At 43.3% G+C, this 68056-nt stretch overlaps 1 protein-coding gene and 1 non-coding gene across 8 annotated transcripts; both read right to left on the bottom strand.

Annotated features, from left to right (window-relative positions):
- Window positions 1-7383: 7383 nt before the first annotated feature.
- ZBTB43 (zinc finger and BTB domain containing 43) lies at window positions 7384-43041 on the bottom strand. Of its 7 annotated transcripts, none has more exons than XM_047700453.1 (3): window positions 42921-43041; window positions 28825-28948; window positions 7384-12765 (listed from the first exon to the last, which is right to left on the bottom strand). In XM_047700453.1, the coding sequence occupies exon 3, from the start codon at window positions 12740-12742 to the stop codon at window positions 11339-11341; it is 1404 nt and encodes a 467-aa protein (XP_047556409.1). In that variant the 5' UTR covers window positions 12743-12765; window positions 28825-28948; window positions 42921-43041; the 3' UTR covers window positions 7384-11338. The 7 variants fall into 7 exon arrangements, with proteins under 7 accessions (XP_047556409.1, XP_047556411.1, XP_047556407.1 ...); XM_047700455.1 differs by lacking the exon at window positions 42921-43041 and adding an exon at window positions 34608-34903; XM_047700451.1 differs by lacking the exon at window positions 42921-43041 and adding an exon at window positions 33127-33279.
- Window positions 43042-45934: 2893 nt separating this feature from the next.
- On the bottom strand, window positions 45935-46036 carry LOC125084152 (U6 spliceosomal RNA). Its single transcript, XR_007122509.1, has one exon. It is a non-coding gene; the product is annotated as a U6 spliceosomal RNA (small nuclear RNA).
- Window positions 46037-68056: the final 22020 nt, after the last annotated feature.

Genomic DNA, 68056 nt, shown 5'->3' with positions numbered 1-68056 from the left:
GCAAAAATCCTGTGGAAGAAAACCAAGTTCAGAAGGAACCTCCATGGTTCTTGTTCTGATAGCCCCATCTAGGTTAACAATAGCCCCCCATTAGGCTACAAGTACAGCTTGCCCCATTCCATCCCTGACACTGAACTTGGCCTACCTGAGCTTGTGGTGGCTCCTCCCTCCGGGCACTTGTTCCACACCCAGGAGACCACAATGGCAAGCATATTATCTATCACTCAGCCCACACAGGGAATGCAGCACAAACACCAGTTCTAGGTCATGTCTCATTCCATTGGGTTAATGTTCCTGACAGCTCTGATCATTGCCTATGAAATCAAATTCACATTCCTTAGCCTGGGATCTACAGCCCTTCATGACCTTGGGCACCAACATCGTATAACTGCCACGATCTTGGGCTCCAGAGTCCGATGACCTAGTCTAGAATTGCTGGGCTATAGTAAAGATCTAAGGAGGTAGTACATGTAGAGAACATAGCAAAGAGCCTGGCCTACAGTCAGTGTGCTGTAGTTGACATCCATTACCATAGGAACAACTTGGCTGCCCAAGCTACCTTTCACACTTCTTCACCTCCGTGCCCTTCTTCATACTCTCCCCTCTGGGTGGGTTGGCCTCTTCCCCACTCCCATTCACAGCGCAGCAGATCAGAATCCCACCCATCTCTGCTCAGGGGCTGCTGGCACTAGGAAGGCTTCCCGCATGTCCCTGGTCATTCTGTCCTGGTGTGAGTCTGTTAGTGACACCAGTCTTACCTGCCTCTAGAATGGGAACTCTAGAACAGGGATTTTTTATGTTTTATTTATTGCTATATGTCCAGCACCTAGTAGTATCTTTTTTAATTTAAAGTATGACTCTGTCTACTAGACAGTGTACTCTTGAAAGACTTGTTACTGGTTTATTCCATAGCTTCCATATTGTCCTTGTGAATTCAGTTGTGATGACCTATGGTGGGCAAATTATGAGAAAAGGATTCTGCTCAAAAAGGGGGAATGGGAAAATCCTGGGAGGCAGAAATCAGAGTCAATTGGGGAAGTTTTACTCCCTTTCGCCCTTGAGATGACAGTGAGGAGTTAACTGGAAACCCAGGAAAGCAGGTGAAATTGAGAGTAGCTATACAGCTATTATAGGAAATGGTTGGAACTTGGGTTTTGGCCCGTACATAAATTAAGTTCAGTGGCTCACCCCATATCCACAGCGAAGAGTGACCCGGTTAGCATCCACAGTTAGGTTTCTTTGACAAGTGTTCTCTTAAAGTTGATGGTTAAATCTTACGTACATGTCTGGATACATAAGGTTTATGTATCTATGTCTATGACATAGACTACAAAGGACCTATTCTGATACATCCATTTCTTTGTCTCCTGGAGTGCTTTTCACAACGTCTGAAGACAAGAAAATCAGCTTCTGAAGGCCCAGGCCAGGGCCAAAGATGGTGGTCCATAAATATTTGGTAAATAAATGAGTGAATGAACCAAAGGATAGACCCTGGAAGGATATAAAGGTCCTTTTGAGATCTCCCACATATTCGTACTGATGCCATTCAACTATGCTTTTTACTTTTTTTTTTTTTTTTTTAAAGATTTTATTTATTTATTTGACAGAGAGAAATCACAAGTAGGCAGAGAGGCAGGCAGAGAGAGAGGAGGAAGCAGGCTCCCTGCTGAGCAGAAAGCCCGTTGTGGGGCTTGAACCCAGGACCTGGGATCATGACCTGAGCCGAAGGCAGCGGCTTAACCCACTGAGCCACCCAGGCGCCCCCAACTATGCTTTTTAAAGAATAAATATAAGGGCACCTGGGTGGCTCAGTTGGCTTAGTATCTGACCCTTGATTTCAGGTCATGATCTCAGGGTCTTGAGATCGAACCCCACGCACATCAGGCTCTACACTGTGTGGAGTCTGCTTGTCCTCTCCCTCTGCTCCTCCCTACTGCTCTCTTGGGCTCTAAAATAAAATCTTTAAAAAAAGATTCTCTCTCCCTCTCCCTCTGCTGCTCCCTGCCCCTCCCCACTCCCACTCCAGAAAGAATGAAAGAAAAAATATAAATGCATTTAAGTATTACTGAAGTCATAGTAGTGTTCAAATTTTGAATTTTTCTTGATCAACTGTTATTGTGTGTGTTGGGGGTTCTGCAAAATTTTCTAATATTCAGAAATGATCCTTCTACTTGAAAAGATTAGAGGCATTTGGCCTAAGATGATTTTGAAAACACTTCCAGCAGAACTCTTTGACACCTTCTTGGCAGAGCTTCTGGCGAGAGTCACAAGCTCACTGCTGCCCTTTCTACTTTCAGATGGCCAGAAAAGTCTCACGCCATGCTCCCTTGGAGCCAATTCACCCGAAACAAACTGTCTTTATTGCATATAATCCCCTCGGTTGCCTAGCCCAGATTCTGTGTTTCCTGACTGTAACATTCTACTGTTCCTTAAAGCTCACATCAGCACAATCAGAATTTGAATATTGTCCAAAAGCAAATTTTGGTCCTTAATCAATTGCCACAAATTTTAGTATTAGATGAAACACCAAATAAAATGTAACCATCTGTTTCAGATTGTGCCAAAATTTCACTGAAAATATGCCCTCTTCTAGAACAAGCTTCTCAGCAGAAATTAACAACAACAACAAAAAATTAGTCACTTTTCTTCACTCTGGGGCTGGTATATTTAACAAGGAGTGTGATGATTCAGTTTATTCTGCTTCCAAAGCAAGTTGTCAACTCTTAAGTTCCTGACATTCTGGTTTGAGCCAGACACTGACTGTTCTCTACCAGAAATCATTGTTTGGTAAGTCCCAGTGTCCTCTTCTGCCCGACTCTACTGAAATAAACCCGTGTCCGGTATTATAGTTCAGTGGCTGCTCAGATATAAAATCTTTGCCTTGGGTTAGAAAAGAGGATCTGTACTTATCTCAGAATTCTCAGCTAACAGGCAATTTGGGGGACACTAAGGTGGCATTTATTGGAAGAGGGCCCTGCAGGATTGTTGGGTGCCCCTGCTTCCTAAGAAAGGTCTCCAATGAAGCACAAAGTCCATGGCTTTAACTGGTGGATAAAGACTGACCAATGACTTTGCATTGATAATTATCTTTTAAATTCAGCACTATCTCTCGACCGTGCCAGGAACAGGACTGTGCCAGGAACAGCCACTCGGAGACAATTAAGACAGAGTTCCTGTTTCTGAGGAGCTCATTGTTTAGCAGGGGACACGAGTGCAAGTAAAGGATGGATAGTACATAAGAAACCACAATACAGTGACAAACGCTGTAGCAGAACCAAGTTCCAAGGGACACGGAATCGCTGAGTAGTGTGAACAATTTGCAGGGGTGCTCAGGGAAGGCACCACAGAGATGAGTTTTGCGGAACCTGGAAAAATCAAGTTTTCTGGGAGACAGAGGTTAGGCAATTGTGGATAGAAAAAAGAAGGATGAGTATTCAAGGCAGGGAAAATCATCCATGCCAGGATGAAGAGAAGCCCGGGGAGAGCAGCCAGAGCCCAAATGGGGCTCGGCAGATAAGAATGGACAAGTAGGCTACTGTTAGACCAGGGCCTTGGGTGCCAAGCTGAGTGAAGATGCCAGCAGTGGATCATGGGAGGCGACGGGAATAGGGCTGCGTAGGAAGGAGAGTTTGGGGGCAGTCAAATGGCAGGAGACTATGTTATGAGTGGAGACTGTCGTGAAGGAGGGGCTGTCCTGGAGGCTGGTAAGAACAGGGTGAGGCAACGAGAGATAAGCAGGTGCTACGGGTGGCAAAACCCAAAATCTCCTGGAGATTAACACCAGAGCAGTGGTCGGGGGCCCAGAGAAGCCCTTAGCCTTCAGAACCCTTCTTTAGATTATTTCTGTTCAAAATTAACACCTGGGGCACTAGCCAGCAGAGTGGATTTCCTCTGGATGATCGGAAATGAACCCTTGGGCAGGCAGTCACCAGATAGAAAGAGCACATTTAAGCTCAGTGGAGCCCAGGGCTCTAGGGCAGCCTGGGTTTGAATCCTGGCTCTGCTGTCAGCACCCTAATAGACGGGGATGGCAACAACACCTACCTTGCAGGGTTGGTGTCAGAGTGAAGAGCGGATGCATGGAAAGTGCTTAGAACAGTGTGGAACGCAGTGGGCTCTGGGCAAATGAGAGCTCTATGGAGCGTGGAGTTGGTCGGCTTGACCACGTGAAATGAAAGTTGCTCTGGTCAGAGGGGAGTGGGGGTGGGGTCATGCTCCTTTTCCCTGCCCATTCTGTGGACTGAGCCTTGACGGAACTTTTCTACCAGCTCAGAAAGAACTGGACTCTTCCCATTCCTGGGGTTAATTTCTACCTGTACTTGCCAAGCCCAAGATACTCAGGTAGGGTTAGCTGCTGCCGCCAGACCGGGCACACTCTGCATAGAGTGTCTGTTTCTCCAAAGACTGCCAAGTGAGAAAGCCTGAGGAGTACTGGGAGAGTGATCCCCCCACCTAAGGGCACTGGAAGGATAATCCAGCCCAGGTGCATGCTCCCCAGCATCAGAAGCCGTGCCCAGTGTCCTGCCGGTGGAGGGGGGACAACTCACTGAGACTTTCTGAATCTCACCCTCAGACACAGACAGTCTGCTGTCCCGGGAGTGGGGTTTAGAAAGAGGTTTCCTTCAGGGAGAAAAAACCCACCTGTCCAACAGAATAGGAAGTGGTCATTCTTTCCTGCTACATGGAGTGGCCTGGAATAAAATTCGACCTCAACGGGACTGTTAGGAGGGATAAATGAGTTCATACAAGTTAAATACTTAGCACATATGAAGTGTGCAATGAATCTTCGCTTAGAACTATTATTTTTAGGCTCTAATCCCAATTCTTCTCACACCCGTTAAAGTAGGTATAGTGTTCAGTGGCTTGAGTGGACGTTCAGTGCTCAATAAATACACAGAACTGCAACAAAAAATATCTATCTCCAAGAAGATTCTCTGTATCTTTGTAGTTTGAGAAGATAAACCATACTTCCCACATTATGAGACACTAAATAAAGTAAAAATGTATTCTTTTAGTTTGGTTCAAGGTCACTGCTGTCATTTTAAAGCCTACAGTTCCGACACAGCCAGACCCTGCAGGAATCCGAGCAGCATTTGATTTGGCATCCGCCCATCACGGAGTAGAGGGTCACACAGATGAGGGTCTTTCCAGAGAACCCTATCAAGTGAGATTTTATCACAGCACTGCTGACCCCCAAATTAAAAAGACAGGAGCAGTTCTAGAAGCACTCCTTGGCTTCCATTAATAAAGGTTAGCTGTTACATTAGGCAGACCAGAATACTCTGGGGAGTAACTAGTATCTTATTAAGTTATAAATACATTTAATGGCTTCAGTACTGGTTTCTTATTTTGGAATGAGGAAGAAAAAAACAGAACTCATAGTCATTAGAGTCTAAGTATAATGTCACTATTTTTTATAATGTATATTTACCTACAATACTGTTTATGAATTACCTTGTTTTTCTAGTGTCCACATACTCTCTCAAAGGACACTGTGACTCTTCTGTAACTGTAGCAGGCCACAAGAAAGTGGTAGATTATAAAAGCACATTACTTGGTTTTGATTCAAACCAGTCAGACCAGTTCAGAGTTAAGACTGAGCCTTCCTTCCCCACTCTCAGTCCCCTTCTGGTTTCTCATTAAGGGGAGGGAAAAAAAAAAGCCGTCCTTGCCCATCTCCATTCACTGATCTCTGAACAGAGTGCTGACCGAGTTTTCTTACAAAGAACATAAGATAGAGATGGAAGGGCACAGTGAGACTTTCTGCACGGAGAAAGATCATATTTAAAATCATTTACCAAATCATATATGACTGTTACATCAAGCTGAAGCTTACCTCATCTCCTGTGGCTGACCTGCTAGCGGGTCCATTGACTGTGGGCAAGTTCTAGAGCTGTGTACCCTCCAAGATGCCCGGGCATGGAGACTGTCTCAGGGAACACTCCGGTGGTTTGGTGGGAAGCGGTCCCTGAATTGACTCTGAGGAAATCTAAATAAACTGCACAGGTGTTACATGCTCCATCTGGGTTATACCCCTCACATCCCACCCCCCTTCTGTTCCCAAATACAAACGAGCCACTTCCATCTTTTGCTTTCTCCTGATAAGGAACACAGTGCTTCTCATCTTCACACCCCAGAGGTCTCCGCCCCTGCGGGAGCCGTGTGAGGAAGCCTGCTCCCCAGGTGGGCTGCGGCTGCCGGTAACCCGGGGCCCCAGCGGGGGTCAGGGGGGTCACCATGCCGCAGGGCCTGAGCTGTCTGCCCTTGGTCAGCCCCGACAGGCCCCACCGCAGAAAGGGCTAGAAATGGTTCTTCTGGACTTCTTCCCACACAGAGAATGGCTGAGCTAGCTGAGGCAATCTGCAGTTGGCTTTAAAATCAGCAATGGGGAGGGGAAAAGAAACCTCACAACAAACAGTGGTAACAGAAGGTTTGTGTGGGAAGACGGTTAAGTTTGGTCTAAAACAAGCAGTGTCTCTGGTAATGAGCTGTTGTTAGGAAATACGTGGGCCCCCTCAGTGCCTGCAGCACTTTTAAAGAGCACGGTTGCTGTTTCTTTAGGGTTTTTTTTGGGGGGGGGTGGGATGAGTGCGGGAAGGCACAGTGAGGTGAGGGAGAGACCCCACTAGAGCATGGGGCATTACAGAGCAGTGAAAAGAAGCATCTCCAAGGGTCACAGCCGTGAACCCAGCTCCGCTGTGCAGCCATGTTCCGCCGTAACAGGTGCACCCCTCTCAGGCACAACGGGCTCCCGTGCAGAGTGAGGGCGCCTACAGAATCGGCCGGGGTCCTGGTGTGAAACAGAGGCACACTCCGCTGCGGTGCCCGCGTTTCACACACGCACTGTTTATAAAGGGCGTGGGCAGGGTTAGGGAACGTCTGTGAGGACAGTGCAGCTCTCGAGGGTTGGCCAAGGAGAGGGTGGTCACCGAACCCTCCAGCTGTCCGACAGGAGCTGTGGCCTCAGGCAGAGCCCGACCACCCGTCAACCCACACCTGGCAGGAAGGAGCCAGGGGAGGGAATTTGCCAACCTCTCCTCTAATCCACCAGGCTCCTTCCAGATTATCTCTGGGGTACCCTGACCAGAAGGCAGGGCAGGTCTGCCGAGGCCAGCGTCCAGAGCGAAGCACAGTGTGAGGGGATCTGAGGAGCCAACAGAATACCTAGCACGCCTAGACCCTGGATGGAGCTGGCGGGGGGTGAAAATGGGATAATCATCATAAATTCCTGACAGGCAAATGCTCACTCACTACTCATTTGGTCAGACTATCCATTTGGCATTTACTTATCAAAAGGCTACAACGTAACCTTTATTTTCAGGGGGGCAAATCCAGGATGAAAACAAAGACATGCGGTCATATAACCAGAGTGAAAAACAAAACTTTTACAAAGTTGACGGATAACATTTATTAAAACATGTCATACAAAAGGGCATGGTCTCTTCTATAAGAAGAAAATATTAAACAGTAACATTCAATTAAGTAAAACCATGCTGTACACTGAAGACAGCAATATATAAAGACAAAACTATTCAACTTTTGCAACACAGGCATAACATTTCACAAAATATCAATAAGATATGCACCTAATGATAATCTGTTTATCATCAAATGGTTTTGTGGCCTAAGAGTCACCTGACTTGCATAAATAAAGTAATTTTCTGGAAGAAACATTGGGAACCTCATAAAAGGAAAGAAGGCAGCAGCAACTGACATTATGACACAGGCTTCAAGCAACATTTAAAAAAAAAAAAAAGGTCACATTTGCAAAATGTGTTCCAGCATCTTCCCATTGGGCACTATCAGTAGAGATCAGAAATAAGAAACATGTACCTTTAAATATATAAGTAGCAAAGAAAAAACCCAAACAAACAGACCCTGGTTTTACTCAACAAAGTTAGTGACCCATGAAAGCAATTAAATCACAACATTAGTGTGGCAGACGGGGGTTGGGGAAGGGGGCAAATATGCTGCATGGTTTCCAGCGTCCCTAAATGAGACCTTCATAAAGACAAACACCTGTGGAGCCCCCCCCACGCCGCGGGCTGCGGCAAATCCCCGCCCCCAGGACAAACGGGCTGCTTCTGCTCCGCCCCCATGTCACTTGGGCAGCAGTATGCGGATGCGCCCGTCTTGTGCCTCCACAGGAAGAGGTCACTGAGACCAAGCAGCTCTCCCAAACAGACAGAAGCCAGCGCCGGGTCAGTTTAGCTCAGCAAACGGCCACGAGAATGGAGAAGACCCTTTTGGGAAGACTCTTTGAAAGTCGTGGCCTGCAGAAGGGATTAGAGGAAGGTGAGATCCAGAAATCAGAATCAACAGGCTGGGGCCCGGGAGAGCCTGAGGGTAACCCTCAACACACTCGAGGAAAGGCTACACCAGTCCTTCCTTAGACAGTGATCCCTACTTGACCAAGTGGATTGCTGTAATGTGTAGATCTAAAATTAAAGGCATGGCATAAATACTCATATTAAATTCCACGGGTGGTGCCTTGAAGCCCTTTCCCACTGGGACTGGAGAAGAACCACAGTTAAGACTCAAAGTAGGGGACAAATACTTGGTTGTAGGCCATTAACACGATCCCTGAAAGACTGTTTGGAAAATGTTACCCACAACTATCCAAACTCATTTGGAAGGATAAAGATTTTCTAAAGCTGTACTGAGGCTATGGAGAGAGACTATCCAACCCAGAGTGGGTAGGAGAAAAAAGGTAGTAATCCAGTACGATCTCCTAATCCTATAAAGCAAAGTTTATAAAAATTCGCTTTCACTATCCAAACTAAGGCAATCTCTTTCCCCCAGCTCTCTGAACATGGCCAGCATTTCAGATGCCCAACCACCTTGCAGGGTCTAGCTGACCCAACTAGCAACCCGAATTTTAAAGGAAACCCCAACTACCATAAACAACTTAAAACAGCAGATGTGAGGAACTTACACTTTAAATTCTATACTTAGCTGATGTACATCTAAGGATTTCAATAAAAGACACCTTTCTTCACCACACATGAGATAAGTCCCAGCACAACTGACTACTTCCCAAATTGTCACCCAAGGGCTGCCCACCACTCCTGGCTGAACGAGAGTTCTTTAACATTACTCGTAACAAAGGTGCTGTGCTAATTTCAGCATAACTGAAGAACCATGATTTTTCTGGAATATTTTTATTTTACCTCTCAGACTCTTCTCCCAAAATGCCCCAATGCTCATTTGAATACAATCTTTAATGGGAAACAGCACACCAAACCTTCCAAATCATTAGAAAATGATCTGCTAACACCACGGGAGAGGGTGATCAGCTTTTGGCAGAACAAAATGGCTTCACTGCCTTGGTACTAAAATCAGTAGGAATAAAAAAACCAATTTCTTCTCACACCTAATGGCTAGGATCATCCCTAAAACCCACGGGCTTCTAACACGAAAAAAAAAAAAGAGAAGGAGCAATTGAACTCTGCTGGCACAGTCACCTCTACACACATCTGTCAGGTATGCAGAGAAAGGACTGTAACCGTGAAGTTTTGACACAAAGAGAATATTAATGTGGCAAACAACCAAGAGGTAATATCTAGTTTCTACGTTAAAAAAATCAATATATATATATTTATAATAAGTTTTAAATACAAAGTGCTTTTTATATATCGAGAATGATACAGTGTTAATGAACAGATCCCTGTTTTGTAATGTTGATTACAAGAGTTAACTGGTAGATAAGTACTTCCTTTCCCCTTTCCAGACAACGTTCAACAAGTCAATGCCTTTGTGGTTGGAGCTTGAGGACGGGAGGCCATTGCCAGCAATGTGTACCACATTAGAGCAAAGCCAAACTTTTAAAACAAAATTTTACCTCAAATCCAGGAAAAATTATTTTTATTTTAAGGAAAAAAGTTTCCACTTAGAAGTAAAAGACCAGTAATTTGTGGGAGAGCCGACATAATCGTAGCACCCTGTCCTACCCTGGAGAGGCCTTCAGGTGTCTGACACAGCCTGAAAGCATTCTGAACGGAGGCTTCCTTTTTAACCTAAAACATCTGCCTGAGCTGCAGGAAAGGTCCAAGAACAGCAGCTTTTCTTCCGGCTTCTGGTGCGCGCAGCTACGTGGACCTGTAAGTTTATGCAGCTTTACCTAGAATTTGGGAACATGAATCTGGAGACTACCTTCTAAAATTAGGATTCCTTCTTTCCCCCTTTGAAAACACCTTCCAGCACCGCTAAAGAATGGCAGCATTAGCTCAGTGTGCCCCTCTAAGACTACCTCCCCCACCAGTGTATTTTCAAGACTCCTCTTGCTTTGCTCTGCCGCCCAAAAGTCTGCTACTCAGCAACCCTTGCTGATAGCTGGGAGTGTCACTGTAGCCCTCCATAAGCTTCCACGCACAGGGAACTCTCAGCCATGACTTCTGGCTCATTCCCACTAACCGTGGTCACTCACTGACCTCCTCAGGAAGCATCATAATCTGAGAGAGAAATGGCTCAGCAGCCAATGGTATCATGGTCAGAGTCAAAGCAGGCTAGACGCCTACTAGCCGCAGAGCAGATCCCACTGTGTGGATGCTATAATTAAACAGGATTTGGGACAGCAAACCAATTAGAAATACCTATCTCTGGCACCCTAGAGAATTACAATTAGATACAATTGTCCAAACTAAATGTTAGTACTAAAATACAAAACTTTGCCTTATCAAGAGTCTGAAACACATTGTGAGAGTGGCATCTTAATAGAAATTGAAGCTTGTACCGTACGTTGTTTCATACTTAGAACGTCACCCTCTTAGCATCTCCATAGTTAAAATACCCTTTAGAGAGAATAAAACCAGAGAAGAGGGCTCTGTTAATCACTTTTGCATCCTAGGAATCACATTATCTGTAGCTTTTACATTAAGTAGCATTTCACTCAGTGAGGCGGCTACCAAAACAAATCCACGTTACCTAAGTTATCTACGGTGAGAGCTAAATAAAATTCCAACATGACCTTCTAATAAGTGATCAAAATCGGCTGCCACCTGAAACAGAACTGGTAGGCTGGAGTCCAGTTCCAAGTGCAGGTGTCTCTATCACCAAGTCCACCTGCCTGGATCACAACAACGGGCCTGAAGTTTTACCTCGCCAGCTGGGAGGTGGGTTAACTTCTCCCCGTTACCCACTCCAGGCCTGGACAGGAACATACAAATTTGAGGAATTAGATTTTTAAATTGGCCTACTTAGAGCTGGTCTTTCAGAAATATCTTCCATTTTTTTTTAAGCTTCTCTCATAATAGCAAGTAGCACGCATCATCTGTGCCCAGATTTGCATAATTACCATAGTTTATTTTTGTGCCTGCCACTCAAGGGCCAGATCCTATTTTTAGTTAGCCTCAGTCGTATTCTGCTCAGCCTTTGCAGCTTCGTAGGACTTGGTACAAGAAGTCACATGCCTGTGGAAACTGTCCCTCCACATAAATCTCTTTGCACAGATATTACACTCATACGGCTTGATGCCTGTATGAATTTTCATGTGGCCCACGAGATGATGCTTCATTTTGAATTTCTTACCACAGACACCACAGCCATAAGGCCGAAGACCGAGGTGCATGCTCATGTGTCGATCTCTCTGACTCTTGTGAGTGAAACTTTTCCCACACTGACAAGGATACAGCTTGTCGGTGGCTGAGAATCCTAAATGGGAAGCTTCTTCTTTAATCCCTGTTACCATTTCGATATTCTCACTGTAGCCTGATGCTAGGGCAGCCTCCTGTCTGTGCCCAATGAGATTCCCATCTGACCTCTCTCCGGAAAACTCTTCCATGGAGGAGCCATAGAAATCCACCTGCTCGTCATAATTGCTTTCATCAGCCTGTTCGTCAAACTCTGCTTCCACTTTTTTCTCCCCGATGTGAAAGTCCTCCTCTACTCCTGAAGGCTGGACCGAGTGCTCCGTCTGCATGGTATTGATGGACTCAGTGACCTGGTGCTCGTCGTAGGTTGCGTGCACATCCATGCCCTCACATGCCTGTTCAAAGCGCTCGGGCTTCACGTGGATCCAGCGTTTGTGAGCCATTATGCTGGGCTTGCTGTACATGGGCCGGGTGTAGTGGAACTCGGCACCGTCGCTGGCCCCCTCCTCCCCATCCTGGCTTGCCATTTCTGTGCTCAGCCGGTCATGCTCTGTGGACGAGTTGCTGGGAAGGTATTCCTGCTCAGTGAGCTGAGATGACAGCTCATCTTTGGTGCTCTCCTCTTCATTCTCTCCATCCCTTAGTTCCTGGGCTTTGGGGAAATCAGCATGGCCCCCAGAGCCTAGCTCAAAGCTCTCTACCAGGCCATTGTAACTACTACTACTTGGAGACTGGTGGTCACTGCCATGATTTAGCTTCTGACAGAGTACTGTAGGATTTCCCTCTAAAACCTCAGTGCATTTGTCTACCACATGCCACATCTGGAGGAAGCTTGCTGCTGTTAAGTAACTAACAATTTCTGGAGCAGGCATGACTAGACGTCCCGTATAACTAGATAAGAGAATGTTCTCGAATACTCTTGGGTTCATCACATCAGGTAAAACAATTCTCCTGCTGTTTTTCAGGAGTACCTGGTCACAAAAGTAGGGTGAACTGGCAGCAAGAACAGCTTTGTGTGCCCGGAAAATGTGGCCTTGGACAACAATGGAAACATCACATAATTGTCCTTGCTGGCGCTGCTGGTTCAGTTTCTGCAGAATTGTGCTGGAAAAATCAGGAAATTCTACTCGAAAAGAGTTTGTTCCAGGCTCCATTTCATCACAAATCTTGTTTGTTGCTACAAGAGAAAGAAAAATTAGTACTAATTCTAGCCCAAAGAGGAACTTACTGATCACTAAGAAAACTAAGACAAGTTCCATAGTTCCATCCAGTCCCCTTGCCTGTGGGCACCAGTGGAAGAGCATTTATCCCCCAGAGCAAGGCTTGCAGGTGTGAGTATGCCAAAAACAGGAACCACCCACCACCTTCATGGTAACAACTCTCAATTTTGCCTATGTCTGTGAATGAGAGAAGGGAATCCACAGAGATGTGATCTGTAAGCTATACAAATCTCCTAAATAAAACAGAGTAAATACTTCTACTCCAAACGAACATGGCACCTATCCAAAGGACAAAATTTTTAAGGGACCTCAGATTCGATCCACATTTGCCAAGTTGGGGTAAGGAAGTAAGGATGGAATTGTAAGAAGGAAAAACTATGTAACTTCTGAGACAAGAATGAACTCAGCAACTGTAAGGAACAGCAAGACCATTAGGCTATACGCCAGCACGGGAGTGAGAGGAAAAAGGGGTCAAGTGGCCAGAAGAATCTTGCCTTTGGTCCTGCAGCACCACAGGGGCAAACTCACCAAAGCCCCAAACAGTGTTTCTCTGGTGGCCATCAGACTTTGAGCCCTTTAGGAGCTTCTGATGTGAAGCAGAATGAAGTGGGAAGGCAAGGTATTCCTTCTGTTTGGTGGTCTCCAAGTTGTTTATAGACCAAAGAGCATAGTAAATATTGTCCCTGTTACTGAATGAACTCAATCCAAAGATAAAGCTAAAACAAAGAATAAAGGATAGCCTGTGCTGTTACTGTAAATATATTTTGTGGGGTAGTCAAGCATTAGAGAAAATTTCAAATAGCAACAATCAATAAGATAAACTTCGTTTGAGATCCTGCTCACACACCGTAATTCCACAGTAAATTAAAATAAACCAGTAAACCCGAGAGATTTATTGGCGCTGTCACCTGGTTCCAATACTATATCCAAACACTGTTAAATGCCAGATTTTCTAAGTATGAGATTAAAAACAAAACAAACAAAAAACCCCCCAAAGATTGAAAGTCATCTTCGAGAGAGAGGGAGAAAGACCAAGAAAAGAAACCAATGTTTCTTGAGTAATTACTATACAGCAGGGGCTACACACCTTTTTTTTTTCACTTAATCTTTATGACTCTGCAAATGTGGAGACTGATATTCTCAAGTTCAGCTATTTCAGGTAACTTTCCCAAGGTTAAAATAAGAGCTAATTTTTACGAAATTGGGATTTGATTGATTGTAGGTCTCTATGACTTCAAAGCCTATGCTATTTTCCCTATAACATCACTCTGCCTCTTCTAAGAAGATGCCAAAATACCATGTTACTCATTATTAATTTTTAGAGGTAACATAGTGTTTTTAGAAAGAAATATTAATTTATGGCTATACCTCTTAAAACATTTCATGATAATTTAAAGCAAAAATAGACCAGGAAATAAACTATTCAGGTATTTGTAATTTCAAAAGGAGAAGTTAAGGGCGCCTGGGTGGCTCAGTGGGTTAAGCTGCTGCCTTCGGCTCAGGTCATGATCTCAGGGTCCTGGGATCGAGTCCCGCATCGGGCTCTCTGCTCAGCGGGGAGCCTGCTTCCCTCTCTCTCTCTCTGCCTGCTTCTCTGTCTACCTGTGGTCTCTCTCTGTCAAATAAATAAATAAAATCTTAATTAAAAAAAAAAAAGGAGAAGTTAAGTAGTATGTAAATGTAAGACTTAGAAAGTGTGGAAATTCTGAGAACTATATCTGGGTATACAGATTCTCTGCTAGATCACATCACTGTAGAATTTGGATTTTAGCTATTTAAAAAAAGGGGGGGATAATATACACATGTAAAGGCATTTACAGAAACTTGTTTAAAAAACAAACAAAATTCTTCACCATTTGTTCCTATTCCTCCTCCCAAAGAAAATCACCATTAACAAACTCATATATTTCTAGAAATTTTTATATGCATATATCAGACCAGATCATATATATCCTTTAAAAATCCTTACCCAAATGGGTTCATTACCTACATTTTATTCTGCATTTAGCTTCCGTCACTTAATAGATTTTGGGAGAACTTCTGACATGGTATAGACTGTCTCCCCAAATTCATGTTGACATCTATTCCCTCAATGCGATTGCATTTGGAGGAGGGTTTTTAGGTGGTGATGAGGTCCCAAGGGCAGAGTCCTCATGAATGGAATTACTGCTCTTATAACAGAGACACAGGGGCACCTGTCTGGCTCAGTTGGTAGGAGCATGTGACTCAACCTCAGGGTAGAATTCAGTTTAAGCCCCACACTGACTGTAGAGTTTACTAAAAACATTAAAAAAATTAAAAGAGACACAGAGACTACTTTGCCCTTTTGCCCATGTGAAGACACATGGAAAAGACGAGTTAGCTATGAAACAGGGAGTGGGTCCTCTCTACACACAGAATCTGCAAGCGCTTTGACCCTGGACTTCTTAGCTTCCAGAATTCTGAGAAATAAATTTCTGTTGTTTATAAGCCAACCAGTCTATGGTATTTTGTTACAGTAGCCCAAATGAACTAATGTACTATATTAGCACAGAAAGAACTCATTCAGTTCTGTTTAATGACTATATAGCTCCTGCTATATGGACATATCCTAATTTAAGCAACTTTCTTCTTATAGAATTTCAATTGTCTGGGCTTTTGAAATTAAAGAGCAATGCTATTATAATATATACAATATAATTATACATCTGTGCATAACTATCTTAGCATATCTTTGGAAACATCTATAAGATAATTTCTACCAATGAAACTGCTGGGCCAAAGGGCTGCGGATTTGACATTCTGATATATATTACGAAGCCACTTTCCAGAAAGGTTGTACCAAGACACACTCCTACCAACAAGGAACAACAAGATTTACTCCTCCACACTCTTAACAACACTAGATATTATCAAACCAGGGGGAAAAAAGTTTCCAAATCTCCTAAGTGAATAACCCATAATTCATTGTTGTTTTGATCAACATTTCTTTAATTATGAATGAGAATGATATTCTTTGTTCATGTTTACTGGTCATTTGTTTTTCCTATAAATTATCAGTCATATTGTTTGCTCAAATAAATTGGGCAATTAATCTTACTGATTTGTAGTTTTTTGTAAATGAAATTTATAACTTTGAAATGTATACAAATTACCCAATCTTTGCTTTTATGGCTCCAGGGTTTTGTATTAGACACAGAAAGGCATTTCCAACTCCAAGATTATTTTTAAAAAGTAAAAAGCATTCCTTTTTTTCCCCTGGTGCCATTTTTTTAAAAAGCACTTAAATGTTTAATACACAAAGAGTTTGTTTCGGCATAAGGAGTAAGGTTAGGATTCCAGCCCCTTTCCCTCCAAAATGTCTAGCCTATTTTCCCAACACTACTACTGAATACTAATCTTTTCCTTAAGATTTCAAGTATCTTTTGTGGAATCTTAAGTGACTGAGAACAAGACTTAAAAACCATTCTACAAAAATAAAGGTCATAAGTGATATTAAAGGAAGTGGTGAAAATCAGTCCCTCCGCCAAAACAACCAGTAAGCTGCTGAATAATCAGAATCAATTATTTCAGAACTCTGGAATCTGATCAGACACTTGTAGCAACCAAGACAATGCTGGCTGAAGGGAGAGGCGTTGAACTTCACCAAGAGACCTGTATGCACAAAGCAACTATAAACCCCATTCCTCACCCCCGCGCCAGTCTGTGGGACAGTGGCCCACATTCCTGAAGTGGCTGGCTCATACCAGGGAGGACAAGGATGACATCTTTCAAAAGCTGGGCTTTGCATTCTGGCCAGTACGGTGGGTCCACATAGCTTTGTTTCGGCCCACTCAAGCAGCAGTGTCTTCCTCAGCAGCATCGATCATAAACTTTTTTTCCAACCGTAAGATTTTTTTTTTAATTTTTTAAAAAAGATTTTTATTTATTTATTTGACAGAGATCACAAATAGGCAGAGAGGCAGGCAGAGAGAGAGGAAGGGAAGCAGGCTCCCTGCTGAGCAGAGGGCCCGATGCGGGGCTCCATTCCAGGACCCTGGGATCATGACTTGAGCCAAAGGCAGAGGCTTTAACCCACTGAGTCACCCAGGCGCCCCTTGACCATAAGATTTTTGAAAAGACAAACACACCCCCCTGCCCATCCACCCTCAGGGCCCGAGTCCAAGTATTTAAGGAAGTCTGTCAGGTCACATGCTGACCATATAATAAAGCAACAGAAACTTCAGCGACTACATGCAATAAGGGATGTAGACTTTGCAAAATCATTTGGAAAAACTGTCATGCAAACAAACTACTTCAGCCCTCAACAAGTAACAAAAGAAATCCCATAGGATAGGAAGAATCTGATTTCAAGAGTTAACCATATTAGAATACATAAAACGTTCCAGCTCTCAACCAAAAACTACGAAGTATACAAAGAAAAAGGAAAACAGGTACATTCATAAGAAAAAGAATAGTAGAAACTATCCCTGAGGAATTTCAGACATTGGAATTACTAGCTTAAGTTGTTAAATCATCTGCCTTGTATGTGCTAAAATTCCTTAAAAAAAAAAAAAGACAAACTCCCAAAACCCCACTATGGACAAAAAACCTAAAGGAAATCAGGAGAAAAATGTCAGTAAAGAGACAGAAATGATAAAAACGAACCAAACAAATTCTGGAGCCAAGAATAATAGCTGTGTTGTGGGCTGCATTATATCCCTTCAAAATTCATGTTGAAGCCCTGACTCCTCAAGTACCCTAGAACGTGATTGCTATGAGATTTTGAGTTGTTGTTAGGGTGGACCCTAATCCACTCTGACTAGTATTAAGGAATGAAATTTGGACACACAGAGAAACATGTGAGGCGCGCACAATGTGAAGATACAGTGAAAAGGTGGCCATCTGCAAGCCGAGAATAAAGGCCTCAGGAGAAACCAAATCTACCAACACCATGATCTTGGTCTTTTAGCCTCTGGAATTGTGAAAAAACAAATTCCCCTTATTTAAGCCATCTAGTTTGTGGTGTTTTGTTTGAAAGACATAGGAAACAAGGGGCGCCTGGGTGGCTCAGTGGGTTGAGCCGCTGCCTTCGGCTCAGGTCATGATCTCGGGGTCCTGGGATCGGGCCCCGCATCGGGCTCTCTGCTTGGCAGGGAGCCTGCTTCCCTCTCTCTCTCTCTCTCTGCCTGCCTCTCTGTCTGCTTGTGATCTCTCTGTCAAATAAATAAATAAAATCTTAAAAAAAAAAAAAAGACATAGGAAACAAATACAAGTTGAAATAAAAAATTTACGAGGAGTTCAATGGCAAATTTGAATAGGCAAAGAAAAAAAAATCAGCAAAAATCAGCAAAAAAAAAAAGTCCTTGAGCAAACTCAAGGACAAAGCAATTCCAACTATCCAGCCAGAGGGATAGAAAGAAAAATGAAGAGAAATGAGCACAATCTGAGGTACCTGTGGGACACCATCAAATGTACCAACATGCCCACCATAGGGATCTCCAAAGAAAGAAAAGGTAGAAACAATATTAAAAGAAATATTGGTAGAAAACTTCCCTTTATAAAAGACAAACCCATACATCCAAGAAGCTCAAAAAACTCCCAAGTAGAGTAAAATTAAAGAGATCCACATTAGACACACTAGAAGTTAAATAGCAGGAAGTCGAAGACAAGGGACTTGAGAGCAGCAAGAAAGAAGTGCCTCATCACATAAAAAAGGATCTTTAGTTAGATTTACAGCTAATTTTTCATCAAAGACCATCAGGGCCAGAAGGCAGTGGTATGACATTAAAAGTGGTAGAAAAAAACCCCATCAACTTGTAATTTTCTATCTGGCAAAACTATCCTTTCTTGAATAAAGGAGAAATTAAGACAGTCCCAGATAAACAAAAGCTAAGGGCACTCATTACCAGTAGACCTCCTCTACCAGAAATGATAAAAAGGGATCCATCAGGCTGCTATAAAAGAATACTGGGTAATAATTCTAAGGCACATGAAGGAATAAACACCACTGATAAAGATTAGCAACGTAAACATAAAAGCTGTTATTATTCTTTTGACTTATAACTCCTTTTTTTCCTGTATGCTTTAAAAGATAAATGCATAAAATAGTTATAAATCTATGTTGATAGACAACATATGAAAATGTAATCCATGACAATAACAGGAAGGGGGAGGGATACATATGTAAGTAACAGAGTGTGTACTACTGAAACTAAGTTTGGGGGTGCCTGGGTGGCTCAGTTGGTTAAGCATCCAACTCTGATTTCGGCTCAGGTCATGATCTTAGGGTGCTGGGCGTGCTTAAGATTCTCTCTCCCCCTCTCCACATTTTCCTGCCCCCAACTCGAGTGGACTTGTGTGCTCTCTCTTTAAAATAAAAAAGGACCTGGGCGCCTGAGTGGCTCAGTGGGTTAAGCCTCTGCTTTCGGCCCAGGTCATGATCTCAGGGTCCTGGGATCGAGCCCCGCATCGGGCTTTCTGCTCGGCAGGGAGCCTGCTTCCGCCTCTCTCTCTCTCTGCCTGCCTCTCTGCCTACTTCTGATCTCTCTCTCTGTCAAATAAATAAAAAATAAATCTTAAAAAAAAAAAAAGGAACTAAGTTTGAATTAGTCAAACTAAGTTGCTGCTAAGAGGTTAACTGTAAACCTCAAGACTATACATGGAAAGAAAAGAAAAGAATCAAAATGGCATACCAAAGGAGAGTAAATAAATGTTTATATATATATATGTATATATATATATATATATATATATATTTTTTTTTTTAAAGATTTTATTTATTTACTTGACAGAGAAAGACACAGTGAGGGAGGGAACACAAGCAGGGGGAGTGGGAGAGGGAGAAGCAGGCTTCCCATGGAGCAGGGAGCCCAATGTGGGGCTTGCTCCCAGGACCCTGGGATCATGACCTGAGCCAAAGGGAGACGCTTAATGACTGAGCCACCCAGGCGCCTGTTCTTAACAGTTTTTAAAAGGTAGTAATGGAGGAATTGTGGAACAAAAAACATACAAGATATATAGAAAACAGCTAAATGGTAGAAGTAAATCCTTCCTTATCAGTATTTAAATGTAAATGGATTACACTCCCCCATTAAAAGTTGGAGATTGGCAGAATGGATTAAAAAACATGATTTATTTATATCTTGTCTATAAGAGACATGTAAAATGAGAGAAAAGATATTCCATGCAAAGAGTAACCAAAAAAGAGTTGGAGTGGCTATATTATTATCAGACAAAATAGAATTTAAGTCAAAAAGGTTACAAGAACAAAGGACATTATATACTGAATAAAAGGTTCAATCTATCAAGATGATATAACAGCCATAAACATATATGTACCCAACAAGAGAAATACATATGGGACAAAATATATGAAGCAAAAAATGGACAAAACTGAATAGAGAGGGGCGCCTGGGTGGCTCAGTGGATTAAAGCCTCTGCCTTTGGCTCAGGTCATGATCCCAGCCCAAGTCTGGCTCTCTGCTCAGTAGGGAGCCTGCTTCCCTTCCTCTCTCTCTGCCTGCCTCTCTGCCTACCTGTGATCTCTGTCTGTCAAATAAATAAATAAAATCTTAAAAAAAAAAAAACAAACAAAAAACAACAAACTGAATAGAGAAACAGACCAATCTACAACAACAGGTGGTGACTCTAATTTCTTTCAGTATAGAAAAAACCAGACTTAGGATCTATAAGGAAATAGAGACTTAACATTACTACAAATCAATGACACCTAAAAGAATACAGAATTGGGGCGCCTGGGTGGCTCAGTGGGTTAAAGCCGCTGCCTTCGGCTCAGGTCATGATCCCAGGGTCCTGGGATCGAGCCCCGCATCGGACTCTCTGCTCAGCAGGGAGCCTGCTTCCCTTCCTCTCTCTCTCTGCCTGCCTCTCTGCCTACTTGTGATCTCTGTCAAATAAATAAATAAAATCTTTAAAAAAATAAATAAATAAAAGAATACAGAATATAAAAAGTAATAAAGCTCTGATACATGCTACAATATAAACATGGAAAACATGCCAAATCATGCTAAATTAAGCCAGACACAAAAAGACACAATTGTATAATTCCACTTATGAGAAATATCTAGAATGGGCAGATTCAGAGACAAAAAAGTTGATTAGAGGTTATCATGGGCTGAGGGGAATTAGAAATGGGAGTTATTACTTAATGGTTTCTGTTTGGTGTGATGAAAAAAACTGTGTGAAAAAAATTGGGGGATTAGAAAGTGGTGCTGTTTGCATAACATTATGAGTGTAATTAACGCCACTTGAAAATGGTTAAAATGGTAAACTGAGTGATGTATTTTTAAACCACACATTAAAGAGAAAAAACAAACCTGGGAGAAAAAAAAATCACGTAACTTTATTTTCAACCATGTCAAGGTGGTAATGGTCCTTAAAATTTAAAAGTATCTGACTTCTGGGGTGCCTGGCTGGCTCAGCTGGTGGAGCATGTGAATGTGACTCCTGATCTTGGGGTTGAGTTTGAGCCCCATGCTGGGTGTAGAGGTTAAAAATAAAATACTTTAGAAAAATATAAATAAAATACAAGCATCTGACCTCTACCCCTTAACTTTGGGTGAGTGTGGTATTTCTACACATTCCCTGATCTTACTAACATGCAAAGCCTGAAACTCTCCTTTGGGTTTTCCTGCTATATAAGCCTATTTATAAGCTCACAAGCAGTTGTTACCTATATTAATAGTATAGCTGTTGTATCAATTAAAAAAAAAAAACTTTGATAGAAGTTAACTCACTGCAATAAACACTTAAATAAGTACACCACCATGAACTACCATATGCAAAGTACTGTGGGGGAATTTCTAAAATGATCAAGGAATCTCACTGTACAGAGTTTATAATCTGGTAGGGGAGATTAAGAAAAATGAATACAACTGTGTTATTCAAGGAAAAGCCTGATAAAAGCACCAGAAGAGAATTAAAAACTCAAGAGAAATTCAGAGGAGGGGACCTGGTATACCCTACAGTCATATGTCCTTTCACAATAAATTTCAGTATCACCAGATTAAGATGGAAGACTTGAAAGCAGTATATAATTCTTCCCATCTACCATATCCTAACCAAAATAATCTAGGAAAAATGAAAAAATTGGCCTTAGTCCTGGAAACTAGTGACCAGAGTTATCTGGTCAAACTTTAATTAAGGACAGAGTTGAGATGGGGCCAGACTGAAAAGACATATTACTCCTGCAACTCCACCTACTACGTCAGACAATCCTGGTATAGTAGCAGCAATCCTGAGAGAAGAACACTAATGCCTGTTCATTCAAAGGTCCATCCATGGCTAAAACTGCAGAGTGGACTATGGGACAGGTCCTGCAGATTAGCAACATTCACAGCTGGATATACTGGAATACCGAAGGTTGCACAGTGCCTCAGCAGAAATTTTTTTAAAAACTTGACATGAGAGCGTGGGGCTCAGGAGTAGCCCCAGGAAGGAGGTAGAGACATTTGCCAGCTGGGCCAAGACATGTTGAGTGTCTTGCCTTGAGCTTGGGTTGCAATCTTGGGGTCCTGGGATCCAGCCCCGTGTCTGGCTCTCTGCTCAGTGAGGAGGTCTGCTTCTCCTCCTCACTTTCTCTCTGTGCGTGTGCTCTCTCAAACAAATAAAATCTTAAACAAACAATTTCCCTAACACAGAAGAAAATGCACAGAGCTCAAGCTCTCCTAAGAGTACCTAAGACCTAGCCTCTGGCCCAGCCATTCAAGTTAACCCCTGGTGTCAGGATGATTCAGCCTGTCTTTCAACTAAGAGCTAAGAGATGATTCTAACAGCATTCGTGTATATGGTAAAACAAACAAATAAACAAAACACAAACAACCCACCCACAAAGGTGGAAAATTTTCAGACCCAAGCAGAATGTTTCCCATTAAAGAATTAAAAACCTGACTGGTCAGGGTGCCTGGGTGGCTCAGTGGGTTAAGCCTCTGCCTTCAGCTCAGGTCATGATCTCAGGGTCCTGGGATCCAGGCCAGTATCAGGCTCCCTGCTTGGCAGGGAGCCTGCTTCCCTCTCTCTCTCTGCGTGCCTCTTTGCCAACTTGTGATCTCTCTCTGTCAAATAAATAAATAAATAAATAAATAAAATCTTAAAAAAAAAAAAACAAAAAAAAAAACCCAACCAAACAAAAAAAAACCACACCTGATTGGTTTCATTCCGTAAGTACATGGGGTCTGTAAATAACAATATTCTATAATAACAAAAAAGAAAACATTAATGGATAAACAAAGAGCACAGTTTTGTTGTTGTTTTTTAAAGCAAGCTCTATGCCCAATGTAGGCTTGAATTTAAGACTCCAAGATCAAGAGTCACTAGCCATGCTGACTGAGCCAGACAGGCACCCCTAAAGAGCACAGCTTAGATAGCATTTTTATTTTTATTTATTTAGTTTTTATTTTTAGTAGGCCCCATGTCCAGTGCGGAACCCAATGTGGAGCCTGAATTTACAACCCTGAGATCAAGACCTGAGCTGAGACCAAGAATCAGATGCTTAACCAACTGAGCCATTGAGGTGCCCCTCTAGATAGCATTTTAAATTTTATTTTTTTAAAAGATTTTATTTATTTATTTGACAGAAAGAGCAAGAGAGCACATGGGCGTGCGCGCGCACACACACACACACACACACACACACGCAGGGGGATAGGCAGAGGGAGAATCAGACTTCCTGCTGATCCTGGAATCATGACCTGAGTGGAAGGCAGACACTTAACCGACTGAACCACCCAGACGCCCCTAGACAGCATTTTCAAAATGTTGATTCCAGGGGCGCCTGGGTGGCTCGGTGGGTTAAAGCCTCTGCCTTCGGCTCAGGTCATGATCCCAGGGTCCCGGGATCGAGCCCCACATCGGGCTCTCTGCTTGGTGGGAAGCCTGCTTCTCCCTCTCTCCCTACTTGTGATCCCTGTCTGTGAAATAAATAAATAAAATCTTAAAAAAAAAATGTTTTCACAAACTTATGAAAACATGGTATTTATGGAAAAAGAAAAAGCCGATGACTTGGAAGATGCAGAGAAACTAATAACAGAGCAGAAATGTAAACAGGCGATTAGGTGCAGAACCACAACAATAGAAAATGGAATCAGTGATGTGGAAGGCACTCTAGGGGAACTTCTACCAGAATGCAGGAAGAGAATAAAATTATGAAAACAGCAAGAAAGAAGAGAACAAAACAGGAGAAAAGGGAATAGAGATCCAATGTATGGCTAGTTAGTGTCCTTCAGACAAAGAATTGAATAGAGTAGAAGGAAGAATCAAATAAAATATTTAACAAAAGAAAATTTCTGAGTGAAAAATCTTGAGTATTCAGAAGTCTTCCTTCAGTAGTGGGGCAAATTAGCCCCAAACATAATGTAGCTTTGATCCTGTTAAACAGATCTTGAAAATAAGCCTCAAAGGGATCAAACCATTTAGAGTATCTACATAGTACTGAAATATCCAGAGCCCAAGAAAGTAAAACTCATGCCTACTGTCTAATGAAAAATCACCAGACATGCAAAGCAGCAGGAAAATATAAACCATAATAAAGAAAGAAAAAAATGTGATCAACAGAAACAGACCCAGAAATGACAAATTTATATAACTGGTAGAAAATTTTGTATTCCATATGTTTAAGAAAATATAGCTTTCCTGTATTTAAACAGGGAAGCTATTAAAAAAAAAAAAAAAAAAAAAAAACCCACACACACCCAAATCGGATTAAACACAAATAAGCAGGGGTGCTTGGGTGGCTCAGTTGTTAAGTGTCTGCCTTTGGCTCAGGTGATGATTCCAGAGTTCTGGGACTGAACCCCACATCAGGCTCCCTGCTTCTCCCTCTCCCCCTGCTTGTGTTCCCTCTCTCGCTGTTTCTGTCAAATAAATAAAAAAGTTCTTTAAAAAACAAAACACAGATAAGCAAACACTGAGGAATAACACCACTGCAGAAAAAAGATCAGTGAACCTGAAAACACAGCAAGAGAAACAACCTAAAATAAAATGGGGCGGGGGGTTGGGGAGGACCAAAAAAAAAGGAGAGGGGAAAGGGAAATGAAGTATCAGTGAAACTTGAGACAACTTTAAGGCACCTAATTGGAATCCCTGAAGGAGAAGAGGTGGAGGGTAAATTTACTTGAAGAAATAATAGTCAAAATCTTTCCAAATTTCATGAATACAACAAACCCACACATCTAAGAACCTCAACAAATTCTAAGCACAAGAAGCATAAAGAAAATTCCCCCAAGCTATACCATAATCAAATCACTTCAAACTAGTAAGAAACTCTTAAAAGTAGCCAGAGGGGAAAAAGACCCATTCTGTACAGAGAACCAAGGATAATAAAGGCTGCAAACCTCCTATCAGAAACAATGTCAGTCAGGAGACTGTAGACAATGCAAGACAGTCGTCTTCAAAGTACTAAAAGTAAAAACCTGTCAACCTATATTCTATACCCAATCAAAATAGCTTTCAAAATAAAGGCAAAATCCTTGTTCAGATACAGAAAAGATAGTGGAATTCACCATCAAAAAGGTCCAAAGTCAAAAGAATGGGTTTATGAAAACAGCAGTAAGCCAGGTAACATTATTAGTATCAAAGTAAGAGTCAATGTAAAAAGTATCAAATGGGACAAGAGCTTATTGTTCTTACTGCTTTTTTGCAAGTTTATTGTTAGTTGATGAATTCCATAATTCATAATGAGGGTTATCTTGCAAACTGTGTGTAAATGTAATATAGTCTCCAGGAAACAAGAGTAACAGAAACATAACTGTAGTAAGATACATAATTTTCCCTCTTTTAATTCTTAAATCAGGTAGGCAAAGGATAACTGGAATGTAGAAACTTAGACAGGTATCACCGGTAATGCTAATTTAAATGAAACATACAACTTCTACAGTCTACAAATAACACATCTTCTTTTAAAAAAAAAAAAAAATCTTCTTTTTAAATTTTTTTAGGACATTTGCCAAAAAATAAAAAAGAGAGAAAAAAGTGGGCACACACACCAGAGCACATCTGATTACACGTGATTACACATTGTAATAAGTCAAGAAATATTTAAGAAAAAATCTTAAAACCCCCACCCAATAAATTAAACAAAATTCTTAATTCTAAAACAATGAAGAAACTAAAACTGGAGTGTCAAATTCACAAAATTAGGAATAAAAAATGGACTATAAAAACATTATAGAAACTTTAAGATAGAAGACAATTCCACACTAAATTTCAAAATCTCATGGATAAAAAATTTTACAGAGAAGTATAAATTATCAGAACTGACCTGAGAAGAAAAAAAAGTCTGAACAGATTACTGTGTAGCAATTCTGAAATAGTTCAAATGATTTCCAAAAGCACACCAGGCCTAGAATAATTTATAGGAAAATTTTGTAAAGCAAATTAATTCCTATGCTGTATAAACTGTTTCAGAGGGGAAAGAGGAGCAAGGGAATAACAGTGGGAGAAAACCTACTACTTTTATTTAAACTCTGGTATCTTTTTTTTTTTAAGATTTTATTTATTTATTTGACAGACAGAGATCACAAGTAGGCAGAGAGGCAGGCAGAGAGAGGAGGAAGCAGGCTCACTGCTGAGCAGAGAGCCCGATGCGGGGCTCGATCCCAGGACCCTGGGATCATGACCTGAGCGGAAGGCAGAGGCTTTAACCCACTGAGCCACCCAGGCGCCCTATTATGCCATTCTTTTGGCAATAAAAAAGAATGAAGCGCTGACAGATGTGATAACATGGCTGAACCTTGAAAACATGATGCTAAGTGAAAGAAGTCAGATACAAAAGGCCACATCTTGGATGATTCCATTTATAAGAAATGTCCAGAACAGAAAGATTTATAGACAAAAAGTGAATCAGTGGCTGTCAGAAACTATGGGGAAAGGAAAGGGTAGTGACTGACTGCCAATTGGGGTTTTTGGCGGGGGGCGGGGGGCGGTGATAAAAATCCTCAAATTAGGGCGCCTGGTTGGCTCAGTGGGTTAAGCCGCTGCCTTCGGCTCAGGTCATGATCTCGGGGTCCTGGGATCGAGTCCCGCATCGGGCTCTCCGCTCAGCGGAGAGCCTGCTTCCCTCTCTCTCTCTCTGCCTGCCTCTCTGTCTACTTGTGATCTCTCTCTGTCAAATAAATAAATAAAATCTTTATAAAAAAAAAAAAAAGAAAAAAAATCCTCAAATTAGATTGTGGTGATGGCTGTCTGAATATACTAACCCACTAAATATACTAAAAAACTTTTAATTGCACATGAATTATATCTTAATAAAGCAGTCTGAAAAATAAAGTAATGCAAGGTAAACTAGTTACTGACAACAAAGTTTCCAAACTGGGTAACTAGGGAAAATCTAATTATAGAGATAACAACAGCATCTACTATTCATTAAATGTGTGCATTGTACCAAAATCTGTACAAAAGCACTGTATATATTTTATCTTAGTCCTCAAAATAACCCACTGAATAGGTATTTTTTATTCCTATCGTATAGAATATGAAACAGACAAAGAGGTACACCACCTGCTTAAGGTCATATAACTAGTGGGTGGCGAAGTTGGGTTCAAAACACTTGCTCAGGCCCAGTATAGCCTGATGATAGTATGAAAGGTAAAGGTCAATACTATTTTCACAAATAAATGGAAATAATCTATAATATACAACACATTCCTAAACTCCAGAGCAAATTATTTACAATCCTCAGACTTAATGATGTACTAGAAATTTTATTTATCTTGCACATAGTTAAGTTTTAAAACAACGACAACAATAACCCAATAGTAACCCAACCTATCCCCACTCACTCCCTCCATAGTTCATGGAGGTTCTCTGGCTTTTTTTTTCTTTTCTTTTTTTTTTTTTTTTTTTTAAAGATTTTATTTATTTATTTGACAGACAGAGATCACAAGTAGGCAGAGAGGCAGGTAGAGAGAAGAAGGGAAGCAGGTTCCCTGCTGAGCAGAGAGCCCAATGCGGGGCTCGATCCCAGGACCCTGAGATCATGACCTGAGCCGAAGGCAGAGGCTTTAACCCACTGAGCCACCCAGGTGCCCCTCTCTGGCTTTTTTAAAAGCAGGGAAAAACTGGGAAATATTGAAGAATTACCGAGCTCTAGATGATCTTCAAGATATCTTCCAACTTTGATGAGTTTAACAGTAGCCTGTATTAATTATGCAGCTAAAAAATAGTATGTCAAGTTTTATACATTATTTAAACACAACTACAGGTCTGAAAACACAGACAGCAATATAATAGGGAAGCAGACCCATCAGTCCTGAAGCCCTCCAGAGATTTCATAATCAGATCAGAGGGTAATTTGCATGCTTACTGTAGGGAGCACATTTAAATACAGTAAATACGACTTCAGTAAATCAGAAGACTGGCGCAAATGTATAAAAATACCAAGACCCCATGCCTACCAAAATTCTTTGTATTAGCCAAATGCTTTACAGTTCACAAAACAGACTAGGGAAACCTGGGCTCTTGTAATATCCCTGAATCCTCATACTAATTTTAAAAATGAGTAAACTGGGGCGCCTAGGTGGCTCAGTGGGTTAAGCCGCTGCCTTCGGCTCAGGTCATGATCTCAGGGTCCTGGGATTGAGTCCCGCATCGGGCTCTCTGCTCGACAGGGAGCCTGCTTCCCTCTCTCTCTCTCTCTCTGCCTGCCTGCCTCTCTGTCTACTTGTGATCTCTCTCTGTCATATAAATAATAAATAAAATCTTTAAAAAAAAAAATGAGTAAACTGAAGCTCAGGAAGGTTAAAAGACCTGTCCCACATTATATATCTCAGAAGGGGTAGGTCAGGATTCAAAACAGTTTAATTTAAATCTATTATTTTTCTAAGTTAAAAAAAGTCACTCAGCAGAGAAGTTTCTGTGAAGTTAAATAATGTAAAGCAGTAACTGGTCTTAAAATACACAAGAGCTCCTCCCCAGAATAGAAGTATAAGAAACTCTGGTCTAGAGCAATTAAATACAACTACATCATTATTTTTGCTGAAAAGAAACTATTTTAGTAAAAAATTTTAAAAACCTGTCTTTTTAGTAAGTTCATAGCTTACCTAATGCAAAGCTGTATTCCTGGGAAAAAGCCCTTTATGCCATGGCCATCAGAAAGCAGTAAGGACGAATGAGGAAGAGAAACCCATTTCTCAGTTTTGCTTCAAATTAAAATCGCACTGACTTCTGAAAGAAAAAAATCATGTTGAAAATGTAAAAGAGATGCTGGTGACATTTACCATGTCTGTGTACCTTCCTAATAAATACTACAGGTGTGTGAGCAGCAGAAAGAAAACTAATCAACACTGGTATTTTTGGTTATATTAACTTCAATTCTGTACCTTCTTTGCTTCTGTGTTGTATTTTTTAGTTTATTTATTCTTCTAAAAGATTTTTATTTATTTATTTGACACAGAGAAAGAGCACAAGCAGGGGAACAGCAGGCAGAGGGAGAGGGAGAAGCAGGCTCCCTGCTGAGCAAGGAGCCCAGTGTAGGACTTGATCCCAGGACAGGACCATGGCTAGGCCCAAGGCAGATGCCTAACCTACTGAGCCACCTAGGCACCCCAGTGTTGTATTTATTATTTTTTTTAATTAAAAGATTTTATTTATTTGACAGAGATCACAAGTAGGCAGAGGCAGGCAGAGAGGTGGGGAGAGGGGCGCCGAGGCAGAAGCAGGCTCCCCGCTGAGCAGAGAGCCCCATGTGGGGCTCAATCCCAGGACCCTGAGATCATGACCTGAGCTGAAGGCAAAAGCTTAACCCACTGAGCCACCCAGGCGCCCCTGTTTTGTATTTTTAATTTAATTTTGAAAAAATCTTAGATTCACACAAAAGTCACCAAAAAATGCCAAAGGTTCTGTACACCCCTCAATCCCTCACCCAGTTTTAATAACATCTTACATCACCATGGCACACTGGTTAAAAATAGAAAACCTAAAAATAGAAAACACTGATCGATGTCTATGCAACTTTACAGAATTAAACTATCCTTTGGAAAAGTCATTTCAGTCTCCAGACCATGCCAATCAGCATCCCTACAAGTTCTACTTGGAAGACTTCGGGTAAAGAACTTAGTAAAACCTGTTTTAGCATTAAAAAAAAAATAAGCTACCTACTTGATGAGGCTTGATTCTTCCTTTAATTTTTTTTTTTAAAGATTTTATTTATATATTTGACAGAGATTACAAGGAGGCAGAGAAGCAGGCAGGGAGAGAGGAGGAAACAGGCTCCCTGCTGAGCAGAGAGCCAGATGCGGGACTCGATCCCAGGATCCTGGGATCATGACCTGGGCTGAAGGCAGAGGCTTTAACCCACTGAGCCACCCAGGTGCCCCTCTTCCTTTAATTTTAAGCCACTGCTTAATGTTTTACTTAAAACTCAGGGCAAACATTCCATTGTGATAAACTCTGAGATTCAAAAGCGAAGGTATTGTTCTAACCACTAACTCCCCACTTATCAGTCATCCTGCCATTACAGTACAATATAGCTAAGGATTCATTAGCATTTGGGGTAAGAAGCTCAACTCAAGGAAGGCAGAAGGCAGAAACAGCATTCAGTTTCAGGAAAATGATTAGCTACAGAAGACCAACAAAATAAAGGAAAATTTTTGTTCTCAACATGTTACAAATAAGACAAAAATCCTTCTATTGCAACTGTACATATAAATAAGGTAAAAGGGAAAAGTTCATGAAAATGATAGAGTATATTTAACTGATTTTAAGGGGCATATTTCAAAATTTCTGCAATCAGGATGTGATGGCCAAGTGGAAATTTTAATATTTGTCACTGCCTGAGACAAAGATAGAGCATTCCTGAGAGCCTCATCAGTATTTCTGAAGACACAAAGGAGGACACTGTAGGAAAGTAAGGACCGAACTTGAACTGAAAAGTATTTAAGGGTAGGAATGTTAAAAGTTTGTAACAAACACTTTAACCAATTTATTTCACTTCTTTTTCTTTTTTATTTAGGCTTTAGAATGATGTCATTTAAAAATATCTAAATAAGTCTAAAAATGTTTTCTCAATAAGAATTTTATAAGCCTAGGGTGCCTGGGTGGCTCAGTTAAGCAGCTGCCTTCAGCTCAAGGTCATCATCTCAGGGTGGTGGGACAGAGCCTAGAATTGGGAGTCCCTGCTCAGCGGGGAACCTGCTTCTCCCTCTTCCTCTGGCCCTTACCCTGCTTGTGCTCTCTCTCAAATAAATAAAATCTTTAAAAAATAATTTTTTTAGAAGGCTAAATGATTAAAAAGCACATGTCATAGCTTAATTGGCAGTGTTTTCTCCTTCTTTGGTGGTAGAGAAAACAATCTATGGTATCTAGGATTCAATACAGCAGTAATTCGGCTTGATAAACTACAACACCCGCAACCCGAGAGCTTAAGAGAACAGAACACAAAGGCCTCCCCCATCAGAACACACACAGGAAATGACACATAATTTTGCATTATCATAATAACAGGGTTATTTTTCCAACCCTAAGAGCTTTCTTCATGTAAAAAGTAAAATCTCGCTCAAATTTCCCATGGGTATGCAGCAGATTTCTGCCTTATAGCCAAGGAACATGGAGGGAGAAGAGCTAGGGCAGGAGTCTGCCCCAAGTAGAAAACTTGAGGGAAGATTTTAACCAACTTTTTTTTTTTTTTTTTAAACCAAACTCCTTTCTAAGAACATTAGCTGTGATGAGAGCAGGCATCAACAAACAGTAGGTTCGACTAAATGTTCTAACATCCAAAAATAAATTTTTAAAATCACATTTTCAAAAAAAATAAATAAATAAAAATCACATTTTCAAAGAGCTGATTAATTCCAAGCTTCTCCAATGAGCAGTTCGTTTTTTCCTGTACTGTGGTAAAATATACTTAACATAAAATTTACCATTTTAAAGTGTACAATTAGTGGCATTAAGCACATTCACAATGTTGTGCAACCATCACCACTATCCATTTCCAAAACTTTTCATCACCCCGAACTAAACCTCTGTATCCGTTCAACAATAACGCTCCATCCCCTACTCTGCCAGCCCCTGGTAATCTATATTCTACTTTCTGTCTCTGAATTTTCCTATTTTAGATACCTCACATAAACGGACCCATGAGATAACTGTTCTTTTGTGTCTGGCTTACTTCTTCAGTGAGTACTTTAGTAAAGCAAAGAATGAAATCCCAAATTATGAGGTTTCTTAATAATTTAACTGCACAGTGACACAATCTCTTAACTAATCAAACAGCCTTCCCAGAAATCCTCCTGTTCCATGAGCCCCAAGGGGCAGAGAATCTTAGACTGACCTTTCCTTTGCCTGTAGACAGGCCTAGTTAAGCAGCTGGAACTCAAGGAGCTGGCTCCTGAGAGCCCTGGAGGCTATCCTGGGGTAAGTGGATGGAGCAAAGGGAAGTAAGGAGCTGTGCAGGCTTAAAAACCATGGGTAGGAAAAGACCTGATTTATCAAGCTACTTTGGCCTTGACATGGTCTCCGGTTTGCCTGCCAGAAGGAGGTCCTGCACCCGGACACTTAGGTTGGGCGACACCTGTCAGAGTTGAGGCCAGACTGCAGTCTAGTGGCTGAGAATGTCACCAGTGCAGGAAGCTTCACGGGGTCATGAGTCACTGCATGGCTCAGAGGTCCGGGCAAGCCTGCCCCGCCCCGCCCAGACAAACCCGGTTAGGAGACCACAAACAAGACACAAAACTGGCAGAAACACAGATGGCCAAAGCGAAGGGCTGACAGACAGGCCGTGAATGAGAGTAAAGACCGAGAGGGAAACAAAGGGTCAAGAAACACAAGCAAAGTAGAGAGCGAAACAAAAACAAGGTCCAGATGGAGATGCGCTCAAGAGAGATAAACCGGAGAGAAATACAAAGTTGACAGGGACAGAGTTGAGAGGCAGAAAGGGCAGATGACAACAGGTGACAGAGACCGCAACAGACGTGAGACACGACTTAGAAGTAAACAGAGGCAGATACCAGCAAAGTCCGGGTGCAGCCCTTCTCCGGGCCTTGGCTCGAACCCGAGGCCGCCACGCCGCACCCACACGGCGCCCGCGAAAGGCCGGCGGACGTACCGGGGCGGGATCTCTAAGCGCTCTGGCCCGCCGAGGTCCGCCGCCATGGGGTGACCTTGGGCGAGACGCTGCCTCGGGGGCCCTGGGGTCGCGGTCCGCGTACTGGGCTGGCTGGAAACCACAGGAGTCGGACCGGGCTACCGGGACTCCAACCGCCAGAGCGCGGCTGAAGCATCCCGGTCTGCGGAACGGGCCTGCCGGGCCAGCGGCGCGCGCGCGCCGGGACCTGCGGAGAAGCCCTTAAACCTCTCCGGCTTCCCTCCCTGTCCTCTCGCTACCTGTTGTCCCGACTCCGCAGTACCTGCTAACGGCTCCGCGCTCACATAACCCGGCCGCCGGACACTTTCCGCCACCGGCGTCAGGCCCGTTCAAGCCGTCGCCGCCGCGACCGCCTCAGCCTGCGCCTCCCGCCCCCGGAAACGCTTCCCGGTTCCGCCCCCGGAAACGCTTCCCGGTTCCGCCCCCGAAACGCCAGTGCTTCCGGGGGTGCGTCAGAGAGAGAGAGCGGTGTGCGCATGCGGGACTGGCTTTCGGGGCGGGGCGTCCAGAGAGCGAGCCGTTGCAGCCAGCTACTGCGCAGTGTAACCTGGCGCAGGTCAATTAGCTTTAAGGGTTGTGAGGGCGCTGCTGGGAATTAGGGAGCTGATACGAAGTCCTAACCCCATTTCAAACTTTATCTCTTTCTTGCTGCGTAGCAGAAATCGTGTCAAATTCATTTTTGCCTCCATAGTGCCTTTGGCACCTAGTGGATATTCAAGTCAATGTACAACGAAAGGAACAGTTCCCTCTGTGTGGCAGGCGCTGTGCTGGGTCCCCATTTTGTTCAGGTACTAGTGGAGATTCTTTGATCTCAGGGGAAGTAGATCTTCACTGCTGCTAGAAGGAATGACTCATAATTAGTCCAAGCTATTCATGGTAATCTCATTAGCCAGTGGTTAGACAAGGCAGTCAGGTGACCAACGTGTGTGTGTGGGTGTGGGTTTAGCAAAGTCCACTAAGACTTTAGTTGAGTATCCTCAAGTGCTTTGTCATTTTTATTTGATTCCTGCCTCTAAGCAGACCTAAAGGTTGGAAGTTCAGTCCCAATCATGTGCTTATGATCTGACAAGCAAATGCTAAAGCTGGCAAAATGGAAAGACTGAAAGAGCCTAGGTCTCATATGACATTAAGCTACAGTGCTTAGCTTGCCTCTGGATGTTTTGTTGCATGAGCCTAATACATTTCTACTTGGACTTTATTTCTAGCAATATTGTAGACTCTTCAAATATAACAGCAACAAAATATGTTAAAATGCTAGGAGAAATATTGAAAGCACCCTTTTCAATACATAGATAAGCTTGTGAGAAAGTCAGGAAAATCATCTGAGACCAGGAAGAAAGCAGAAACCCAAGCCTAGGAATTTAGATAGTGTTGATGTTCAGAAGTTATGCAGAGATACAGTCTGCATTGTTCTGATAGGTTAGCATGTGTGTTATACTGATAAATACTTTGAAAATCATCTCTAGGGAGCCTGGGTGGCTCAGTGGGTTGGGCCGCTGCCTTCAGCTCAGGTCGTGATCTCAGGGTCCTGGGATCGAGCCCCGCATCGGGCTCTCTGCTCAGCAGGGAGCCTGCTTCCCTCTCTCACTCTCTCTCTCTCTCTCTCTGCCTGCCTCTCTGTCTACTTGTGATCTCTCTCTGTCAAATAAATAAATAAATAAAAATCTTAAAAAAAAAAAAAAAGAAAATCATCTCTAGAGGAAGGTAAACAATGATGATACTGCAAGCTGTAGGGGCACTTACCGAGGTCCAGGCAAGATGAGAGCCAAACTGGAAGATCAGGTTGGGACCCCAAAAGGGGATGTATCTTTAGGGGAAGGATAAACTAGAAGAAAAAAAAAAAAATCTGCCCAGCAGAGCTAGGCAGCAAGGAAAGTTGTCTCTGTCTTGGCTCTAGGTAGAGAGGCAGTGCATTTTACCTCTAATGGATGCATGGTTAAAGTCTGACCATCACATGGCCACAATGTTTGCATGGTCCAAAAGCCCACAAGCAGAATATTTCAATTTAAAATGGGTCTGAGTTGATAGTACCTCTGTTACTTGGCTGAAACACACACACGTCCTATCTGGAAGAACTCACTGTCAACCCAGATCTCAAAGAATTCCCACAGATAGGCTTCCAAATCAATATGATCTCACAATCAAGAACCACAAAGCCCATAAGGAAATAAGCAGAGAAATCAAGTAGCAGAAGCAGATCTGTTTTCTTCTTTAGAAAGATTTTATTTGTTTATTTTAGAGTGAGAGAGCCAGCACAAATAGGGTAGGAGCAGAAGGAGAGGGGTGGGAAATAACCTCCAGCAGATTCCGCTCTGAGCACACAGCCTAATGCGGGGATTGATTCCCACCACCCTGAGATCATGACCTGAGCCAAGACTGACTTAACTGACTTAACTGACTTGACTAACTGACTTAACTGACTGAGCCACCCAGGTGCCCCAAGATCTGTCTTAAATGAGTAGCTCATTGGAAGGTTTAAGCACCAAATTAGATATAGCTGAAGAGAAATAAAAGATAGATTCGAGGGCGCCTGGGTGGCTCAGTGGGTTAAGCTGCTGCCTTCGGCTCAGGTCATGATCTCAGGGTCCTGAGATCGAGTCCCACATTGGGCTCTCTGCTCAGCAAGGAGCCTGCCTCCCTCTCACTCTCTCTCTCTCTGCCTGCCTCTCCATCTACTTGTGATCTCTCTCTGTCAAATAAATAAATAAAATCTTAAAAAAAAATAAAAGATAGATTTGAGGAAAATAATCCAAACACCATCCCAGAGAGACAAAGAAAGGGAAAAGGTGAGGAGGTTCATCATAGGCTTGTCAGTTATGTTAGGAAATTATAAAGTGAATGTGAGCAAGGCAATTGTCAAATAATGATTGAGAATTTTCCAGAATTGATGAAAGGTAAGAATCCTTAAGAAATGCACTGAATTATCAGGTATGATAAGGAAATAGAAAACCTAGATTTATTCTGGAAGAACACCAAAGCACAAGAGATAAATTTTTTTAAAGATCTGTTTATTTTGCGAGAGAAAGAGAGAGAGGGAGAGAGAACACATGATCGTGGGGGGAGAGGCAGAGGGAGGTAATTTCCAGTAGATCACAATCTGAGCGAGGAGCCCAACAAGGGGTTTAATCCCACGACCCTGAGATCATGACCTGAACAGAAACCAAGAGTTGGACACTCAACTGACTGAGCCATCCAGGCTTCCCAAAAGATGATTTTAAAAGCAGAGAGGAAAGTCAGACAATCTATAACGGAATAATGTGATACCAGCTCCTGATTGCTCAATGGCACTAATGGGAGCCGTGATAAAAATAGTAGCATGAAATAATATCATTAATGAAATAATCGCCTTAATTTAATGAGAGAAAATAATTGTCTACCTAGAATTGTGTACTTAGTCTTTCAAGAATGAAAACACAGTACTATTCAGATGAACAAAAACGAAGAGTTTCAGTGTGCCTCAGTTTCCCAGTCGGTTAAGCGTCTGACTTCGCCTCAGATCATGATCCCAGGATCCTGAGATCAATTCCTGCATCAGGTTCCCTGCTCAGCAGGGAGCCTGTTTCTCCCTCTGCCCCGCCCTCTGCTTGTGCTCATTCTCTGTCTCAAAAATAAATAAATAAAAATTTTTAAAAAGTTAAAAAAAAAAAAACAACCCAAGAGTTTCTACCAACAGAACTTAACTGAGGGAACTTCTAGAAGATATATTTCAAGAAGAAATAAAATCCCAGGTGGAAGATCTGAGTCACAATAAAGGTTGGTGAGCAAATAAAATAGCAAACATGAGTAAATATGAGCAAATAACAGGACAAGAAACAAGAACAATTTATAATTTGTGGGATTCAGAAAGGCAAAACAGAAATAATGGAGTGATTGTAAAGTATAAGAGGATACTGGAAGGTAATGGGTATACAGTAAGCTCGTCCTTGAACATGTATGAGTTATCTGTTGCATAAGAAACAACCACAAAACCTCAGAGGGATATAGCTATATTTGTTTATTACTCACACGTCTGGTGTCAGCTGGGCGTGGATTAGGAAGCTCTGCTGAGCTTGGCTGGACTTGCTTATGTGTCCGGGCTCAGCTAATCTAGAATGGTCTTAGCTAGGGACCTTTACTCTGCTCCATGTGTCTCACTCACCAGCCAGGCTGTCAGGGTGAGTTCTCATGGCAATGGCAGGGACACAAAAGAGAGCAATGGAAATGTACAAGCACATTTTCAAGACTCTTCTGACACCTTATTAGCCAAAGCAAATCACATGACTCAGTCCAGCGTTATAGCAGGAGGAAGCTATGAAGGATCATGGCAGAGGGTTTGCATACAGGGAAAGCAAAGAGTTGGAGCCACTGGTTCAATTAATCCAAGGTCTTTGTACTGTCCATAAAAATATTGATTAACATTAGACTTTAATTAAATATGAACATTAGAATTGGGGGGTTGCCACAGAAAGAATAAGAATAGAGCTACTGACCAAACCAGAGGAAGAAAAATAACATTTTAAGAAAGACTTTATTTATTTGAGAGAGAGAGCGCACATGAGTTGGGAGGAGGGGCAGAAGGAGAAGCCATCTCTCCACTGAGCAGGGAGCCCAACTTGGGGCTTAGTTCCAGGACCCTGGAATCATGACCTGAGGCAAAGGAAGATGCTTAACCAACTGAGCCACCATGGCACCCTGAAAACCAATATTTTAAAAAAGAAGGCAAGCAAGAAAGGAAGAAAAGGGGGGAAGGCAGAAATAAAAACATAAAACATGGAAAAAATACAAAGCACAAAATAAAGTGGGAAAAGAAATTAAAGTGTATCAGCAGGGGCTCCTGGGTGGCTCAGTGGGTTAAAGCCTCTGCCTTTGGCTCAGGTCATGATCCCAGGGTCCTGGGATTGAGCCCCACATTGGGATCTCTGCTCAGCGGGGAGCCTGCTTCCCTTCCTCTCTCTCTCTGCCTGCCTCTCTGCCTACTTGTGATCTCTCTCTCTCTCTCTCTCTGTCAAATAAATAAATAAAATCTTTAAAAAAATATATCCAGTTTCATTGTAGGTGAGGCATCTGTAAACTAATGAGGAAAAGGTCTGCAAATGTCTGGAAGGATTCTGCTCACAGATTGGTCCATAAATGTTTTTAGTTCTGTGTTTCATTAAAACTTGAGATGGGAAGTCATGGGGGGAAATCCATCAAGGTATATACTGTTTGAAACAAAAAGATGGAAAATTTGAATTAAAAGAATGGTAGAAGAGATTTCATGCTGTTCGCTAATTTAACTTTGGACAAAATAGGCTTTAAGGCAAAGTCAATGCCAAAAAGAGTGTGATGGATTGTAGTATCGTTTTCGATAATTTACAGCCCGTCCCTGTAAGAGGCCTGCATTTCCCACTCCATGGACTTTAGGCTGAGTCACTGAAACATGAATGGAAGTCAAGTGTGCACTCCTGTGTTGAGCTTTATGAACCATGGTTCCCTCCCTCTGCCACAAGATGATATCCCAGATGCGGAGGCGGCCTGGGTCCTTGAATGAAGATACAGAATGAAGAATGGGTAGTGCTACACATGACCAGCAAAGGACAGAGACCCTGAGTGAAGGATTAACCCTTATTGTCGTAAGGCACTGACATTTTGCAGTCAGGTGTGGTCATGTAACTTTCTTTGATTCATGTCACATGAAAAGTCTCATTTCCAGGTGGGTAACTTTAAGAGCGAGTGTGTGATTCATGCCGTCATGCTATCTTTCAGCCTAACTTTGCAAAAGAATACTAATAAAATGAAGCTACTTTATAATGAAAAGACTTCAGCTTACCAGAAGTACATAATCATTCTAAATTGTATCCATACAGCGTTATAGCTCCAAATGAGAGTCTAGAGTAAAAACTGGCGGTAGTACAAAAAGGAATTGACAAATTCACCATCATAGTGGAGACTGTGGAATTCATTAGTGCTGTCTACCAAATATTTGCCATCTTTCTCCTGGGTGTATGGTAAGCCCGCCCTTGAACCTAGATAGGACCATGCAACTTTCTTTGACCAATAGCAAGAAAAAGGAATCACTTCCTTTTTCCATCCAAGTGCCTTGGATCACTTCCAGGTGGGAGCTTTAAGAGCTAGGGCATGATTTTCCTCTTTCCTCTTTCTCTCTGCCACAGAGACCAGCAAAGCTCCAGAAGGTGGCTGCCCCAGCAAAATTAGTCCTACTAGAGTCCTTCAGTGCAACATGAAGCAGAGCCCCAGGCTGACCAGAGATAAAAACAGAGAATAATGAAGAGATACGCCTTGAAAGCTGTAAGCTTCTCAGGCTTCGAAGTTGGGTGTTTATTATTTTAGCAGAACCTACGTTCCCATGACTAGTGCAGATATATCTTCCCATTTTTATTGTTTTATTTCTTAAAGATTTCACATATTTATTTATTTGTCAGAAAGAGAGAGGGGGAGAATACAACAGGGGGAGAACAGGAAGCAGAGCAGGCATAGGGAGAAGCAGGCTCCCTGTGGAGCAAGGAGTCCGATTTGGGACTTGATCCCAGGTCCGTGGGATCATGACCTGAGCTGAAGGCAGCCGCTTAACCGACTGAGCCACCCAGATGTCTCTACCTTTGCATTTTTAAATGAAGGTACACTTTATGGTTAAATTTACTCTTTTTGGAATATGGCTTAATGATTGAAAAAAATTTTTTTTTAAATTTTAAGTAGGGTCCATGCCCAGCATAGGGCTCAAATTCACCACCCTGAGATCAAGAGGTGCCCGCTCCACAGACTGAGCCAGGCAGGTGTCCCTCACTGTATGAGTTTTGACAAATGCATACAGTAATAGAACTACCTCCAGGATCAAGAGGTGGAACAGTTCCAGCAGCTGGAGAAATTCCCTGGTGCCCCTTCGTAGCCGGCTCCTCACCCCTAGCAAACACCATTCTGTTTTCTTTCCCTACAGTTTTGCCTGTTCCAGAATGGACTTGTATATGATAGCATATGCAGCCTTTTAGGTCTGGCCTCCTTCACTTAGGGTAATGCATTTGAGATTAACCTTCAGGAGCGCTGCTGGGCCTTTAGCAGTGTACTCCTTTTTGTTGCTAAGTGGTATTCCCCGTAAAGGTGCACAGTTTGCTGAGTGTCTCTCTTCCGTGTAGTAGTACCTTTTCACATTTATCTAGTAGCAAGAGAGTCATATTTTCAACATTTTGCCCCTAGAAGTCCTCCTCCAACTCTAAAAGTTCATTAGACAAATTTGCCGCTACTTGCATTGTCATGCACAACCTTTTTTTTTTTTTTTAAAAAGATTTTGTTTATTTATTTGACAGAGATCACAAGTAGGCAGAGAGAAGCAGGCAGAGAGAGAGGGGGAAGCAGGCTCCCTGCTGAGCTGAGAGCCCGATGCGGGGCTCGATCCCAGGACCCTGAGATCATGTCCTGAGCTGAAAGCGGAGGCTTAACCCACTGAGCCACCCAGGCGCCCCACGCACAACCGTTTTATGGGCTGTTTCTGTCTACTTAACACAGAGAAGCTGGTGCCTTCTCTTGGCCCCCTACAATGGTTTCCCCACCACTTCCCAGCCCCTGTAAATCTTTCCCTGCTGCTTATTCCTGGTCCCGAACCCAATGCCTCTGGGTTGAGGTTTATGTGATGGCAACCTCCTTGCCCCCAATCTCTAGCACAATGACTGTATTGGTCTGCTATTATTGCAAAATCAATTCTCCCCAAAACTCAGGGGCTTAAAACAACATTATTTATTCTCACTCCTGTGTTGGCAGATAAGCGGTGGGATGGCTGATTTAAGCTGGGCTCCAGTGGACAAGTCTGCTTCAAGCTGTGGGTCCCTCTGGGCTTGGTGCCTCGTGATAGGTTGGGCTCAGGTCTGCCCATGTTTTCATCCTGCGCCCGGCCAAAGGGACAGGAGTGACCCAGGGGAAACTCTTCTCAGGAAATCAAGTGCACTGTGAAAGCACATATCTCGTTTTTGCTTTTATCCTCTCCCTTCACGTCCCACGGGCCACAGCGAGGCATGTGGCTGAGCCCACAGTCAAGGAGAAGAAAAGTCCACTCCCTTTCCAGCGAGGGGAACTGCAGAATCACCTAGTGAGAAGGTGAGGGAGAGGTGAAGAATTAGGGCCAAGCACTCAATGTATTGCCATTACTCTGTGTCCTAGGATGAGAAGAATTTGGGGAGGGGGGTGCATTCAGGAGAGGGTAAAGAACAAGAGTGAAAGTCCAGAGAACCCAGCAGGATGGGGAGAGCCCTGGGGAGTCTGCATTGTGGCCAGTGAGAAGTCTCCGATGCAGGAAGCATGAAAGTTCACTTAAGATAAAGGATATTTGAGGGGCAGCTGGGTGGCTCAGTCATTAAGCCTCTGCCTTTGCCTCAGGTCATGATCTCAGGGTCCTGGGATTGAGCCCCACATCAGGGTCCCTGCTTGGTGGGAAGTCTGCTTCTTCCTCTCCCACTCCTTCTGCTTGTGTTCCCTCTCTGTGTGTGTCTCTCTCTGTCAAATAAATAAAATCTTAAAAAAAAAAAAAACCAATAGGCGCCTGGGTGGCTCAGTGGGTTGGGCCGCTGCCTTCGGCTCGGGTCCTGATCTCAGGGTCCTGGGATTGAGTCCCGCATCGGGCTCTCTGCTCAGCAGGGAGCCTGCTTCCCTTCCTCTCTCTCTGCCTGCCTCTCTGCCTACTTGTGATCTCTGTCTGTCAAATAAATAAATAAAATCTTTAAAAAAAAAAACCATAAAGGATATTTGATATGTGCATTTAAGGAGTTTTGGACTTGGATGCTCAATGATGTTCGCTCCTGTCCTCTGGCATCCTGATCTTTCAGTAAAGGCTGTGTGTGTGTGTGTACATCAAAGGAAGGGTCAAGTTCTTCTGGAGACAATGAGGTCCTGGGACAGAAATAGAATAAAATTCAGCGTAAGCGGGCATTTCGGTCCAGGGGTTACTAGTAAGAGGTCTGCTCTGGCTACTTGGAGGCATCTTGGGGGCACACCGAGCTCCCCACAGGAGAAGAGGTGTCCCTTTTCCCTCCAATCATATTTGAATTGAAAGGGCCAGGAGGCTAGCTTAACTCTGGTTTATAACCGCCAAGATCAATTTCTAGTCCAAGGGAGCTGAAAACCATACCCCTGCCCTTCTGCCTGGGATTTTAACTCTTTCCTGCCCAGTATCCTCACTGGCCCCAAAGCGTTCTACTCTAATCCTTCCCTTGATGGAGAAAAGTCTTCCTTTCCAGCTCTCTCCTGCCTCCTGTAGGTCCCCACACTCCCTGTGGACCACCAACTCAGCTTCTCTGCCTTCCTGGCCTCAGGCGACAGACACCTTGCCAGGCACACCTCTCCAGCCATGGGTGGCCTGCCCATGTTTCTCCATCCAGCTGATTTTTCAATACCTTCATTCATCAGCGTAGTAGGCAGAATAACAGGTCCCTAAAGATGTCTTTGTCCGAATCCTCAGAACCTGTGAATATGTTACCTTACATGGAAAAAAAGGACTTTGCCGGTGTGATTTAAGGTTGAAGACCCAGAGGTGGGAAGATCACCCTGAATTACCTTGGGTGGACCTGATTTAATCCCATGAGTCCTTAAAAGTGAAAAGCCTCTCCTGCCTGGGTCTGAGATGAGACAGAAGAAGAAAAAGGAGAGATTTGCAGCATTAGGAGGGGGCTCAACCTACTTTTGCTAGTTTTGAAGATGGGGGAAGGCAGCCACTAGCCAAGGAATGTGGGTGGCTTCCAAAAGCTGGAAATGGTCCTTGGCTGACAGCCAGCAAGGAAACTGTCCGTCCCCTAGCCTGTAAGTAATTGAATCCCACCAACAACCCAAGTGAGCAAGGAAAGGGATTCTCATCTTGAACTTCTCTAGGAAGGGCAACATCCATGTCAGACTTTTGACCTATATCCTCTCTCTACAAAATGGCCCTACAAAACTGTGAAATAATAAATTTGTGCTGTTTAAGTGGTTAAATGTATAGTAATTTGTGGTGGCAGCGATAGGAAACCAATAAAATTAGTAAATGTTTTTTGAAGGCTGCGATATTCCGGGCCCCGAGCCAGCCTACAGGATTTAGGGTGAATGAAATAGTGATAATACCTGGTCTCAGAGAGTTTGCTGTGCAGCAGGAAAACAGAGGTAAAAAGGCAGTTTCAGTCCAGCAAAGGAAGTAAGATCTGTGGGAGCAGAGAGGAGGCCCTCACTAGGGCTTGGAGGCAGGGGAGACAGTAGGGAATGGCAGGGATTGTGATAAACTGGAAAGTGTGTGACCTCTCAAAGGCCTGCATTTTGTTGCCATGACAACAATAGTCCAGTATTGCTAGTTCCTCCCCTTTTTCAAAAGTAGCAAAACAGGGGCGCCTGGGTGGCTCCGTGGGTTAAAGCCTCTGCCTTCGGCTCAGATCATGATCCCAGGTTCCTGGGATGGAGCCCCACATCGGGCTCTCTGCTCAGCAGGGAGCCTGCTTCCCCCTCTCTCTCTGCCTGCCTCTCTGCTACTTGTGATCTCTGTCTGTCAAATAAGTAAAAATTTAAAAAAAAAAAAAGTAGCAAAACAACCAGATTTTTAGGGGAGATCTCCTGATTTGTAAATGGTGGCTTTTTCTTTTCTTTTTTTTTTTTTTTTAAGAAATCATGATGACATGAACCAGGTTAAGGATCAGTTGGCTGTACTTGGTCCTCGGAACACCAGTTTTCAATCTCTGTTCTCAGCACACGGTGTTCTGCCACGCCCCAAGTTTTCCATGGCGAAACCACGGTGTGCAGACTCCGGGAGACCCTCAGGGCCCTGGGCGTGGGGAGGAGGCCGGGCTAGGCCACCTCCTCCAAAAAAATGCTCAGCGGTGGAGCCTACAAGCTCATGTCCCACACCGGAGCCCGCCCGGTCCATCACATCTAATACGGGTGTCAGCAGAAAGTAAATTAAATCCGCTAGGCTATAATTTGTGAACGAAACATTTTGTGGCAGTAAGTAAACAGAGCATTATGTTTTAATCAGCTTTTTAAAATGTTGTTTTAAAAATCATTTTATTGTGCAGAAGCTGGTACCCTAAGAGCTATAATTCCCTAACTAACAGTATGCTAATGCTCTCCCCTCTAGTCTAGACGGTGTTACCAGTGCAGGCATTTGTCTCGGTGCTCTTAAATCTGTATATTTTTACAGTAGGAGTGCCACACTGCCTTCCAGCTGCTCACATGGGGAACCCCAACGGTGGGTTCTCTAGAGGGATTGCCTTTCACCCTGGCTTTGAAAGACAAATAGAATGCTTGGTCTTTCTTTCATTGTACCTACTGATCTGTCTATCTATCTCTCTGTCTAACAACAAGCACTTGTATACCGATAAGCATTTTGCAAATAATTAGCCCGATGAATTCTTTTACTAATCCCTTGAAGGAGGTGCTATTGTTACCTCTTTTTAATTTTTTAATTAATTAAAAAAGATATTATTTATTTGGCAGAGAGAGAGAGCGAGAGAGATAGAGCACAAACAGGGGGAGCAGCAGAGGGAGAGGGAGAAGCAGGCTTCCCGCTGAGCAGGGAGCCCAATGCGGGACTTGATCTCACCACCTCTGGGATCATGACCTGAGCCAATGGCAGACACTTACCTGATGGCCCCACCCAGGCACCCTTCCTTATCTCTTTTTAAAATATGAACAAATTGAGGCCCAGAGGGGTAAAGTCACTTGTTGGAGACCACACAGCTGGTAAGCGATCGAGAGGGGAGCCTGGCTCTTGAAACTGTGTTCTGAACTATTCTGCTGAGCTACCTCTGAAGCCCACAGCTCATCCCTCTTTCCGCTCCTCCTGTCTCATCTCTTAGGTATTTATTTGTTCCTTTGTTTTATAAACATTAAGTGTCTGCTGTATGCTAGGCCCTATTTTAAATGCCGGGGACCCCACATTGAGTTGTCCTGATGTGGTCCCTGCCAACGGGGGCCACTGTCTGGAAAGGAACACCGCTGAGCATTCAAGCACCACCTTCCCTTGAGAAAAAGGAAAGGCAGCCAGCCCCGAGACAGGCTACGAACACCTTTGTTAGAACAGAGGAAGGTGCCCATTGCTCCAGCCATTTTACTGCTGTCCGTGGGAGCACGGTCACATAAGGATGCCTATCCGTGACGGAATGTCGGTCGGAGGATGGGCCTATCCAACTCTGAGGAAGGGCCCTGGAGACACCACGTGCTGGTAGGTGAGATCTGAAGGCTGAGGACGGGTGAGTGGCTGCGAAGAGCATTGGGGGGCTCCGTGCCGGCTGGTTTAGCTAAGCTGGAACTGCATTTCTCAGAATGTCCTTCCCTGGGGCCTCTGGGACAAGGCTGGCTCCATGAGAACTTTCTGGGCACTTAGGAGGGAGCAGATGAAGCAGCAGCCCGGTTACCCAGGCACTTCTGTGGCTTCCACAAGGATGTCGGCCACAGACTCAGAAAACCTGCTCGACCACATCTGCAGTCTAAGGTCAAATCCCAGAGTGAAATCCTTTCTAGAAAAAAAATCACCTCTAGGGGAGCCTGGGTGGCTCAGTTGGTCAAACATCTGTCTTGGGCTCAGGTTGTGTGCTTCTCCCTCTCCCTCTCTCCCTCCCCCACTCTCCCCCACTCAAGCTCTCTCTCTCTCTCAAATAAAGAAATAAAATCTTTAAAAAACATCACTCCTAGAGTCTCTGCCTCTTTGAGCAAAGGGATCAATGGAAGGACTAGCAAGAGGTTAGAGAGGGAAGGATAAGCAAGTATTAGATGGTGGAAAGTCATGGGGGCCATTGGAGTTTTTTTTTAATTGAGATATAATTTGTATACTATAAGCTTCATCTTTTTTTTAGCTTCATCCTTTTAAAGTGTACAATTCGGTTGTTTTCAGCACATTCATAGAGTTGTGCAACTACTACCACTATTTCATTCCAGAACATTTTCATCAGCCCAAAAAGAAACCCCATATCATTAGCAATCACTCCGCATCCTTTCCTTCCTTGAGCCTCTGGAAACCATGAACCTACTTTCTGTGTCTTTGAATGTGCCTGTTCTAGACATTTCCTATAAATGGACTCATACACTTTGTGGCTTTTCATGTCAGGTTTCTTTCACTTAGCATCAGGCTTTCAAGCTTCATCCAAGTTGTCACATATATTGGTACTTTTACTTGCATGTCATCCATGCCCAGGGGCCATGCGAATCTTCTCTGTATTTTTCCAATATTAGTATATGTGCATTGAAGCAAGCATTATTAGTATTTTTTAAAAATCGCTGAATATTATCTCATTGTATGGACATACCACATTTTGTTGACCCATTCATCTGTTAGTGGACACTTGGCTACCTCTTGGCTACTATGAATAATGCTGCTGTGAACACTGGCATGTACAAGTTTTGTGCGGACACCATATGTTTTCAGATCTCTCGACTATGCACCTAGAAGCAAAATTGCTTGGTCATACGGTAACTCTATGTTTAATTTTTTGATGAATTGCCAAACGTTTCTGCAACAGCTGCACCATTTCACTTCTCCACCAGCGAAACAAAAGAGTTCCAATCCCTCCACATCCTTGCCAACACTTGGTTTTGTCTTTTTTATTGTAGCCAGCCTAGTGGGTGTAATCTGTGGTTTTGATTTCCATTTCCTTAGTGACGAATGATTTTGAATATCTTGTCATGGACATATTGTGCCTTTGTATAGGTCTCTGGAGAAATGTCTATTCGGATCCTTTGGCCATTTTTATTATTATTATTTTTTTTAAGTTTTTTTCTTTTCTTTTTTTTAATTTGACAGACAGAGATCACAAGTAGGCAGAGAGGCAGGCAGAGAGGCAGGCAGAGAGAGCAAGAGGAAGCAGGCACCCTGCTGAGCAGAGAACCCTATGTGGGGCTCGATCCTAGGACCCTGAGACCATGACCTGAGCTGAAGGCAGAGGCTTTAACCCACTGAGTCATCCAGGTGCCCCTCCTTTGGCCATTTTTAAATAGATTTATTTGCATTCTGTTGTTGATTCGTAATAATTCTAATATTCTGGATACTATATCCTTATCATTTACTTGATTTACAAATATTTTCACTTTCCTGACGGTGTCCTCTGAGGCACAGAAGCTTTAATTTTGATGAAGTTTAATTTATGTTCTTCTTTTGGTTGCTTGGCTGAGGAACCATTGTCTAATCCAAGGCCATGAAGATTTATACCTACATTTTCTCCAAAAGTTTTTGTTCTTTTGAGGTCTTAGATCAATTTTCAGTTAGTTTTTGGATCTGGTGTGAGGTTGGGGTACAAATTAATGCTTTTGCACATGGAATATCCAGTTGTCCCATCACCATTTGTTGAAGACTGAACCTTCCCCTGTTGAATTGTTCTCACACCATTGTTGGAAATCAGTAGACCATAAATATGTAAGTTTATGTCTGGACTCTCAATTCTAATCCACTGAACTATTTGTTTATCTGTATGCCAGTGGCTTAAAGGCTTAAGACAGAGGAGGGGTGTAGAGAGACGAGGAGGAACCGCTCATTTCCCGGTACATCTCTTGTTCCTGACTCCAGATCCTCTAGGCTCCGATGACATTTCATTTTTTAATTTTTATTTTTATTTATTTATTTTTTAAAACCATTTTATTTATTTATTTGAGAGAGAGACAGAGAGAGAGAGCATGAGCGAGGAGAAGGTCAGAGGGAGAAGCAGACTCCCCATGGAGCTGGGAGCCTGATGCGGGACTCGATCCCGGGACTCCAGGATCATGACCTGAGCCGAAGGCAGTCGCTTAACCAACTGAGCCACCCAGGCGCCCAACATTTCATTTTTTTAAAAGATTATATTTATTTATTTAGATAGTACAAGTGGGAGGAAGGGCAGGGGGAGAGGGAGAGCGAGAATCTCAAGCAGACTCTGCACTGAGCTTGGAGCCCGATGTGGGGCTTGATAGAAAGACAATGAGATCATGACCTGAGCCGAAATCAAGAGTCGGATGCTTAACCGACTGAGCCACCCAGGCACCCTGAGCCATCAAAGTGTCTGACAAGGGACTGATGTGATCCAATTCATGTCCTAAGATCATACTGGCTATTTGTGAAGAGTAGTTTGTAGAAGGTAAGAGGAGAGGCACCAAAATCCTAGTGGGAAGATCCTGGAAGGAAGCTTTTGCAGTGGCCCAGGGAAAGCTGAGAGGTACTTGAGGCAGCAATGACTATGGAATGAAGGAGAGGGCTTTTGAAAAGTTTGGAGGTGGAAAGGAAGGGCCTTGACGAATGACTCTGGGGGTGAGGGCAGGAGGGTAATCTCGCTTTGACGTCCTCTCTCAGCCTGAACGTTTGCATCTGTAGAGTGGGCACGCAGCAGCGAGATAACCAGTGTAAATCGTGTTGCTAGTGCTCAGCACAGTGAACACACAAAGGACAGGCTGCCGCAATTACCACATACATTCCATTATCATGCTTGGATTGGGTCCACAGAGGTCCAAGTCTGAGTCCTGTCTATCCCTTGACTCCGGAGAGTGATGGCATGGACAATTCACAAGTCTAAATTTTGTTTTAGAAGTGTTCCCTGAAGCACCAGATCTGATTTTCCTTGATCCCTCTTTTCCCTCCCCTTGTGTAAAGCACGAATTTGCCCCCCCCACCGCCCCCACCGCCGTCCCGCCCTCTGGGAGAGTTGCAGTTCAGCCTAGGGTCAGCAGATGGCGCCAGAAGCTAAGGGAAGGCTCCCCTCCTTGTGGCTCTCCCTCCAGTGCCCCCTTGGATCTCCTCTCTCTCCCCTTCTCCAGAGCCCTCTCCAGCTCCCAGGCTGCCTTTGCAGCAGGGGTGAGGGGCCTGAGATCGAGCCCTCTGCAGGCTCTCCGGCACACAGACCCATTTGGGAGAAGTAGAAAGACCTTGCTGAGAGCCCTGAATGGTTCCTATACCCTGGAGACCTCCCCACCTCCACTCCTACCCTCTCAGGAAATCACTTTATAAATAGGACAACATGGGTTCCGAGTGAGAGGGAGGTTTTCCTCAGAAGAGTCACTTCATCTGTGAACAAGGGAGCCATGAAACCTCTTAGAGCAGCCCCATGACCTCCCTGTCCATCCTGTGTAAAATATGAAATAAGAGTTTTAATTACCAAGCTTGGAAGCCAGCCCACATATTTAATATTTAATGTCTCCAGTGCTGGTGCCCCAGGCATACAGGCACTGACAGAATTGGGGTTTCCCTTGGGTTGGCTCCGAATGTGTTTGGAGAACAGCCAGGCTGCCTTCTTCCCCCACACCTGGGAGCCTCCTATAGCTCAGCCTGGGCCCAGGCCTGCCCTGGGCCTCCCACTCCCTGAGGGACGCGTGCCAAGACGGCTGGCGGTTGGGGGGCAGAGGGCGTTCCCCACCCTGAGGAGGACTCCAGAAGGCATCTAGTGCTGGACCCAGCCCCAGGTCTGGTAGAGAACCAGAGTCAGTGAATTCAGGCAGCTGAGAAGATGATAACAAGGAGAGACAGACAGACCCGAGTTTGAATTCTGCTTTCCTGCAAGTGGCTCAGCCTCTCTAAGAGTTACTTTCTCTGTATGATACTTAAAGTGGAGAGTGTATTTCTTATGCTATGAATTGTTATTAATAACAGATGGTCATTTTTGAGACTTCTCGTGTGACTGGAACCTGCTGGAACCTTAACATGTACCATGCCTTTGTCACTCACCATGGCGCCGTGAAGTGGCTGAGTTGGGACTTGAGCCCAAGACATTCTGACTCCCGAGGCCATGACTCTCAAAGCTTATATGCAAAAGCACTTCAGAAATTTGGAGAAACGTGGGCTTGAAGGGGACACTGCCAGCCAGTCATTTGTGGGTTGATTTGACAGGTGGAGTTTGTGGGACTATCTTGTCCCTGGCTCCTCACCTCGGTATGTCTTTGGGTTCACGCACCATCCCTTATTCAGCTGACTGTGACCAAGCTGGTGTCTAGTGCATGGAAGATAGCCAGCTACAGGCTGTGGGCACATCCAGTAGTTGGAGCCACTTGCCTTAAAAGGTAGCAAAGTTGGTGGCAGAGAGGAGGACTCCTCCCTTCCTTCTGCAGCACACCTGGGAGGAACAGGCAGGGTGGGAAAGGGGAGGGAGGCGGCAGTGAGCTCCATGTTGTAGCCATCAGATGGGCACATGAGGATGCAGGAACCCTTGCCCTAGCAGGTGTGTGAACTGGTGGGGTCATTGTCGAGAGCATATACACCACCTCCCCCCAGCAATTCCACTTCTAGGGACACCTGGGTGGCTCAGCCGTTGGGCATCTGCCTTCGGCTCAGGTCATGGTCCCAGGGTCCTGGGATCGAGCCCCGCATGGGGCTCCCTGCTCAGCGGGAAGCCTGCTTCTCACTCTCACACTTCCCGTGCTCGTGTTCCCTCTCTCGCTGTGTCTCTGTCAAATAAATAAATAAAAATCTTAAAAAAAAATTCCACTTCTGAGCATTTACTCCTGAGCATCCCTCATACAGGTAGACAAAGAGACTTGCCCAGGGATGTTCCTCGAAGCATCTGCTGGTAATAGTCAAGGGATAGAAGCAACTGAAATGTCTACTCATAAAGGGATAGATAAATCACAGGTGGCATATGCAAATGATGACCATCAGGCTGCAGTTCCATGGAATGAATTAGAATGACGCGTATTAACGCCGGCAGATCGTAAACATGTAATGCCAAAAAAGATGTCTGGCAAATACTACTTGTATATGTTGCAATATATATTTTCATGCTACACACACCCACACTTTGACAACATGACAATGTCTGTGGGGAGATGGGGAAGGGAGGGGTGGCAGTTGGAGAAGGGAGATGAAAGAGACAAAAACAAAGCAAATAAATACACAAGAAGACCCATGTGTGGCCAATAATGACTACATGAGCCAATGAACTGACTACATGAGCAATAGAATTCTGTGCCTCTGAGATCCAAAGCAAAAAAAAAAAAAAAACAAAGAATGACAGAAAAGGGGGCCAAGGAATTCTATAAGTTCTTTTTACAAGACCCTGAAATTGTTGGGTCATTTGGTGATTTTCAAAACCCAGCCAATAAGCATGTCATCCAACCTGAGAACTGGTCACTGGGCTCTGGCTGGGTGCCAGGTGCCTTCTAGGTGTGGTATGTGACTACCTCACTTTATCCTCAAAGCCACTCTTTGAGCTATTGCCATGCCCTACTTACAATAGGGCTCAGAGTAGTGCCGAGTACCATCAGTTTGCAACGTAAACCCTACACCCCTAACTCTCCCCGCTGTCCTGTCTCCCCTCTTAAAGGATTGTAATCCAGGATCCCTGTAGGGTTCAGAAAATACACTTCTCCAGGATGGCCTGAAGGTGGCGCTGTTGCAGTTGGTCCGGGCAGGTGAGCGGTTTGCGCCTGTGAGGCAGGGGTGGGAGGACATTCAAAGGATGCCGGAGGGCCCTTCTGGGCTTTAGTGAGGCCCTGATCACCAGCAACCAGGGCAATACAGTGCAGGGAAGAAGGCAGGGCCATGGATCGCCTGCTAGGAGAGCATTGTCCTAGCCTGGAAACCCACCTTCCATTCTTCACCCCACCCAGTGGGGGGAGCGAGACCATACCCGCTCCAGGTTTTGTAAAGACCTGGGCTCTGTGGAGAGTGTTCAGGGTTAGGCTTCCAGGACTTTGCAGATAAACCTTGATCAGCCTGCTGAAGGAAGGGTCCTCTTGTCCTCCACCTTCTTTTTAGGGTGACCTTTAGGGTCTTAAGGCCAGATACCACCTCCTCTCATGAGTTGACTGTGGGGGGTATGGGTGGGTGGGGTGAGGCTTGGGCCTCAGGCTCAGAGAGTGAGGGCACTGCAGGGCAGGCCATAGGGTGTCCCCGGCCCCCAGGTCATTCCACTCTCCTGGTCCTCAGACGCTTTCTGATCAGTGAGGCCCAGGTGCTTGGCCACCATGATGGTGGGGGAGAGGGATAGGAGAGGTAGGGGAGGGAGGAACAGAAGCCCCGTGCCTGCTTGCTTGACAAAACTTACTTAGGGGAGAAGGGGGCACCCTTAGAAGGATACAGGAATCTTTTATGGGATCAGAGGGTGTACAGCTGGACTGAGCACATGGAAAATCTGAAACCAGGGCAGAAACATGTACTTTCATCTCTTCTTCCCTCTGCTTCTCCCTTTGCAGACCATCTTTCTCTGTCTGATTCTGCACATGGCAAATGGCCACCCCAGCCTGGAGGGACGCCTCCTGCTGTTCTGTCCCCATCACCTTGCTGACCAATGTCCTAGGGCCCAAGTTCCATATCCCCAAGACAGACCCTCATTGCCCAGCTTGGTCAGTGTTCACATCTGGCCAGAGAGGAGTCCTGTGTGGCATAAATGTAACCCCCTTCATGGGTGGCCACGAGAAGAATCACCAGAGTTTGGGGATGGGATCCCAGGGCTTTTCAGGGGGAACATAGCCTGGCAAACAGTAGGTGGTTACTAAGTAGTTGTTGAATGAATAAATGGATGGATGGCTGAATAAATGATTGAAATGTATTTCTGAGACCCCTGCCTGGGGCTGCCACCATCCTTGATTAAAGAGCCGGGGGTGGTTCCCTTTGTGACCAACATGGTATAATTGGAGAGGCAGGAACCTGTCACTCTTAATTATATCAAGATGCAACTGGGTCCCGACAAGTTCCCCTCACCAACATACTGTTTTTCCAGCTGTTTGTCTTCTCCCCAAAAAGCTGGTCCCACCAGAGGAAGGTAAAGTCACCTGGCCCAGGGACACATCTGCTTTGCAAGTAAGGAAGGGGATGGAGGCCGGGGGTCCTGCAGCCCTCCTGTAGCAAAGTCTGAGACAAGGTCCCGGGGTGCAGGTAGTTTATCTGGGATGTGAACCCAGGAGGCAGGGGTGAAGGGGCAGGGAAAGGGAGGCAGTGGCAATGTAAGGATGGATTACCGAGCTTGCTACAGTCTGTACCTGGTGTTGACTCCTCCATGCCCCTGTGAAGTGTACAGAACGTCTCTGGGAATTATCTCCCTGGGGAATGGGGGTGGAGCTTGGATCTCTTGGCTCCTGCCTCCACTGGGGGGAGGATGTCCTCAGGGGCACTAATTCCCTACATTTCCAGGTGGGTGGCACTTGAATGCAGGTGAGCGCACAGCCATGGCACTGGAAGAGGGAAAGCCATGTGGAATGCACTTGAAGTGGGACTGTCAGCTCCATAGGAGCCAGAGCTTGTGTGGAACTGTCCACCGCAGCTGCAGCTGAAATCAGAGGTGAGCCGAGAGGATGGAGAGCAGGGCCCTGGATTCCCCTGAAATGTGCCCTCTGCACTGCGGTGTTCCCTTCCACTGCAGGATCAGGAGATGCTATGGCCGCCCTTCCCTTCTGGAACCCATGTCTCTTCTGAGCTTCAGTTCTGTAAACACGATTGACACTCTGACATCACACGTGCCTCAAATTTAAAGAAGCCCAAACTGAATCATGACCTTTAGGTCAAACCAGTTTCTCTTCCTAATTGTCCAACCCAGCATCCATCCAAGTGGACAACCTAAGACTCACCCTTGGCTTCTTCATGGCTGCCACTCTCCATGTCTCACTGGTCACCAAATCTTGTGGATTCCATCCACCTGCTCCCATACTTTCTCCCAACCCTCCCTCCCTCCCTCTCTCCCTCCCTCTCTCCCTTCCTCCCTCCCTTCCTTCCTTCCCTATCAAACTAGCACAGACTAAAAGAACAAGACTGAAGACTGTCCATTTGGAGGGCAGCATGGTCTCATACTTTGGCGATAAGAGGGCATATTGATACCCTTTTTGCAAGACAGTGTGGCAGAATCCATCAGTAGTCACAAATGTTCTTATCTTTTAATCTCCCTTTCCTTATTCTAAGAATCTGTCCTGAGAAAATAGTCCTATATGCAGAAAAAGCTTTCTGCACAAAGATATTCATGACAGTTTTGTTTATACCAGCGAAAAACAAAAGCAACCAACAACAATGACAAAAAACTAGATAACACCTAAATGTTAATGCTAGAGTGATGTTGAATTGCACTATTGTGTCTCTCTCCAGCTGGGGTACCCTTCAGAGTTGCTGCTCTCTGGGTGTCTGCCCTGTGCCATCTTCTTTTCTCATGCTACACACTCTGGATGGCCTGGTCACCATCTACATTGACCATTCCCACATCTTTCCTTCTTGCCCAGACAGCTCCCTTGAACTTCTCATCTGTATGTCCAATAGCCAATTAGACATTGCACTTGAATAACCCAAAGCCACTTTGACCACAAGAGTCCATAACTAAATTTCACGTCGCCTAATCCCCCTGCAACCAGATGTCTGAACTCAGTGGACAGCACCACCATTTTCCTGGATATGCAGGCTAGACATATGGATGTCCACCCTTCTTCCCCGTTTCTACAACTAACTCATCATCAGGTTCTGTTGATTCTGCTTTCTATGTTATTCTCAAGAACATGCATTCTTGTCTCCATCCCACTGCCATTAGCTGAGTTCAAACCATTTCTTCCCATCGCTAACAGCCTCTTATCTGCTCTCCCCGCTTCCATCTTGCTTCCTCTCGTCCCTCTCCTGTTCTGGAGCTAGAGTGGACTTTCAAAACCACAAATCTGATTATGTCCTGAGTACACGGCTGCTGGGCCTCACTTCTGAAGCCACTAACATGGGATTTTGCAGTTACTCGTGGGATTTTCAAGAGCAGAAGGGGGCTTGTTTGAAGAGCGTAAGGGGAGTAACTAGGACAGTTATTCCTAGTTCTGCTTCAAAACAGCAGAGTCCAGTGGGGTGAACCAACTCTACTGGGAGGCACTAGCCCATGGCGATGTCTGCAAAAGGCCTCTCATTCATTCACAGACATTTCATGAGCACCTACTATGTGTTAGGTCATGCATGCTCAATGGCTCAGTGGGGGTGGCATCACCCCCTCCCAGGGGTGAAAATTCTATTCTTAGAGGATGCAAAATATTTAGCTATTATAATGTTTTGTGGCCCTCCAAAACTCTAGCCTATTCAACGATATCTTATCCTTTAGTATTTAATTTCTCTCATTGGGGAGAATTTAAATTAAATTAACTTTTTCTTCTTAGAGGAGAAACAGTGGGGAAAAAAAGGTTAAGAAACACCATGGTGGGCTTTAGGGATGCAGTAGCTATGGAGTCAGACATGGTCCCTCACTGTGCAGAGCTTTACACACTAGCAGGGAAGACACACATTAAATTATAATGCAATGACTAAGTGAAGAAAGCCAGACTTAAAAGGCTGCATACATTATAGATTCCATTTACTTGGTATTTTGTGAAAAGTGAAACTGTAGTTGCAGAAATGAGATTCATGATTCTAGGAACTTGGGTGAGGGGGGCTCACCCTAGGGGGCAAGAGAGAACTTTCTGGGGCACTACAAACATTCTACATCCTGACAGAGGTTCTGGTTCCACAACTGGAGGTTTATGGAAACTCATAGATCGATACACCAGAAAGGGGTAAATTTTTTTTTTTTTTTAAAGATTTTATTTATTTATTTGACAGAGAGAGATCACAAGTAGACGGAGAGGCAGGCAGAGAGAGAGAGAGAGGGAAGCAGGCTTCTTGCTGAGCAGAGAGCCCGATGCGGGACTCGATCCCAGGATCCTGAGATCATGACCTGAGCCAAAGGCAGCGGCTTAACCCACTGAGCCACCCAGGCGCCCCAAGAAAGGGGTAAATTTTACAAATATACAAGTTATAGCTCATAAAGCGGCCTTAAAATTATTATACAGTAAAATGTGTTTAGCCCTGTGGTGAGCTGGCACAGAATTAGCAATGACAGAAGCGAGCAGCAGGCCTCTGACCTGGTTGGATCATGAGGGACTTCCTGGAGGAGGCAGTGTTGAGCTGAGTTCTGAAGGGTCAGTGACCATGTATAGGGAGAAGGCAGGGTGGCAAGAGCAGGTCCATGGCACACCTCTAGGGGGTGTCATTACTACAGGATCATTGTGCTCCTGGGTCTTGTAATGCAGTAGCCTGGCAGAGCAGCCTGGGGAGAGGGAACAGCGTGCATGGACACTGGGGCAGGACGGCACGTGATGTCCTCCAGGAGGTGGACAGAAGCCAGTGGGCCAGGAGGCCAGAGGATAAGGAAAGGAGTAGCTGGTGGCGGGCTGCTGGTGTGGGCAGTGGTCAGATAATGCAGAGCCTTGTCGGTCCTGCGGGAGATTCTGGAAAGGGAGTAACGGACGAGTGTCACCTTTGCTAAAGGTCACTGCTGCAGGGTTGTGAATGTTGGCAGGTAGCAAAGTGCCTGCAAAGAGGTGACAGATGAAATTCTTTCAACCTGGGTGGTGGTGATGGAGGTGGACAGAAGTGGACAGATTCTTGATATATTTAGGAGATAAAATCAGTTGGACTTGGGGGTCAGTTGGATGTGTGGGATGGGAGAGAGCAGAGGGGCAGGGGATCCCTAGCTTCTGACTTGTCCAACTGGGAATATGATGGCATCTTTCTGAACTAGAGAACCCTCGGAGAGGGACCAGGTTAGTGCGGGGAGATCCCATGTCCAGTTTTTTCAGGTTGGAGTTGGGAGTGTCTGTGAAGATCACGAGTGATATCAGAACAGAGGAATCTTTCGGGACATCCAGGCACTTACATGCTACTTGTCTGAAAGCTGTTCTTTCTCCAGCCGGGGGTGAGTTCCTGAACCCCAGCCATGTCTAGTAGGATCAGGGATGAGCACTGGTCTGGGGAGAGCTGAATCAGCAACTTGAGATTTGAAATGGAAGAGATGGAGGGAGAGGAGATGGATGTGGGACTGTGCTGGTGGAGGGGCTCCCGGAGAGGGCCACCTGTCACTGCTGACATTCCTTGCACAGCCCTGCTTCGTGCCCAGTCTGAGGTCTGATTGTCTACCTTTGACCTGGATTCCATCAGATAATCTAACTTTGCAACTCCTAAAGCCTTGACAAAACCACCAGAGATACCTGGGCATTTTACTGCTGTCTCCCTCCCTCCCTCCCTCCTTCCTTCCTTCCTTCCTTTTTCTTTCTTTCTTTCTTTCTTTCTTTCTTTCTTTCTTTCTTTCTTTCTTTCTTTCTTTCTTCCTTCCTTCCTTCCTTCCTTCCTTCCTTCCTTCCTTTCTTTCTTTCTTTTCCTTCCTTCCTTCCTTCCTTCCTTCCTTTCTTCCTTCCTTCCTCCTTTCCTTCCCTCTTTTTCTTCCTCTTTCTTTCCTTCCCTTCTTCCTTCCTCCTCTCTCTTTCTCTCTCTTTCTAAGATTTTATTTATTTATTTATTTAAGAGAGAGGGAGTGAGAGAGTGAGCAGGGGGAGGAGCAGAGGGATAGAGACAAGCAGACTCCGTGCTGAGTAGGGAGCCCAATGAGGGGCTCCATCCCATGAACCTAAGATCATGACCTGAGCCAAAATCAAGAGTCCAATGTTTAACTGAGCCACCCAGGAACCCCTTTTTTCTTTCTCTCTCTTTCTCTTTTTTAGCTCTGTTGACATTTGCCAAAATTTTTATCAGTATTTAATGTTATTTAATTTTTTAAAGATTTTATTCATCCATTTGTGACACACACACACACACACACACACACACACACAGCACAAGCTGGAAGGAGGATCAGAGGGAAAGGGAGAAGCAGACTCCCCACTGAGCAGGGAGCCCAACTTGGGGCTCCATCTCAGGACCCTGAGATCATGACCCAAGCCGAAGGCAGATGCTCAACCGACTGAGCCATCCAGGCACCCCTCTATCAGATTTTATTTATTTGTTTGTTTGTTTGTTCTAAAGATTTTATTTATTTGACAAAGAGAGAGACAGCAAGAGGGAGAACACAGCAGGGGGAGTAGAAGAGGGAGAAGCAGAATTCCCACGGATCAGGGAGCCTGATGTGAGGCTCGATCCCAGGACCCTGGGATCACAACCTGGGTCAAAGGCAGACACTTAATGACTGAGCTACCCAGGCACCCCTCTGTCATCATTTTAAATTAGTTTATTTTTATAGTATTTAAACTAACTTTGTAAGGCAAGTCCCCCCCCATTATACCCTTTTACTTCCCAAATTTCTTGATCATTCTGTACAGTTACTCTGTTAGACGAACTACAGAATCAATTTAAGATGAAAATGCCCCATGGAGATTTTATTGAAATCACATCAAATTTATAGATTACTTGAGGGAAGATTGATAATTTTGCAATACAACCCAAGACCAGGATCCTTTTCTCCATCGATTCAAGTTTTTTTTTTTTAATGCCCTTCATTCTACTTCAGCATATATCTTTGCACATGTTTTGCTAAGTATATTCTTTTTTTCCCTGGTGTTTTCTAACTTGCTATTGCTGGTGTAGGGGACAGACATCGATCCTAGTATATTTATCACCTGCTGTTATCCTCTTTATTCAATGGTCTAATTAGTTCCTGTGGTTTTCCTGCTTATTCTATTACCTTCTCAGGGTGGATGAACACATCTTCTACAATTAATAATTTTGCCTCTGCTTGCCAAGATGTATACCCCTCCTTTCTTTTTGTTATCTTGTTCTCTTGTCTAGAAACTTCCAAATGAAGGTAAGAATCAGCTATGACAGCAGGTACCCTTGACATCTTGCTACCCTGAGTCAGAAGACTCTAATGTAATGTTTCCAAAACTGACATCAGCAAGATGCTGATAGTTTTATTTATTTATTTTTTAAAAATATTTTATGGGTACCTGGGTGGCTTAGTGGGTTAAGCCTCTGCCTTCAGCTCAGGTCATGATCCCAGGGTCCTGGGATCGAGCCCCGCATCAGGCTCTCTGCTCAGCAGGGAGCCTGTTTCCTCCTTTCTCTCTGCCTGCCTCTCTGCCTACTTGTGATTTCTCTCTGTCAAATAAATAAATAAAATATTAAAAAAAAATATCTCCCCGTTGAGCAGAGAACTGGATGCAGGGCTTGATCCCAGGACCCTGAGATCATGACCTGGGCTGAAGGCAGAGGCTTTACCCTCTGAGCCACCCAGGTGCCCCAATGCTGATAGTTTTATTGAGAAAAGAAGTGTTCCAGGCCCAAACGACTTCGGTATATGCTGAATTAAACAGAGATAAATTTGTTTCTTTAATTCTGCAATAATCAGAATATGTGATGCTAAAATGCCTGGTGGATGTCCAAGACCAAGTAACATATCTTCCACGGCCTTGACCATCGACCTTTTCTTCCTCCTGCCTTCTGTTTAACATCTGGAACAGTGTTCTAACGGCTTAGTGTTGGAACAGCTGCTCTAAGATTTCACCAGTAAGTATGATGTGATTGCTGTGATTTCTGGGAAAGGAATTCTGGGGGAAGTGAACAAATAGTTTTTATCACGGTAAGACAATTGTCTTCAATTTCTGGTTTACTCAGTTTTCTTTAAAAAATAGAAGTGGAAGTCGAATTTGATCAAATGATTTTCAGTTATCTATGAAGGTGGTCATAGATTTTCTGCTTCTAAATTTGTATAGTGAAAGTTCACCACAATGCATTAAGTGTGTTTCAAGGTATCCCATGGGTAGGGACGGGGGTGCCTGGGTGGCTCAGTCGTTAAGCGTCTGTCTTTGGCTCAGGTCATGATCCTGGGGTCCTGAAATTAAGCCCCACATTGGGCTCCCTGTTTGGCAGGAAGCCTGCTTCTCCCCCTCCCGCTCCCTCTGCTTGTGTTCCCTCTCTCTGTGTCAAATAAATAATAAAGTCTTAATAAAAGAAAGGTATCCAGTGGGGGTAACAACAGCAGGATCGCATGACGGCGGGATGAACAGGATGGAATGGAGCAGTCAGCCGGCTGTGGCTGAAGCATCAGACATGCTCCTGCTCTAGCTTAGCTTACTGCCCCCTGGTATTTGTTCCTGCGTTGACTTAAATATCCATGGGGATAGTTCTGAGTTCTGTGGCTGGCGAAGTCTTCAAGGTTAAGAGCAACAGTTCTAGGAATCCCCTGATTATTTGACACTAACTTTGTAAAGCCAAATAATGGAAGAATATTGGGAACACAGGGAAGGACCCTCTGCCTCCCTCCTCCTTGTGTTTCTCGCCTTGCCCCCCTTTTCTCCATTCCTCCCACTCAGAAATGAAGACATTTATTTTTTTTAAAGATTTTATTGATTTATTTGACAGACAGAGATCACAAGTAGGCAGAGAAGCAGGCAGAGAGAGAGAGGAGAAAACAGGCTCCCCGCTGAGCAGAGAGCCCGATGTGGGGCTCGATCCCATGACCCTGAGATCATGACCTGAGCCGAAGGCAGAGGCTTTAACCCACTGAGCCACCCAGGCACCCCAGAAATGAAGACATTTAGTTGACCCCTGGGTGAGAAGCTGGTCTGATTGGAGCACTCAAGCCCATTGCTGGCTGCATCATCAAGGGGGTTTAAAAGTATTAAAGATTTATCTGTCTATTTATTTATTTATTAAGAGAGGGAGAGGACAAGCACGAGCAGAGGAAGTGGCAGAGGGACAAGCAGACTCCCGCTGAGCAAACCCCAATGTAGGGTTTGATCCCAGGGCCCTGATATCATAACCTGATGCTTAACTTGACTGAGCCCCTCAGTTGCCTTAAAAAATTATTTTTAAAATTAAGACTAGTAAGGGCGCCTGGGTGGCTCAGTGGGTTAAGCCTCTGCCTTTGGCTCAGGTCATGATCTCAGGGACCTGGGATTGAGCCCCACATCGGGCTCTCTGCTCAGTGGGGAGCCTGCCTCCTCCTCTCTCTCTGCCTGCATTTCTGCCTACTTGTGATCTCTGTCTGTCAAATAAATAAATAAAATCTTAAAAAAAATTAATACTAGTATTTAGCCATTGTTGAGTGCTTACTATGTACCCAATACTTGGCTAAGTTCATCAAATGAATTACTTTAATTTAATCCTCCCATCCCTCTGAACATGATATTATTATTTGTGTTTTACAAACTGGAGAACAACCACAGAGAGGTTACATCCCTCACTAGGGTTCCCAACCAGTTCCTGGTAGGTGGTAAATCCATATCCAGAACCCAACAATTTGCCTCTGAAACCCATACTCCTGAGTTAAACTAAACTTGCTTTCCAAGAATAAACCTGGTAATGATGGGTTACTCTTTTTACTTGGTTCTCTTTGCTAATATATTATTTAAAATTTTTGCATCTAGGTAGGCTTTTTCAATAATCTTTTCCCTTTATGTGCTTTAATTGCTTTTTGTATCAGTCTTTGTACAAGACTCATAAAGTGAACGGGAAATTTTCCATATATTTTAGTGCAATTGAGCTTTGGAAGTTTTGGAAAGAATTTCAGCAGTTGCTATTTCTAAAGTGTTTGCTAAATCATCTGTAAAACCCTGTGGTCCTAGAGCCTTTGACAATTGCCTTAAACTTATTTGCCACATCATTAGTCTTCTCTGGCTTTTCCTAATTGAGTTAATTTAAGTCATTTTTATTTTTCTGAAATAATTTATTTTTACCTAGAAAAGTTCAGATTTATTAGCAAAAAGAGATACATAGTGTAAGAGAAAATCAAATTTTTTCTCTGTATTTCTCTTTTAAAATCCCATCTTAGTCATGATGTGTTTTATTTCTTTTATTTTCTTCATCAGACTTGTCAGAAATTTCATAGTAATAGCAGTAGTTGAGAAATATAATAGCAAACATGGATGGAGTGTTTACTGTATGCTGAGCACTATTCCAAGCTTATAGTGTTTCAATCTTCATAATGTCCTTATGTTAGGGACTATTATTATCTCATTTTACAGGTGCAGAAACTGAATCACAAAATAGTAAGTGCCTTGCCTAAGGACACACAACTAACACATGGCAGAGCTGGGATATAAATGAGGCGGCTGCTGATTTTATATTTACAAATTCTTTCCTTCCATTTATTTTATTTTCCTTCTTCCAACTCTTTGAGTTCAATATTGGCTCATTTATTTGTAATCTTTCCTATTTGTTTCAAAAACAAGCATTTAAGGGGACACTTGGGTGGTTTGGTCAGTTAAATGTCTGCCTTTGCCTTGGGGCATGATCTCAGAGTCCTGGGATCGAGCCCCACATTGGACTCCTTGCTCAGCAGGGAGTCTGTTTCCTCCCTCTGCCTGCTGCTCCCCCTGCTTGTGCTCTCTCTCTCTTTCTTGATCTATCAGACAAATAAGTAAATAGAATCTTTTAAAAAAGAATTTAAGGTCATAGAGTGAACATAGCTTTGGCAATAACCTATAAGCTCTGATATTAATGATCTTTTCAAAGAACCGGCCTTTGATTTTGTTGATTATTATTTTTCTGTTCTCAATTTCATTGATTCATGCTTTTTATTATTTCTTTTCCTCTGCTTGTTTTGGGTTTAATTTGGTCCTTTTCTGGTTTCTCAAGATGGGAGCTTATATACCTCATCTGACACCCTTCTCTCTCTCTTTTTTTTTCTAATATAAGCATTGTGATAGTATGAACTTCCCTCTCTGCAGGCAATGTTTTAGCTGAATCTCACAAAAATTTTTTTATTGTGTCAAAAATCACACAACATGAAATTGACCCTATTAACAAGTTTTAAGTGTATAATATTGGTAACTATTGTACATTTGCACATTGTCAAATGGCAGATTTCTAGAACTTGTTCATGTTCCATCACTGGAACTTTATACCCATTTCCCCAATTCCCCATTTCCCGTCCCCCACTAGCCCCTGGCAGTCATCACTCGCCAACAAAATTTTATGTATTGTATTTTCATTTTCATTAAATTCAAACTATTTTATAAATTTTCCTGAGACTTCCTCTTTGAGCTACAGGTTATTTAGGAGTGTGTTATTTAATTTCAAAATATTGGGGGATTTTAAAGGATATTTGTTATTGATTTTTAGTTTAATTATGTTATGGTTAAAGAACATTTTATGATCCCTGTTCTAAAAAATTGTTAAGGTTTATTTTTTTTTAAAGATTTTATTTATTTATTTGACAGAGAGAAATCACAAGTAAGCAGAGAGGCAGGCAGAGAGAGAGGAGGAAGCAGGCTCCCTGCTGAGCAGAAAGCCCGATGTGGGGCTCGAACCCAGGACCTGGGATCATGACCTGAGCCGAAGGCAGTGGCTTAACCCACTGAGCCACCCAGGCGCCCCAGTTAAGGTTTATTTTATGACCCAAGATAAGTTGTTGTTGTTTTTTTAAAAAGACTTTATTTATTTATTTTTCAGAAAGCTAGAGTACAGGCAGGCAGAGAGGTGGGCAGAAGCAGGCTCCCTGTGGAGCCTGATGTGGGACTTGATCCCAGGATGCTGGGATCATGACCTGAGCCAAAGGCAGACACTTACCCGATTGAGCCACCCAGGCATCCCAACCCAAGATAGGTTTATCTTGGTGGATGTTCCATGTGCACTTGGAACAATGTATATCCTGCTCTTTTTGCATGGAGCATTCTGTCAATGTCAGTTAGGCTACATCAATTGATAGTGATACTCAAATTTTCTATATTCTTGCTAATTTTTGTTTGACTTTTCTGTTGTTTGCTGATAGAGGAGTGTTTAACTCACCAATTATAATAGTGGATTTCTGTATTTCTCCTTTTAGTTCTTTCAGCTTTTGCATTATGTATCTTGAAACTTTGTTACTATGTGCATACACATTTAGGATTTTTATATCCTTCTGGTGAATTAGTCTTTTATTATGATGTAATAGCCCTCTTAATCCTCGTAATATTCCTTATTCTGAAGTCTACTTGGTCTGCTATTAATAAACTTACTCCAACTGTCCTTTTTTTTTTTTTTTTTTTTTTTTGAGGTAGAGAGAGCTTGAGTCGGGGGGGGGGGGTGGAGGGACAGAGAGAGAGGGAAAGAGAATCTTAAGTGGGTTCCATAGAGCCAGACCCCGGGGCTTGATCTCACGACCCAAGATCATGATCTGAGCTGAAATCAAGTCGGGCACTTAACCAATGAGCCACCCAGGTGCCCCACTCCAGCTGTCTTTTTATCAGTGTTTACGTGGTATAATTTTTTCTATCCTCTTATGTGTAACCCATATGTGTGTAATTAAAGTGGGTGTCTTGTAGACAACATGTAGCTGTACCTTGCATGTGTGTATTCAATCCAATCTGACAACTTTGTCGTTTAATTGATATGTTTAGATCAGTCTCCTGGTTACTGAGCTGGAGTTTTTTTTTTATTTTTTAAATATTTTATTTATTTGAGAGAGAGAGAGACAGTGAGAGAGAGCATGATCGAGGAGAAGGTCAGAGGGAGAAGCAGACTCCCCGTGGAGCTGGGAGCCCGATGCGGGACTCGATTCCGGGATCCAGGATCATGACCTGAGCTGAAGGCAGTCGCTTAACCAACTGAGCCACCCAGGAGCCCCTGAGCTGGAGTTTTTCATAGCATTTCAGCCAGCTGTGCTGTTGCACCGATCTGTAGGACCTGCACTACTCTCCGAGCAATGCAGAGGCAGATCGAGAGAGAAGCATAAGGCAATCACCCGCTAGACTCTTGAACTCATAAGGGCCCCTTTCCCTGGATCATTGGGTTTTCTCTTGGGGTTTTTGATGTCTATTTCCACCACCTCTGCCACCACAGTGGAATTTTGCGACTGGTTCACCCTTGGGACAGGTCAAGAGAGAGAAAAGAGGGAAAGATACTCCCTACTCTCTGACTCACAGAAGCCTCTTTTTACAATTCTCAGTCCAGGTAAGTGGGTTTCTCTTGGACTTTTTGCTGCCTCCTTCTGCTGCACTGTTTTGCACTGGGGACACCCTAGGGTGAAAGGAGAATGGGAAAAGAGGAACAAAACCCTGAAAACTTAACCCATAAGAGTCGTCTTGCAAGCTTTGGGCCCCTTGTCAATTTCAGTGTCCTCAGACAATTGCCTCTTGTCTTTTGTCCAGACCTTTCCTTTGTAATGAGACAGATCAGCCAAAGTGGCTCACTTTACCTTGGCCAATACCACAAGAAGCCCAGTGTAGATTTTGCAAATTAAGTTGGTGTGTAACATAGTCGCCTATGTTTAAACTATTAATTGATGCTTCCCAATTGCTCTTTAAAATGGCCTTATTAGTTTACATTCCACGAGCACCGTACAAAAGCCTTCCCTCTTACCAACAACTGATATCCAGTTTTTTAAAGTTTTTCCCAATCTGTTGGGTGAAAAAAAAATTGTGTCTTGTTGAATTGATTTCAAGTTCTGTATTGGCTAGCAAGTTTTGAACATCTTTTTATATATTTTTGGTCATTTATATATCCTCATTTGTAAGTTGCTCCTTCTTATCTTTTGCCCATTTTTCTGTTTGGTCATTTGTCTTTTTATTATTGATTTGTAGAAATTGTAGTTTCTACTGTTTGGAATTTATTGAGGTTTACTTTGAGACTCATTACTTAATCAATTTGTTTTTATGTTCTGTGAGCATTTGGAGAAAAAGGGATTCCCTGTTCAAGTTCCATCTAGATATATTAAAGCAATCTTGTTAATTTTGTTATTTAGGTTGTCAATATGATTTTTAAAATATTTGATCTGTTAAGTTCAGAGACAGATGTTTTAAAATCTCCTAATCTGGTTGTGGTTTTGTAAAACCCTCTTCATATTTCAGTTTTTGTTTTATATATTTTTTTCAGCATCTTTGTCCATATGTCTGATTCATATTTATAATTAACCAATTACTCAGTGATTAAGGGCAGGAACTATGGTGTTAAGTTGTCTGCATTTGAATCTCACTTCTTCTTCTTATGAAACATGCATGTACAGATGGCTTAATTAATATTTCTAGCCTTAGGGGCGCCTGGGTGGCTCAGTGGGTTAAAGCCTCTGCCTTCAGCTCAGATCATGGTCCCAGGGTCCTGGGATCAAGCACCACATTGGGCTCTCTGCTTAGCAGGGAGCCTGTTTCCCTTCCTTTCTCTCTGCCTGCCTCTCTGCCTAATTGTAATCTCTGTCAAATAAATAAATAAACAAATAAATCTATCTATCTTTAAAAAAAAATTTCTAGCCTTAGTTTCCTCATCCCCAGGTGAAATGGGGGCAAAGAATAGCATTGACCTCCTAGAATTGTTGTGAGATTAAATAGAATTACCCATGTGAGTGTTCAATAAGTGGCCATTATTACATTTTCTTGATGATTGTATGTTTTGTCAGTTAAAAAATATCCCCAGTTTGAGAAGATATTTGCAAATTATATATCAGATATTTGGCTAGTACCCAAAATCTATAAAGAACTTATCAATCTCAACACCCAAAGAACAAATAATCCAATAAAGAAATGGGCAAAAGACATGAACAGACATTTCTCCAAAGAAGACAAATGGCCAACAGATACATAGGAAAATGTTCAACATGACTTGGCATCAGGGAAATACAAATCAAAACCACAGTGAGACACCACCTCATACCAGTCAGAATGGCTAAAATTAACAAGTCAGGAAATGACAGATGCTGGCGAGGACACAGAGAAAGGGGAACCCTCCTACACTGGTGCAGCCACTTCGGAAAACAGCATGGAGGTTCCACAAAAACCTGAAAATAGAGCTACCCTATGACCCAGCAATTGCACTACTGGGTATTGACCCCAAAGATACAGATGTAGTGATCTGAAGGGGCACCTGCACCCCAGTGTTTATAGCAGCAATGTCCACAGTAGCCAAACTATAGAAAGAGCCCAGATGTCCATCAATGGATAAAGAAGATGTGGTATATATATATACAAGGGAATATTACTCAGCCCTCAAAAATTTAAAATCTTGCTATTTTCAACTATGTGGATGGAACTAGAGGGTATTATGCTAAGCAAAATAAGTCAATCAGAGAAAGAAAATTATCAAATGATCTCACTCATAGGTGGAATTTAAGAAACAAAACAGAGGATCATAGAGGAAGAGAGGAAAAAAATAAAACAAGATGAAACCAGAGAGGGAGACAAACCGTAAGAAACACTTAATCTTAGGAAACAAACTGAAGGTTGCTGGAGGGAAAAGGGTAGGATAACTGGGTGATGGAAATTAAGGAGGGCATGTGAGGTAATGAGCACTGGGTGAGTAAGACTTATAAAAAGTAAATATAATTTCAAATATGTTTATTAAATTTTTAATATTAAAAATACTAATAATAAAAATTTATTAAAAAATAAAAAATTTTTTAAAAGTAATTTATATTTACTTTTTATAAGACTGATGAATCATAGACCTGTACTTATGAAACTGATAATACATTATATGTTACATATATATATATATCCCTCAGTTTCATTTAATGCTTTTCCCCTTCAATTATGCCTTTAAAAATATGAACATCACTACTCTCTCTTTATTCTACTTGAATATTCTCAAAATATATTTATCTAATTAATTAATTTGTTTTTTATTAACTAACTCTATACCCAACATGGGGCTTGAACTCATGACCCTGGTCATGACCCTGGTCATGACCCTGGTCATGACCCTGGTCATGAGAGTTGCATGCTCTCCTGACTGAGCCAGCCAGCTGGCCCTATATTTTTCCATTTTAAATCTTTAATAATTATTTAACTTTCAATGGCTCTCTCTCTAAGTTTTTATTTATTTATTTAAGGGAGAAAGAGAGCAGGTACAAGCAGGGGGAGTGGCAGAGGGAGAGGGAGAAGTGGGCTTCCTTGCTGAGCAGAGAGCCCAATGCAGGACTTGATCCCAGGACCCTGAGAACATGACCTGAGCCGAAGGCAGATGCTTAGCAGACTGAGCCATCCAGATGCCCCTCTCCTAGTATTTTTTAATATTAAAAATTTAATAAACATATTTGAAATTATATTTACTTTTTAAAGATTTTATTTATTTATTTGACAGAGATCACAAGTAGGCAGAGAGGCAGGCAGAGAGAAAGAAGGGGGGAAGCAGGCTCCCTGCTGAGCAGAGAACCTGATGCAGGGCTCGATCCCAGGACCCTGAGATCATGACTTGGGCCGAAGGCAGAGGCTTAACCCACTGAGCCACCCAGGCACCCCTGGAATTGTATTTCTAATAACAACATCCCAAAATTTTAACTATCTATAATCTCCAAATAAGATTTGTCCTTTGGAATGTTTTATCTCCCTTACCATCCACACTAAAAAAGCATTAAGTCATTAAGGAATATTTTGCATTATTATTAATTTTTTACTGTCTGTATCCTATATTTCAAGAATCCGTTTTAAAAGATCGCACAATTTCACAACCACTTTGTCAACCTCTAGTTAGAATTAACCACAAGCCAAACAGTTCCGAAAGAAAACCAATAAAACGCACCTAAACCATTAAAAAAAAAAAAAAGCTTACCGGATTTGATTTCTTACAGACGACTTTTAAAGAAAGCCTTTGTCTTTATGAGCTCCTTCCTTGAACCACTTTTTCGGGAAGGACATATTGATATATTGGTAATACAGGCCTGGAATGT

Source organism: Lutra lutra, chromosome 13 (genome assembly GCF_902655055.1).
Source record: "Lutra lutra chromosome 13, mLutLut1.2, whole genome shotgun sequence".
NCBI classification, from domain to species: Eukaryota; Metazoa; Chordata; class Mammalia; order Carnivora; family Mustelidae; genus Lutra; species Lutra lutra.
The sequence above is the reverse complement of the archived record's forward strand: the minus strand, read 5'-3'. Positions and strand labels throughout refer to the sequence as shown.

Bases quoted from the DNA above. Each gene is read 5' to 3' on its own strand.
- ZBTB43 (XM_047700453.1), bottom strand. From the start codon at position 12,742: ATGGAGCCTGGAACAAACTCTTTTCGAGTAGAATTTCCTGATTTTTCC.